This window comes from Triturus cristatus, chromosome 5_1 (genome assembly GCF_964204655.1).
Source record: "Triturus cristatus chromosome 5_1, aTriCri1.1, whole genome shotgun sequence".
Lineage (NCBI taxonomy): Eukaryota > Metazoa > Chordata > Amphibia > Caudata > Salamandridae > Triturus > Triturus cristatus.
In genome coordinates this window covers 300,631,425-300,703,513 of record NC_140587.1, presented here as the reverse complement: position 1 = coordinate 300,703,513, position 72,089 = coordinate 300,631,425, and the positions used below count along the sequence as shown (strand labels likewise).

The following is a 72,089-nucleotide window of genomic DNA, read 5'->3' as shown; positions in this document are numbered from 1 at the left end:
GTACTATTTATCAGATGCTTATGAGTGACATTTCCCAGTTTCTGGCCTCGGTGCTTAATGTGTGACAACGTGAGTGACAATTTATTGAAAATACAAAAGAGAATATCAGAATGTAGTTTTTATGCTCTAAAGTTATGACGTTGAAACAGTCTTAAAAAAAAAAAGCCTAAAATGCATAGCACTTTTTGTTGAAAAGAGAAGAGTGGCCCGAAGAGTGTTGTGATCATCACTGTACAGCCTCTTAAAGAGTCCTGGGCAGCACTGTATGCAATTTCATTTACTATGCTTTAAAAGTTAATTCAATCTAATATGTAATGAAAAATGTGTTGAAAAATGCTTTGTTTTGGCCTTTCTGTCTCCCAAATTTTCTTGGGGGGGGGAGAAGTTCAACCCCCCAAACTCCCCCTAGTAGTGGTTTCTCACTTTGCTTGCTCACTACACACCATGTGAGGGCTTGTCTCACTTTTACTTTGTTCTCTCTGATTCACTATTTGTGTCTATTTTTGGTGCTCTCTGAAAGAATGTCTATGGGTACATATGCCTGGGTGGGTAACCTGGTGCTCTTTAAGGTCATCATCTACTATTTACTGTGCTTTGAAAGTTAATACAATTTGAATAATGAAAAATGTGCCGTAAAATTCACCATTTTGGTCTGTCATTTTTCAAAATTTTCGTGGGGGTGAAACCCCCCCCCCCCCCCCCCCCCCAAACCCTCTAGTAGCGGTCGGGCTCGCTCGCTGCGCTCGCTCGCTACGCACCGGACGGGGGCTGGTCTGGCAAAATGTGCCAGGGCTGCTTTTAGTTCCCAGTCCGGCCCTGCCTGCAACCTGCACCACCCATGCCCTATCAATGGCAATGCCAACATAACACCCAAGGAGGGTTTTCGGCGTGTGGCAATTGTAACTTTTACTTTAGGTATGCGAATTATCCTTATTGAAGTGACAGAGGAGGAACTAACACCTCACCTTCAGAAAATAGTCGCCGCTTTGTTTTTCCACACCTTGTGCCCTGGTACTATTTTGCTGCAGGTGTTGCTCGTGCCATAAGGCCGTTCGTTGGAAAGTAGCATGGTGTCCTGGTCGAGCCCACCACTGCTTTAACAAAGGCCCCTGCCGCCCCCGCGGTGCAGGGGTCCCGAGCTCCAGGGGGCCTCCTCAGCACAGTACCCTGAGCGCTCCTGAGTGAGTCCAGAGGTCGGCCCCTCCATGTACTTTGTAGGGGGGGGGGGGGGCTTCCAGTTTCCACACATCTTGACTGGATCAGCCCTGAAGGACTGAAGGTGATGATTTCCCAGATATGGCAAGTGGGAAAAGTTCTGGGGGTGTCCTTCACACTAGGGTTGAAGCTTCACAGCCATGATGACCCACACTGCCTCCTACACAAATAGGGTGCTCTATCCATGAACTCTCTTCAGTGTCGAACTGGCTTATAGAGCATTCATGCAGTGGGCCGGTTTTTGGAGGGTTGTGGGCTTGTTTATGGTCTGATTGGCCGGTTTTACTGTTGATTTCCCTAGTATTGCTTCAAAAGTTGCATGCAGCAAGCAAACATGCATGCAGTCTATCATACCTTGCAAAACAACTATACAATGTGTCTTTACATGTTATTTGTCCTTTTCTCTTCTTATTCACTATTGGGGGCCACTTTTACTTTTGTTCCTGGGTCTATTTTCTGTCCCAGCCTGACTCTCATTACTTGAATTTCAACACCTTACTCGGTTCCGATTCTCGGGTAGCTCTACCTTCTCTCTGCTCTTTGTTAAAGTATAGTTAATGTGGCCCCATCTTGTCATCATTGTATTTCTTCTGAAGTGTAAGTGCTCTGTTGCTCATGTGGTTAGGCGGTGCTCTGTAAATATGTTTAGTAATTAAAATAAGAAATAAAAAAGCCAATATGGTAGAATGCAATGCCTAGTCAGGAGCCATGATATATTTTATTGCTGTCACTAGAAGACATAACAAACCAGATATCAGACAGTAGTGCATCAGATAGTAGTTCCCATTAATAAAAAAAAAGTCTAATAACAATTGAAACATTGGCATTGGCAGTTCGGTCTGGACTGTTCCCATGGGGCACAGGGTCAAGATTGATTTGCATATGGCTGGGTCCAAACTGGGGTGGCATAGTGGGCAAAAGAACGATGGATTTAACCCAAATCTTTTGACTGGGGGAGAATGTTTGCATTGTCAGCATTCCGTCCATCATTTGTTTGCTGTAACACATTTCGCCCTAAGTGGGAGGGGTATGCCCAGACGTGGGTCTATTGCTCACTGTGCCACTGGATTCAAGCTAGCCTGGCTGAAGAAGGGTGACATACCCTGAAACTGGTCCCAGGATGCTTGTTTCCGATCCAGGGAGGACCTGGCCTGGCAGTTCTGTCTGAACTGTTCCCATGGGGCACAGGGTCAAGACTGATTTGCATATGGCTGGGTCCAAACTGGGGTGGCGCAGTGGGCAAAAGAACGATGGATTTAACCCAGATCTTTTGACTGGGGAGAATGTTTGCATTGTCAGCATTCCGTCCATCATTTGTTTGCTGTAACACTATTCCGTACTAGGTCCAGTTAGATCTGGAGTCATGCTTTGTCTTGTCACTTAAGTGGTGGCACAGTAGATGCTGCATCCACTAGTAACATGTAACTTACAGGCCCTAGGTACACAGAGTACCATGTACTAGAGACTTATTGGGAAGGTAAATATGCCAGTCAATCAAGGATCAGCCAGTTGTACGTTTAAGGTGTCAGAATACATACACTGGGTGCTGGCAGTGTTCAGAGTCCACACACCAGCAATAAAAATCCATGAAAAAGGGAGGGGGTGACTATGCAAAAAGGGCATTTTCTTATGTCATCCAAGTAGTTGAACGATGTAGATTTCCTTTTTAGGTCTCGCCTGGGGTAAGACTGTGCAGACATGCGCAGTCTCGCTGGCGAGATTTAATGATTTGAGGAGATTTCTCTAGTGGGCTTTAAGACCCGCCCCTCTTTTCCATTGGCTGGCGTCACCGTTTAAGCTAAACGGTGGCCATCCATTAGAAAAGAGTGTCTCCTGACGTACAATTTTCTCTTTTAGAGCCATCCCAGTTGGACTGGCTGCCCCGACTTACTGCTGGCGTAAAAGTTTTTTTATCTTTATGGGGCCAAATTCATGGCCCCATAAAGATAAGAAAAGGAAGTCAGGCGAGCCAGTCCAACTGGGACGGCTCTAAAAGAGAAAAGTGAAAGAGAAAAACGTCATTACGAGCGCTTGTTTGTTTGTTCTATTTCGCCTCCCAGACCTCGCCTCCTCCTGGATCAGTATGGAGCGGAGAGGGAAGCCATGAGTTTCCAAACCCTCCCCCAACACACGCTCTCCTCCCGCACACCACTACCTTCTCGTCCCCCATCTTACCTCAGCTAGCGCCTGCCCGAGGGCCACCAGCGGGGGAGCAGGCTCGGAATTAGAGCCGTGGGGGAACGGCGCCATGCCCGAGACTAGACCCCGGTGCTGCGGGGGAGAAGGCCCACGGCCCGCGCGGAGAGAGGTAGAGGACCGAGCGACCCCTGTGGATTCACTCGAAGGTTTTCGACCCCTTTCAGCTTCCGCCACCGGAGAGACGAAGGAGAGTCTTTATTTGTGCCGGGCGAGGGGGAAGGGCGTCCCCCACCGCCGGGAAGCAGCATGGACGAGCAGGGCCGGCTGATGCTGGGCCGGGGGGGCCTGCCAGGGCACCTCCCGTACCAGGGGCCCCCAGGCCTGCAAGGCATGCACCCCCACCAGAATAAAGGGGAGCCTGCCCGGAAGCAAGACATCGGGGACATTCTGCAGCAGATCATGACTATCACGGACCAGAGCCTGGACGAGGCGCAAGCCAAGTGAGTGATTCCCCCGGGTGACTCCCTGGTGCCCTCTTCAACCCCGATACTCCCCTCCCACCCAAAGCCCCGTATTGCACCTTCCTACCCTCAGCAGGAACTCCTTACTGTGTACTCTCTAGTCCTTATTTGGTTCCCTCAACTCTACCATCCAACCCTACCCCCAACTGCACCCTCTAATCCTCGCCCCAAATATCACCCTGGTTTTCCACTCCATAGTGCGCTCTGGGGGCACCCTCCAATCCGGGCCCCTTACTCAGTTATCCAACCTCGCCCTTCTTCCTCCGATGCCCCACTTGCACCTTACCCCCAGACTCCCCCCCGCATCCCCCCTGGCGAACACCCCCTAGATCTTGGGTGACACGCATTTCAAGTAAGTGCTTATTCCTCTGGACAAGCCCCCTACCGGACTACTGTCCTCAACAGTCCAAAGCGGAGAGGAATCGCAGGCCTGCAGACTCCCCCACCCATACTGCCTCCCAACATCAACCAGAACATGGGTAAGTAGCAGGTCTATTGATATGCTTATTGCCCCCATGACCTGCCCCAACCACACCATGGAGCCCTACTGCACCTCCCCTGCTAAGTTCAGAGCCTGGACGAGGCTTAGACCAAGACAAGACCACAACACACATCGATCACAGAGTGAAAGAGGCTCAGGCATTGGGAATGCTACAGCCCTCCCCGCGGACCCCCACAACAATAACTAGAGAATGGCTCATGCGTACGCCAAGTCGTACTGAACCTACATTGGCCACAGTTGGAAGGAACCACCCCCTTTTCTAATGCCCCTGCTACCGCGTTCTAAGACCCCAACATTGAACATAAACTGGTTAAGGCGAGCCCCCCTTCAGAAGTCCCCGCACCTTAATCCAGACCACAAGAGGCGAGTGCCTGCCTCTTCACCAACTACCCCAACTTTTACGAAAACACCCTGCTTCCCATGGTTTGTGTACCTAACACCGAAACCCACCGAACCATGAATCGGACTATCCCCGTACCACTGCACCGCGCTGAAACCACCGCAGTGCCAGAGAAAACAGGTCATTTCATTAGGCATCTTGCCCCGTCTGAGTTATAGTTCTTACTCTCCATCACACTTGTTTGATTTAAAGTTCGCTGCTCCAGGTTCCATTTTAAAGTTTTCAACTTGTTTATTACTGAGGCAGAGTGAATTTCGATTTCTGTAAACTATGTTTAAAGGACAAACTATAAATCATGATTCTCCTTCACAATCCACTGTACTCACTGCAGTCATCTTTCATTCCAAGATGGCTCCATCTTCTCTGCGCTCGGAAATCACTTACATAAAGCATTGGCAAAGCCAATGTCTCACCTATTAGACATATTGGATTTGGTCATCTTTTTCAGCCATGCTGTACACTATACCAGCAGCTGTGCAGAATGTCTATTAGAGAAAAAAGTGCAAAGTGCAAACACTGAATCATTTGTAGACCTGGACATTCATTCAACACACACGTGCATGCCTACAAAATAGTACGGAAGCGTTGTTTAAAAACGTAGTGCGAAAATGCTTACATTTTTTACAGAAAAACTTTTTAAGTATGACTCGGTTGTGGGTGCGGGTTGGGGGACGGAGCAAGGGTTAAGCCACATGATGGATGGGGAAAATGCAACAAGAGCGAAAGTGAGTGAAATGGAGGGGGAGGGAAGCACGCGGGGAAGATTGCTGGCAAACACATGCGCTCTCCTGGAGTGCTTAAACAAAAAGATACAAGCATTAAAAATGCAATAGGTCTCGTCTTTTATTAAGTTAAAACCTTTTGCTTTGTATACAATACCATTAGCAAAGCAAATGGCTTTAACTTAACCAAAGGCGAGACCTGTTGCATTTTCAATGCTTGTATAATATTGCGAGGTACTACTTGTGAGGTTCCCAGCATGCTCCACGAAAGCCTGCTTAATACCATTTGTGCCTTCTTTAAATGTTCCCATTTTAAATATGCATGTTTTTGGAATTATTAGTTTGCATGTGAAAAGTGTACTCGGGCTACTAGTTGGTCTCTTATCTGAATTGATTGTCACTCGAATTTAAGTTCCATCGCTGCGTTTTCTTTTACATGGATTGATAGTGATCCATTGGATAACAAAATTGACATTTATGTAACACACAGTGAAATCTCTCTTGGCATGTGTTCTAAAGTTAATAAATGGCAAACTCGGTATTAAATTGGATAGGGAATGTATTTACAGTAAAATCTGTAACCTATAAGCAAGAAAGGTAAGTGATGGACTTGGTCGGGTGAGTCTAAACTGGTGTGGGAGGTTGTTCTGCTTGGGTTTTCGGATCAGATAGAACCCGCTCATCAGAGCCTCTCTAACCCAGCCAGAACGTTTCCCTCTCCCTAGGGCCTATTCACAACAAGTAACCACCGATATATACCACCTAAGGACAGGGAATTCCTACTATATATATCTAGACCTCTTATAATACAAGTGGCGGCCTCGCGATCCCAGACGGACCCAGGACTTCCTACCCAGACGGCAGCCTCAGCCTCGCGGTCCCAGACGGACCCAGAACTTCCTACCCAGACGGCAGCCTCAGCCTCGCGGTCCCAAACGGACCCAGGACTTCCTACCCAGACGGCAGTCTCAGCCTCGCGGTCCCAGACGGACCCAGGACTTCCTACCCAGACGGCAGCCTCAGCCTCGAGGTCCCAGACGGACCCAGGGCTTCCTACCCAGACGGCAGCCTCAGCCTCGCGGTCCCAGACGGACCCAGGACTTCCTACCCAGACGGCAGCCTCAGCCTCGCGGTCCCAGACGGACCCAGGACTTCCTACCCAGACGGCAGCCTCAGCCTCGCGGTCCCAGACGGACCCAGGACTTCCTACCCAGACGGCAGCCTTAGCCTCGCGGTCCCAGACGGACCCAGGACTTCCTACCCAGACGGCAGCCTCACGAGTTCATCCTATGATTACCATAACATACAACAAGGGAATCAGTCTTACTATTTATCAGATCACACAAGAACTGCCAGTTTGAGCACAACCTGTTCTCTGGTTCGAGGGGCTCCTCTCTCTCCTCTATTCAGTTACCACCTACCTGATCAGGGTTAACATCCGTTCATGTCAAGTCACAGCTGACTAGAAGAATAGGCTACCCTCTTATACAAGAACACGCAGCACATGTTGATTCACTACAAACTGAATACTTTATTATTCATTATATACGCAATCACATAACATTACTGTGTAACACATAACCTGCAAAGAAAAGTGAAAGATTAGGTTGTACACTCTAATAAGAAAGGGGTTGACATCACCTTTGTCGTGTGTAGCCTGCACTCAATGGTCATCTAGGTTCCCTTCTCGTCTGTGCCTCGGCTCGCCTGGAAGTCACACCTCCGCAGTCACGGATCTGTTCCCTTCTCCCTTCTCCGAGCCACTGGGACCTCTTCCTCATCGGCTACTCTCTCCTCTCTGGCAACTCTGCTAGAAGAGTATCTGTCTCTCGGTTTTTCTCCGCCTTCAAGTTTGTCATCTGTCTTCCCTGGAATAAGTAGTAGCTTTACTGCTAACGGCTAGATGCCGCCTACGGACTGAAGTAAGTGCCAAGTAACTGCCTCAGACTTTTCACTAATATAGAGGTGCATTTCCTCATGGAAAATTCCGGCCCGTAACCTGCTGCCCACCAAATTCTTGTACCTCCCCGTACCAAGGACACTTTCCCAGCCGGCCGGCCTGATGTAGTGTCTTCGGCATGAAGAAAAATACAATCCTTCGATAAGGGCCGGTCTGAACCGGTTCTCTCCAAGCGAATAACACCTCATAACTAAAACATCCCCTTTAACCTAGAAGCATCTCAAGCTGCCGGGGCAGAAAGAAAGATGGAGTCTCTCCCGTTTGAGGCCTACCAGGCCTGAATTCAGCACGGCTCCATGAAATACCCTCACTACAGGGCAGGTTATCCCTAATACTAACGAATCTATCCCCTAGGATATGTGTGCAAGCCCTAATCTATGGGGAAGAACACAGGATCATGTCGAAGTGCCTAGTAAATAGGCTTCATTCACTACTCTAACCCTTAGGCTTGAATGGTAAGAGACTGAAGTCACCCTAATCACCCGTCAACACAATAGGGCCGGGAAAATCGAGCAGTACAGAGGTTCTGGGTTATAGAACAACCTGCTACCCTACAGGGTTTGCTAGCATCAGTACTGATAGTCACATGAACAGCAATAAATAAAATGAGCCTTAAAACTGGAATTATTTACAACGGGTGCAGACTAAACAGCAACTGGAACCAGGAGCAATACAATACAAATATGCAATAGGGGTTCCAAGTAAAACAATTAAAGTGCTGATATTTAAGATTGCAATCCATGGTAGTGAGCTGAAGGGCTTAGATAGAAAAGATCAAGTAGCAAATAAAGCATTGGGCCTTCTTAGCAGTAACACAGAGGCATATTTTATTCACATTGTTAATCAACATGCAACAGATATGCAAGTGCTCAAGTGATCACACACTGAATACAAATTTTGCAGTACATGCGTATAATGCGTGTAGATGCAGAGAAAACAACAATAATATGATTACTTTGCAGTTGTTTTAAGCGTCATTGGTAGGGGTGGGCGGAATTTGCGAAAGCGACTTTCACAAATTATCGCGAAAATGTTAAAAATCTCCGCAAACAAGCGGAAATATCGCGAGGAGGCGGAAGTTTTTTTCCCGCCCGTTCGCAATATTTTCTGCATGGTTGCGGGTCGCTAACTTACCCCTGCGGTTGCTCGCGGGCGCGTCCATCTTGTTTTCAGTTGTCTCACGGTGCATGATCGCGAGAAGAAAGACGTGATCGCGTGACGCATGACGTCACTGCGGACGCGAACTGTCGCGAGACAGCGCAAATGGCTAAAACAATACAACATCTCATCGAGAACGCGACCGGATCGGGAAAACTTGTCGGCGAACGCGGGGATTCAGGTAAGGCGATCGCGCGCGCGCGAGAATGTATTATTTTACAGCGCGAGCAAGAACCAAATTATCGCAAAGCTGCGGAATGCGGAAATTGTGACATTTCTGCGCTCTCTGCGGAACGCAAAAATGCCAAATTATCGCAAATTCCGCGAACGGAACGGAAATTTTGCCCAGGCCTAGTCATTGGGCGCTTTGACCTAGTAGAATGAGCGGGTTTTTATCCGGACCAGGATAATTTTATTTGAGGGAGAGCATGGCTAAGTACTTGTAAATCGCAGTATGATTTAAAAAAAAAAATGAAGCAAATGACTAAACTAATTGGACCTCGACATACAGGGCTAAGAAATAGCTTCCAGATTGCTGCCGAGGTCAGTGATTCAAGAGCATCCACATCAGTCTGAGTGCCCCTGAAGACTAGGGAAGTCTGGATTAAAGGCTGGAATGTCCATCTCAATGGTTTTTTTCTTTTTATTTTTTTTAGCAAAGAATTGATAGGGCGTTGAACTGAATGAGTGTGAAAGAGCTTTTGATTATTTGGGGCAAGGTAAATGTTGGCCATTCTTTGGGGTATTTCAATTTTTTCTTGCAGCCACAGAGCAGAAGAGGTGTGAGAATGAGTATTTCTTTAATTAAGACCGTGTACTCTGTCTAGAACCATAACATTCCTCATCTTTGCAACCATAGTCTTTCACTAATACAGCATTTGCCACACTGAGCTAGTAAATGATCCTGAAATGGCACCACACTTCATTAAGTTGACCTACTCTGGTCGGGAGCATTTTGGACAACATAAAGATGCCAGATAGTTCAGAAGGGTACTGAGGGAGTTACCATTGTTCAAATGACAGAACCTTGGTGGGCTAAATTTGCTTTTTGGGGTGTATTGAAAGCCATGGAAAACGCAGTACAGCCATGATTTTGTGAGGTTCTTTGGTAACTAGGGTGCCCTACTTAAAGCTCGAGTTCCATACTGAAGATGCAGATTTTTATGGATGTAGGTCGATGTGCTGTATGTTAGAATGGTTGGTGGACAAGAATTGGTTTAATTTTTCTAAAGGTTTCAGTGGAGAGGGGAGCTCAGTGCTTGGAATAGGTGCACCAACTTTGTCACTATAAATTACCCACATGTAGTTGGATGTCTGTCGGGTTGTCACTATCGGTGCTTTGCATTTCTGGATCGTTGTACAGCACTGCCAGAGTTTTTTTTTTGGTTGTACTTGAAATGCTGCTTGTGTCTCTCACGTTAAGTACAACTTGATGCGCTCTGTCTATATGATAAAAACTCATCTTGGATTCCTCCAATCGATAATCCTTATCAAAATCTTGAAACCGAGAATGTTTACTCTACTTGTAGTAAAAGTCAGGATATATTTGCAACTTCTTGCATAATGCACAGAGCTCGTTTTGCCTCCCGCCTTGAAAGCACATTATCAAAAACACTCCTCCTGGTTGTTTGCTCTGCATTGACTTAAACTTAATAATTGTGCTGTGTTTTTGCCAACCGACTCTGAGGCTAGTCTCTATTAGTACTATTTCTTTATTTCTAGAGTTGGAGCATGTTTGCCTGGCCTTCTGCTCAATCATCCTGTTACAGAACTCTAGTATTTTGCCTTCCTGTTCTGATTGCTGATCCTAACAAGTTGAATTTGGTAAGACAGAAGTAGCTAAGGTAACCCTCACTACTCCTTGTTTGAAAAATACTGTTGAATGTCACACCTGGTGCACACTTCGATTTAGGAAGGAGCATGGTATTCTGTCTTTTATGGAAATACGAATTGTTTTCAATTTCTGTAGGAGACTTTGCAAGCAAAGGGTATTGCAGATATATCCAGGTTGAGCAAGCCTGGTTATCTTTATAATCTCTGTGGGCAAAATTGTTTTTCTTTTGCTATCTCTACGAAATATGCCTTTTCTGCATGGTCATCTGAATTTGTCATTTTTGCTGCACTCTGTTTTTGTTGCTCTGTGTACAACCCCTGCTAAGCAGTAGTGAAGTGATCTGCCATTAAGCATGGCCAAATTGGCATGTTCATAATTTATATAATTTATAAGCCGATCATATTACATGGTACAACATGTACTCTGGGCCTGGAGGTTAAATGCCACTAGTGGACTGGGGCACCAATTGGGCCATCTACTACAGTGTCCACAAACATGTCTTCAGGCCTATCTTTGAAGCCTGACTTAACCAGTAAAATATTTGCAATTCAACCTGTCAAAAGGGTCCCTTTTGGCAGGTCACAACCTCCCTTTTAAATATGAAGTCACTCCCTTGTAGCCCACATTGCAGCGTGCATGGTATATAATAGTAGGACGTCTAGAAATGTAATGTTAACATTATTCACTGTAAAGTGTCTCCCCTTAAAGTGAATTGAGCCCAAAAGCTATTTTCACTGTAGGAATGCTAGCTAGCCAAGGCGGAACCCTGGGAAGCAACATTAAATACTAATACTGAATCTCAAAATGGCATCTGCCAGAAAAACTAATTAAGAACTATTTCTGTCATTAAAGTTGAATTAAAATGTGAGTCTTATCTTTTTCTCAATAAATATTAAGGAAGATCAACTCTTTCAAAGGTATCCTTTTCACTACCTGAAGTTAATGGAGGCTAATTTGCATTGGCTGTCCAACTTCTCCTATCCAGCACTTGGCCAGCACATAAGTGTAGGAGCAAATAATAGGCTGACTTGAATGGGCGGCGATGACTCTTCTGATTTTGGTGGGCAGCCTTTTTGACACTACAGTTTCCTGTCCAACTTGACAGGCCTGCGGAGTTCACTTATTACACCTGGGGCACACTTGAAAGGGGCGAGAACAGGATGCAAAGAAAACACTTGTGGATCCACTGTCTCGTTGCTGAAGGACTTTGCTTTTATCCTACCAGACTTCTGTCCCTGTGCTTAAACCTCAAGCTGGATTTAAGTGCTAGATGTGGGAGGACTCTAGGCTAACCATAGTACACACCCGAGCCCACGGAGCCCAAGTTTAGTATGACCGTAATCTTTTGCCATCTTGAAAATGTCTAAATTAAGTTGGTTTGGCCCGCAACATTTTACCTCATTAGTTAAAGCGTGCCCAGGGGTCATTCCCACCACTAACTAGTACCAGGCATAAATGTGGAACATCTAGCTGCCCACTTCTGAACACTGCTCTACTTGCGGAAGATTAGAAGAGGACTGACCTTGGTCTCTCTGACCTGAGAGGAGCCCTGATGACTGGACAAGCTCTTTTCAAGTATCGGGACAAACATGGACTCCAAGGGTCATAACTCTGTCCTCCGATTCAATCTACAGGCGCACAACAAGCTACAAGAGGCCTTTTCCTGGAAGTGCCTATTTATTTGATCAATGGCAACAGGACCTGGACTGGACCCTACTGTTGGCCTTTCCTGATTCCCTGTGAACCTGTGTCTTCACGGACGTCCGGGGGTCATTAGAAGCGTGCTCCTGTGGTGGATTGCCACTTAAATCTTTGACCAGGATAGATCTAATTAGTGTATCTAAACCACCCTCCATCGCAGTCTGTCTCAAATTGCACCTACCATGACCATTGACTGTCATTGGCACTTTGGGTTTTTTTTGGTGCTATTTCTACTTAAAATTGAAAAAAAAAATCTCTAGTTCCCCTTACTGATTTTGTTTGTTGTTTTGTTGTTTTTGGTGTCCTTTTTAGGTCTCACCTACTCAGCGCGCATGCGCTGCATAGGAGGGGACCTCTTGGAATCGATTAGCTTTTTTGCCCAAAAACGTGCACGCTTTGCATTGCTTTCAATTGCAACGCGTGCACGTTTGGCGTTTCCCTTGCGGGAGTGAGCAGCAGTGCCATGTGTTAGCAATTATCGTGCTCGCTCCTGCAAGGTAAACGCTGTGTGTCCCTGCTCTCGGCCGCACTCCCACCCCACCCCTCCCACTTGTTTTAATTAGCAGCGGCGCTGGCTAGGGGAGTGAAGTTTTCAACGCGCTGCCCCTCTTTCACAAGCTCTTCCTGGTAGTGAAACTCACAATCACATGACCTGTCGGGGAGGAAGTGAGAGCCCAGCAGCCGCCCTGTGACGCCGAGCAGAGGGAGGAGGGGACGCTGGACTGAAGTTTGTGCGGAGCCGCTGGCCAGGTGAGCTGCCCCGGGCAACTATCGGCATTCCACAGGGTCCACTGACTTCAGCTCACAAAAGGCACATGGTAGGTCCTGGTTTTCCGATGGGATACCCTTGTTAGCTCCCAGGTCGTCCTTCGGCCCATGCGGGCCTTTACCTCAGTCACTCGCCCTGGTCGTAGCTGAGGAATCAAGCTTCAGTCTGCAGTCACCTCGGGCCCACTCCAGTCGAAGGATCCGAGCTGCAGCCGGGCCGTGGAAGGGGTTGGGGTGGGGGGTAGGCTGGGACGAGGGTGCTGCAGCTCACGTGTTTATTCTCTGCAGTCCATAGATGCTACCAGTAGCTTCAGTCCACGGGATGTCCTGGCTCGACTCTGCAGGGTGTTCTGACATCACTCCGCAGGTGTCGCGACTGCACTCCGTAGGATGTCCCGACTTGCACTCTGCAATGGTGATTGACTGTATAGCACTGAGTGGCTGACTGGAGAATCCTAACTGCACACCAAGGGGGGTGACTGAACTCTGGAAGAGATTGCCATGGGGCTATAAGCAAGGAAGACTCTTGGGAGGATAAAGATAAGGTGGGCAGAGGGAAGATGGGGAGCTGTTCACCTGTCAGAAGCGAGCGCCAGGCTCACACCGCTCAGCGCTGCAGCGGTCTCCTGCTGCTCCCAGACATACACAGCCACCATGGCACCTTCAGCCACCATGACACCTTCAGCCCCGGTTTTCCCGTAGGCCACCCCAGGAGGTGCAGGGTGCTCAGAGTCCCCTTACAGGACCAGGGAGAAGAGCACCACAGGCTGTCTCTCTGCGACTCCGCACCGCTGCAGATGCGAGTGGCCTCCCATGTTGGGTGGGGAAGTTTCAGAGCTGTCCAGGCAGCTCAGCTGACACAAGTCAGCCATCTTAGGTGAGGACGATCGTCAGCTTTCCGGTGGTCCAACTATTCAAGTACACCCATCTATCTGTAACTCCTGGCAGCGTTTGTATTAGAGTAATAATAATTTGTCCTCTGCAGCCAACTACGCATCATTTGGCGACAACATGCAGGAAACTTGGTGTCTGAAACCTGTTCGGACTCAACAAATTGACCTTCTTGGGCGGGGAAATCGCTGAATGTGTCACATCCTTCAGGCATAGCAGGTTGGCCATGTTGAGTTGGGAAGCTCGGCATCCAGTGTTACACATCTGCGCCCATTTAAAAGCTAGGCAATGGTAATTTCTGTCAGCTGTTCAATACACGAGCGACAGAAGGGGAGAAGAGCGAAAGCAGTATCGGCCTGCGTAATCAAGTAACAAGCATTGGCCTAGCCAATAGGTCTCGCCTTTGGGACCTTATAAGCGTTTAGCCATGCTACAGTTGATGTTGTTGCACCAAGGATATTGTGCTGCATAACTAAATACTTGTAAGGCCCCAAAGGCGAGGCCTATTGGCTATACCAATGCTTGTTAGAATTTCAGTCACGGACTTCAATAAGGGTAGCCAGGGGTAGCAGTTGCCACGCCTTGCTTGATCTTTTGAAAGCCTTGGCACTTATCTTGGTTGACATCAGGGTTTCATCCAGGTTGTGATGACACGTTTGCAACCACTGGGCTTTTGGTGAATCCACAACATTGATGTAGGTCGAATCAATTAAACACATTGAATCAGTAAAACGTGTACACAGAAAAATGAAATAATTTACAATCAAATGAAAAATGTGCCTTTGCTTCATAATTGTATTTGTTCGCATTTATTGTCCTCAAATGTACACTTTTACCGCAAATCTCATTTTCAAACAGGAACTACTTTCCTTACGCCTTCTCTTATCCAGCTTCCTCCTCTCCCTCACCACACACTCAACTCGTGTCAATTTCAAGGCAGGCTGCTGCTCGTTTCATGGTAGGATACTCTACATTGGCCCTGTTGTGTCACAATGACTGATCCTTGGTTCTGAAGCTAAGCATCCCTGCATTACGGTATTGCCATGAACTCATTTTACTTCACTATTTTCCCTGCGAGGGACTCATATTAGGAATTATTGTAACCGTTTATCTGTTAGGTCCATTTAAATCTGCAGAGAAACAGCTTAAGATGTCCACATGGCTCATGTAATGAAAAAAATCATTCAAATAATACGTATGTACAATCACACATAGATGCATGGAGGGGCTTTTCTCAAACCGCTTCAGTCATTAGGTCGAGCCTTGACAATGCATGCGCTGTCTGCAAGACCTGCTGTAATTTACAGACCAGCTTTTTTCCTGCCTGCTACTTACCATACGCTGACGCCAGTGTCCATCTTCTTTGCTGCCTCCTGACTGGTTCGTGCTGCAAATAGGTCACTTCTGTTGAAGGCCAAGGCGCACCGGCCATGTATAGTTTCCTTTCCCTTTCAGGGCATATCTGTTGTTTGAAGAACTCTTTTTTTTCTACCGCTGCCCTTCCCTGCTCTACAAGCCCAGCTTATGTCTTTGGTGCTTCTGCCCGTCACTTGTTGCAATGTTATACAGTGCGAACTCGACCTGTAAGTATCGGAGTGTTTTACATGAGCAACACTTACATTACACAAGCATATTTATTTTTCGGTGGGTGGGGAGATTAAGTGATTTGCCCAGAATCGCAGAATGTAGAGCTGACGCCAAGACTGGAAGCTGATTCCCTAGCTCAAAATTCGGCAGCTCCTGGTATTTATGTCACACCTTCTCCCTCTTTGTCGATGTACTTAAAGTAACGGAACACCATTCACCCTTTTGGATAATAGTGTCGCTGATTCTAAGGGTGACATGAGCATTCCATGGGATTGTTGTATCCATCTCTTTTTGATGTCTGATGTCAGTGCTTTGATGCAATCAGGATGTAAAATAGCACTATGCCATTGCTTACGAAAAGCAAGGCTGGCAGGAAAAGAGGAGCACTTACTGCCAGCCTTGCTTCTCGTAAGCAACTACTGTAAGTACCAAGTGCGTGGTTATCGCACTGCTTGCAGGTTTTCAAAACACATAAATAAATGGTATTGTCATTTACAATGCCAATAGCTCAAACTCTCGCAAATTCGAGACCTATTTCATAGCAAATGCTTGTTTTTCTGTTAGAATGCCATTCACACTTTTTCTGCACACAATAGCAAATAGCTTGGGCCATGAGCCGCTCCATTTTAGTCACCGGCTCGCTTGGCCTGTGAGAGATTGCATTTTGCCTGATCACCTATGCACATCTACCTGAAATTGAGAGTGTAGTGCAGGGCTGGTGGACCATCCTTTACTCTTAGCTCCCCTTTCATTTCTTTCTTTCTTTCTTTCTACCTTTAAGACAGCATTTTTTGAAAATGTCATTGTTGGAATTCCTGGCACTACACAGCTACTTTGTTGCTTTTTACAATAGCCGACAGCTCGCAGTGCTGCCTGAATTTCATTCCTCTGAAAATGCGCCACATTCTACTCGCGATACTGCTTCGGCCACATTGGAATGGTATTGTCTATTGTGTCTCATTGCTTTTCCATTTAAAGACGGCTGCCATCTTAGGAGGGTACAACAACCGCTGCAGTGAAAAATAAGTGAGTTGTTTTCAACTAATGCAGAATGGACCCTTACTCAGAAGTAGTATTGCCTTCTTACAAATAGCAATCATAGGTTCATGTCTCAGTACAGCAGGCATTTAGTGGCTGTGGCTTATTTACAAGCCCCTTACGCCACCGGTGCGTCACTTTAAATATGGGAAAAAATGACTACTGGCATCACAAGGGGCTTGTAAATAAGAACCTTAGACATTAATCTGGGCATTTCGTCTGTGCTGTGCTATTAGCTATTACCGGTTATTCAGATGTTTCATGAAATTGAATTGTGCCTTGACTTCGACCCTAATTTAACTCCCCCTTGAAAAAAAAAGTGGCAGTATGTGGTGGGATGTTTAATTTGTCTAACTTATTTTTTTATTGTAAGCATATAGCTGCTTTGTTTAAGCAGCTGCATTTTTTCTTCTACTTTTTTCTTATTTTATTTTTTGTTGAGAATGCGAGCCAAAAGAAATAAATAAAACCCTTATCCCTTAAATTATCCCTCATGTGAATGTTAATCATACACAATTGGAAGTGGTAGTGCTGTCACTTCAGGGCATTACCTAACTTACCAGTGCTGACATTTCTGGTGTACACAACCTCATGCTGCTTGAACCGGAAGCTCATGGGCAGTTACAGTTAGAGAGCCCCATGCAAGGAAGGAGATGGACGCTGCCCCGAGCGCGCCAGTCTGTGTGATTATAACATCGAACAGGTCCTGTGTCATCGGAAAAAGAATCTTTTGCCAACTCCATCTTGAATGGGATGGCTCTGACAAAAATATTGACTTCAAATCAACGATCACTCTGTTCCTCTACAGATCTTTGCACCAGGAAGATCACGGCATAGGTGTGCTGGTCAAGTTCATCGTTTGGTAGCTGAAGGGTAGATAAGGACCACCCTTTTATCTTGAAACTCTAGCAATGGTGAGTTGAGTGTCTCTTCATTCCCTCAGTAGCGAGGAAGATTATACTGAATATTCGTTTTGAATGAGGATTATAAGGAATATTCAGTTTGAATGATACCCAGCGATAGCAGAGTTTTCTAAGACCTCCAGGAAGAACTGCAGGTGCGTACAGCACCCACAATGTCTGGATAGGCGTATATATGCAGGAGTGTACTCCTTTAGGAAGGGAGGGGGAAAATTAGCTTCTTTCGTGGTTTCAGCTTCTTAGTAGAAATGGATCACTGCTGCCTCCTTGAAGATGGTCTAAAAGAGGTATATTTAGACCAGGGGTCTCCAAGAGTAGCTCGCCAGTACCCTCAAAGTAGCACTCAGAGGTGAAGTCAATTCCAGTATCTCATTCAGAGAGTCTATGCAGAGACTCTAAGCATATTTAAAGAGTCAGCACTGCTCACCTGAAGATCTTTAGCCAACCAGCTTATGGCAGGGACTCATATTAACAATCAAACACACACTGTGTCGGCCTATTGAGTCGGCCACATGGCCACATTTATCCAGCCTTGGACTAAGTCACAAGGTGATTGGCCATGTGGTAGTGCTCTGCTTTATCAATTTCACCATGTGTGTGAACACTGGGCCATAAATGAAGAGGGGCAGTTGTAGCCTGAGCAGTAATAAGAGCTGACTCACTAAAGTGTGGGACTGGAGGATTCAGAATGAAAATGTTTCAGTTGGGTGCCAAGGGCTGAGGAAAGCTATAATCCTGAGCAGAGAAAATTAAGAGTCTCATCTGCATTCATTTATGTGTGCATCCATTATAAACTCCATTGCTTCCTGTAAACTACACCTGGTGTAAAGGACTAACAAATGGGTATGCTAGCCTCCATCATATCGGTTTTGTCTGTGGCACAATTGTGTCAGTTCATGGTCTAATAGTGCCAATGACATAATTATGGCCAGCCTTAACTATTTTGGGTATTCTTGGTCTAGTTATGGTGTACTGGCAGACATCAGTGACATATTAGTAGCATGACTGCACTATATTAAGGGGTCCCTGATATAATTGTGGCTGTCCCTTGCATAATAATGGCCATGACTAATAATAGGGTGTATACTGGTGGGTATTATTGGCACTATTCAGTCGTCCTCGGTGCTATGGTGCCATGGATTATGACTGTAATAGCTGAGTATTCCAAGCAGTCTGTCCATGTGAGGCATTTCTACAGGTGAGTGCTCAATTAAAACGACAAGCTGATGTTTGGGGGCTGTGTATTTCCTAAAAATTAAAACGTGTATTTCAAAGGCAGTTTTTTCAAACAAAGGTTTTCTTCCGGAACATTTAGTTTGTTTGCCCAAAATGGAAAGTGGTGATAGAAAAATCTGTGTATTTTCAGAAATTGATATGCTGATAAAGACAAAGGTTGCAATTCCACAACACATTTAAAGTTGATACTTGAAAGATGAGTCAAGCTGAATTGAGGAGACTTTTTGCTGTGGTTACGTCCTTTGTGCCACAAGGCATGTGAAGATTTGAATGTTACTTTAGCAGTCACGTGGGGGCATTTAATATTGATACATTTTTCCCTAGCATTTCTTCTGGTAACATCACCTGGAATCCTTGAGTGGCAGGCACTATGATAATCCTGCTTAGAGTGGGCATAGTGTAATGTTTACATGTGCTGTGAATATTTTACAGTGATAAAATTTGCTAGTAGCTCGACAAGACGTTCCTTGAGCTGAAGTAGCTCTCAATGCAGAAAAGGTTGGAGACTGAGTCTGGCGATGATGATTCCTGAAGGAAGTGCAGTGTTTCCATTTCATAAAATCTCCTCCACATTTTCAACAAATAGCTGAGCATGCAAGAATTGGATTATTTCCGAGTCATCTGTAAACAAGTCTTTGGCATCATCTAGGCAATGAATGGCCATGGAAGGGTCTGCCGTCAGAGCAAAGGCTGTGACCACATAAAAAACAGATTTTAAAGGAATTCTAGTTGTTGTTCCTTTCCTTCCAACAACACTGAGCCACATGCAGTCTAACCAACTGCAAAACAGAGGTGCAAACTAAAGAGGAGCGACTGCGTCATAGAAACTGTGTAGGGATTTGCTCGCAGTGCCTGGTGGGAGTTTGCTATAGTCTTAGGCGTGAAATCTGCCGTCTGGTCAATCCTGTTCCATAATGCTGCACCCTCTAGTGTTGGTGAAAGAGATTAATAGCAGACAAAGTTGGAGATAGCAGAAAAGGGGCAAACCTTGCCCAGCAACCATGGCAGAAATATGCAATCGGAGTCCCTCCATTCTCACAGTAGGACATCAAGCACGTACAGGTACAGAAGGAGTCCCCTTTGTTCCTTATGCTGAAACTGGCATACAAGAGAAAGGAAGGAAGGTCTGGGAACACTGAGTGGTGAGAAGTCAATAATTTCACTAACCTCTGTTCTTTGGCAGCGGAGTCCTCCCTTTCTTTTTCCACATTTGACCACTCTTGGCAGCGGGTGGTGACAGTCCCTGCAGGACCCCTTCAGGTTCGCTCTTTTTTGCTAAAGCCTCTACACAAACTGTCCTTGAAAAAATAATCAGTCTCCCTTCTGACTAATTGGATATGTTCTTTTTGTGCCCTCGTTGAAGACGTAGAGGGCTTTCTTGAAGACTTCTCAGCAGCTTTCTTTTTCACAACACATTTCCTTAGTGAACTGCTTATGCTGCTTATGATGATGCCACAACTCCCGACACTCATAGACTGTGGAACATCATAAACCCCCCTGTGTGAACCACATTCAGTCCCCTTTCACTTCTTGCCTAAAGGAGATATCAATGTGACTCAATGAGGGGAATCACTTGACAATACTCATCCACGCTCACTCCCATTAACTCTGCTAAGGCCAGAACTATCATCTACAGCTGCACAAGGTCTCATCAAGTGCATGCGTTACTCTCTCTTGCTCAAAGGACTTCACAATGACGTTAAGATTGGGCGATCCAATATAAATACAAACAGACCTTCCTTTTAGCCTGATCTAGTGTTGTGAGCCTTATCAAAGAAAGGAAAAGAGCCAGGAGACTCGTAGGAGTCCTTAACCCTCTGTCTAGAATCGTAGAAGATCCGTTTACAGTTCCCGTTGAGGAGGTGGGGCCACTTCACTAGTAAGGATTTGAGGTCCTGGAGGTAAATGATGGATAGTGCAGTTAACCTGTAGATGTGAGAATTCACTCAGTGGTGCCAAGCACGCTTCATAGGTTAAGCTCCACAGAGGAGAGCCTTATAGTTCTTTTACTTTTCTATTTTTACCTATGTAGTGTGATGTAGGTGTGGGGTCTTTCATACAATGACTATAAAAGCAAATTAAGCAGTTGTTTGTATTGGTTTTCCAAACTACTTTTCAGACTATGTGAATCATAGAACACACTGAAGACCTCTTCTGCTTGGATCCACATACTGTGTAGTGTTCAGAAGGGGCACACTATGGGGTGTTTGTCTTCCTATACTACAGAGGATTGCCATATGTGTTGGAACAAATGAAAGACCTCCATGCCAGATTTGGTCCCACAAATCCTCTTCCTGTATCTCCCAATAAGACAACACACCTGTTGGCTTTGTGTTAGATGATTTTTTTTTCACACTACCCACTGTTACAGCAGGCTGGGATCATCCTCACACGGGGAACCAAATAATCCATCTATGCTCTTCCTGCCTCTAACATGTCCTCATTGCTCACTCGCATGCCTTTTTCGGCAAAGGGACCTCAGCTCTCCCTGAGCAACGGTGATTTAACTTGTCCCAGAAATGTCCTTTACCTGATTGCCTGCAAATGGTGAAAGTACTCGTATCCGTCAGGCTGAAACAGCCTGATACAATTGATCTGAAAATGTCTATATGCAGGTGCGAGGTGCAACACAACCTAGGGTCAGAATTTTAGGTTTGTGGGCAACACTAGCCAAGGCTCAGAATGTATGTATTGCATAGTGGCTACAGGCTACCGGGGATTGAGTGAAATAAATACCACACACTATTCTACATCCTATTACTTCTTGTGGTTATATAACTGGGACGTTTTACTGACAATGCCAGCCAATGGGAGCCTAGTCCTGCAACCTCCACATTTCCACCTTCCTTATGCATGACACCAAAGAGAACATCAGGCCAGTTCTGAGGTGAGGCGTTGAAACTGAGAGTTTGGTCATATCATCCAGTCGGCTGATTGTACGGAGAAGCCTCGCCGATCTTAGGAGTCACATCATGTGTGGGAGCAGGAGAAGTGGTTCTTCTGTACAGTATTGTGCAAGCAAGGTCACCACTTTCTTCACATAAGAGGTGTGGGTTCGTTTTGAGCAGGCCTGCCTCGACCATCTTTACTTTTTTCTCTAATTACTTCAACTTATGTCACCTTTCTTTTTCTACAGGGTAGATTATTGGTTTCACTTCCTGTTGGCAATGCATCAGAAACTAGTATCAGTAACCACTGTTTTAAAGTTTTCAAATGTATGGGGTAAGCAAGCTTCATAGTGTAACCACTGACATAAACACGGTTTCATTTACCAAACTGCACATTTAAAAATATCTTTAAGCAATGGGTGCTAAGTGGAATTATTTGTTCTACACTATTCTACCTTGTCTAATACGTAATAAACTTAATACATTGCAGTTTTTTATGTTTCTACATTATATTCCATTACTACTGAATATTTTTGGTTCGGAAATGTTTCATCAAGCTGCTACAACATGCAAGGACATGTTAACCTTACCCACCCTTTCTAGCTGGACCAGGAAAACCTCCAATTAAGTGGTATATAGAATGAAGTGCATTTAATCATTATTTTGAGCCATTGATAGACTAAGATTTAAACGCGTAAGGAACAAAATTGTTTGTTCACCATTTAGTATTCGAAGAACAATGCATTTTTTAATACATCTACTAGAAGAAGGTTCAGGTGATGATAACCATGTGAGTTTGAAAACTTCAGAGACCAGCTCATCCAAGACCAATTCACAACAAAGCATTTTGATAATAGAGTGCAGGAGAAACTTTTAGGGTCAAACAATCCATCATTCTCTTAAGCCACTGATATGGCCAAAAGTGTCAAATGTTCTCAATCGTCGACACAATAATTGAGATCCCCAGTAGAACCTGCTGCATCTCCCTTGAGCAATGTTAATGTTGTTGAACATCACAGATGAGGCCAACTGTTATAGTGTGTTTTAACAAGCGAAGGAGTCATACTTTAGAGGCAGTAGCATTTCATAATTAGCATACAAATGCCCTGCGTTTGATCCCAGGATGCTTTTTTCTGGTACAGGGAAGACCAGGCTTGGCAGTTTGGGCTGGACTGTTCCCTTGAGGAACAGGGTCAAGACTGATTTGCATATGGCTGGGTCTGAACTGGGGTGACGAAGTGAGCAAAAGAACGATAATGGATACAACCCAGATCTAATAGTGACTGGGGTTGAGCGTCTGAAAAGTTTCAGCGCTCTGTCCATCATCCTATTGTGTTTCTCTGCTTTCGTAGGCAGGATGCAAAATATGTTGGCAGAGGGATCTCCTTGCTTGTGTATATATTAACACCAAAATGAACATGGTGAATTTGATCAAAGACAAAGAAGACGACTTGTAACCTGAATATATAGATACTTTGGGGATGTCCACTTGAGATTTGCACATTTCTAAAACTAACGGCGACGACCCATCTTACAGCGGTCCTCGCAGATATGAACGATGAAGAAATTCTGTACATAACTACCTATCTCAATGTCACTGTGGATGGGGAAGACTTCAACTTGTTAATGCATTCTGAAATTAAAATAACTATATTGTCAAATACTACTTTTAACTGTAGGTGGCTTAGAGGAATCAATTTTTTTTTTTTTTTTTTTTTGAAACCGTTTATTACAGGACTCAAAAAAATTGTACAAGTATGGGCCTACAACCTTCCGGCCGGCCGCTAGCAATATAAGGAGCATACGGTATACATTTGTAAAACACATGGTGCCGCTGCCGAGCATTTACAGGAGATAACATCGTTGCGTGTCACATTATGCAGACCCCATCATACGGTTCCATTTTAAATTTAAAGCACAGCAAACACAAACAAACCCACAAGGCAATCCTCAATCGAAATAGCAACACGTGCTCCCCTAAAGGGGAATCTAGTCATCTATAGGAGTCTCAAGAGGGGGGGAGAGATCAGAACTAGGATTGGGGACACCCGATGCCCAGGTACCGGGGGGATGAGTTGGCTAAGGGGACGGGGCCGGCGATGGATCAGGCAGTAGGGGTGGAGCACAGATTCCCCCGCGGTAGGCGTACCAGGGGAATCAATTTTTTTTAAGCAATGTACATCTCATTCTAAATGGGGTTCATGCGTTCAACATCTTTGTTATAGAAATGTAGTTCCAAAACAGAATGAATACAAAGAAAAGTGTATATTGCTGAAAAAAATATTGACATTTTGGAACGTTACATCAGTGAAACTTTAAATTGATCTTAAAGCGCAGTACAGCTCAACAGCTTTTAGCCATACTTGGCCTTACAGTTAATGTGTGAGAAGGGCATAATCAAACCTATTAACTCTTTGTTATGGTTTTTTCCATTGCTAGGAGAAAGGTGCTCTACGTTAGTGCATTGAATTTAGAGCATTTCATCAAGCAATATGGGTCAATAATTTAAAATAACCTTGCTTAAAATACTTGCTTAACAGCCTATAGCTATTTTGTTTTCTAAACTTGACATGGGTTTCATGCAGGGCTGGACTTGGAACCCAAAGCAGCCCTGGCAATCTTCTAGGACCAGCCCCAGGGGCAGCACTGCCTGGCTCCGGGAGGCTGGAAATGCTTGCTGCTTTTGTTACTGAGGGCCGATATTGAATCACTGCTGCAAAACTGGCCCCCACCCTTCCAGCCTCCCAGGGAAACGCCCGATGCCTGGTACAGCCATCCCGGCCCTGGTTTCATGTACCACCAGACCAAATTAGTTGAAGATTGCTAGCATTTTACAGTATTACCAGCATTTGTTATGCCTGATGGGTTACACTACAATTTACAAATGCTATTTGGATCAGCTTTGACAGCTTCTGTTTTTGAAAGGATGGTGTCCAACTTATTCAAATATCTAAAAGGTTTGCCACATTTGAAGGTAACCTGTTTTTTTTGGGCTAGGATAAAGCTTCCCATGATGCTGTGTTGTATTGTGCATTCTAGATGAGGCAGAGACATCCCGAATCAGGGATAAAATGTGATGTGAACTTTGGTGAGCTGTTCTCTTCCCAACCTATCTCTTTGATTACTCAAGGTAATCCACCTGCGAATAAAAAGAAGTTAGCATCCATCTATAAACAAAGAGAAGTTAAAATCCTTTTTAGGGCTGTTTGATTTTTCAACTAAATGCATGCAGAGGTTTGGCAGTAATATAATGTCTTTGAGACAGATTCTAGAGAATAATAGGCTCATATGGTCCCTGGTACAACAAGAGATTTTTGAGTGGGTGAAAAACAGTGATGCCTGAACAATTTTCAATGTGGTGGTGCTGCTATCAATGTTACAACAGTGAAGTCATAGGGAGTGGGAAAAATGTAAACGTTACACAAAGAACAAGTGTACCAAATGAGCCACTCCCACTTAGCAAGAGAGTGAGATATATGTAGGTGGTGGTGCATTTTGGAGCACACACTTGCAAATATATTACAAAAGCGTGATGTGGTAGTGCACTGTTATTCACAAACAGGCCCGTTTCTATTGAAATAGGCAGTAAATCTGCACAGCTATACAATTTTATTGGTGAAACTATATAGTAAATAAACAATACTGTGTGGAAACCAGATTTCAGTGAATATTTATCATTTTCGCATCACCAAGTCAAAAGTCTTGATTTGTTTAGATCCAAATAAAATCTTTTTTTCAGTTACAATTCAGAATTAAAAACGTGCTTCATTTGCACTTTCTGAACTACTGTTATATTTTGAAATATTTGTACAGGTCTTTTACAAGTATTTAAATGTAGTTATGGGTTAGAAAAAAATGACATCTTACAGCCTTTCCTTTTATCCGTGTACCCCAGTAAGATTATAGTTGACTTAACAAAATCCTCTCACTTTGCAGTCAAAGAAAAGTAAACACCCATCTCCATGCTTAATGAATAAGCAGCAATTTGTAAGAAGACATAGCCTGACATTTGACCTCTGTCTTTGAACACACAACTAATGTGACAAGATAAAACCAAAGGCCCAGATTTATGAAGCCTTTGCATTGTCCTTGGGTCCCCTTGCACAAAGTCTTCAGTGAGCTACACAAGGGGTGATTTTTGACACCTGGGGTGGCTTTGTAAAGAAATGTAAACAATATTTCAACAAGGGAAACCCAAAAATCACTGGGGATCTGGGGTAATAACTATAACAAAAAACATACAGGTCCCTAGTAACAATACTTGGATGCGAAGAAGCAAATGGCAAACAAAATGTATTCAAAGGAGTTTATGAAAAACAATTTCAAGACACATAGCGGCGCATTAAAAATTAGTGCATAATACATGTGCTCAGTGCTCTCCTTAGAGGTGATACACTCAAGTGATAAATTGTGATCAACAAGTGTATCAACAAACATAGGAAAAGTAAGTCCCTTTACAGCAATTCTCAACAATCATAAAGAATCTGTGTTTTTAAAGTTGATGTTTCAATCCCAATAAAAATGGTGGCATCATCAGGACACAGGATGATATAAGGGGAATGGCCAGAGCTGGAAACTTGATGGACACTCATAGGGGGATCCAATCAGAATGCTGTGGGGAGCATGCACAGGTTTTGGGTTCGTATCAGCCCAAAAATGGAGATTCGCTGTTAGCGCTGCCTGGCAGGGAGTACTTTTGGGACAATAAGTTCTCAAGGGCATTTCCCGCCACCTGTACCCGAGGCTTGTCACCAGCAACTCCCGTCTTTAGCAACTGCACTACCTTTCATAATCTCTCTCTGGCTCGTTGTATCCTCCTGAGTCCAGATGATCATCTCGCCATTTTTATTAGGATCGAAATGCCATTGATTTTAAAAACACTTGTTGATCACAATTTATCACTTGAGTGTATCACTAAAGAGAGCACCGAACATATTTAGTTTGCACCAATATTCACTGCGCCAATTCACTTGGATACCTTTGGGTGGAAAGAGCTTTAGAAATATTAAAACAAATAATGATATCATCCTCCATTCCTGGAGTAGGTGCATTGCATGGCTCCTTCCAGGCCCCAAAGTACGCCCGAGTGGTGCTTAGCTTATGGCACCTGCTGTAGTACTCAAACACTAATAGAAGCTTCCCTACATACCTTGAGGGAAATAGTCTTACAGAATGGATATAAAAAGCTTGCATGTCTGTAATGAACTTATTTAATAATTTGTGTTAACCAGAATACAAAAAAAATAAGTGATTAAATCAAAGGGTTGATAAGGGAGGCACCAAAGGGAAGGCATTGGGAGCAAAAGAGGGGACATAGGTTCATTTGGAGACACAGGTTACGTGAGATGCAGATGATGAAAGGCACGCATTAGTGGCTGAAAGTTAGACAGACAACATGTGGTATACAGTGGAGGTTAATAGAAGACAGGGCTAGAATATTTATTCGTGAAAGATGTTTATTTCATATGATAAAACACAATTCATAAAATACATCCAATTCATATAACAATTATATTCAATTTGGAAAATACGGGATATTCCAGCTGTTTTACATGAAGGGCAACTTGTCGATTAAAAAGGTAGCCCCATTTCCAATTTATTCACATGGAGAATAAAAATGTACCTAGTCTAGACACAATTTCTGTACTTGTGCGTAAAGCTAGTTCATAGAGTCTAAACCCCAGATTATGATATATGGGACGTATACATATCCTTCTAGTTGTTAAATAAAAAGGACAAAGGAACAAGAAAGGTTCAAACCTTCTTAGCATTATCAATCAATCATTGCATTTGTAAAGCACACTACTTACCCGTGAGGGTCTCAAGGCGCTGGGGGGAGGGGAATGCTGCTACTGCTCGAAAAGCCAGTTCTTGAGGAGTATTCTGAAGGTCAGCAGGTCTTGGGTCTGCTGTAGGTGGATGGGAAGGGTGTTCCAGGTCTTGGCGGCGAGGTGGGAGAACGATCTGCCGCCAGAGGTCGCTCTTCGGATGCGGGGAACTGTGGCGAGGTCGGCGGAGCGGAGCTGGCGGGTGGGGGCGTAGAAGCTGAGTCGTCTGTTGAGGTATGCTGGTCCGGTGTTGTGGAGTGCCTAGTGTGCGTGGGTGAGGAGCTTGAAGGTTATCCTCTTGTTGACGGGGAGCCAGTGCAGGTCTCTCAGGTGGGGTGTGATGTGGCTGCGGCGAGGGATGTCGAGGATCAGGCGTGCCGAGGCGTTCTGGATGCGTTGAAGTCATTTCAGGAGTTTGGCCGAGGCTCCTGCGTAGAGGGCGTTTCCGTAGTCCAACCTGCTGCTGACGAGGGCCTGGGTGACCGTTCTTCTCGTTTCAGTGGGGATCCACTTGTAGATCTTGCGGAGCATGCGGAGGGTGTTGAAGCAGGAGGAAGAGACGGCGTTGACCTGATTAGTCATGGAGAGGGTGGAGTCGAGGATGACCCCTAGCATTATCACATTCATTGCTGGCCATTCCATTCTCCCACCTGCAAGTAAAACAATTGAGGAAGGTGTTCCAAGTCTGAACTTCATGTATAATGTTTTAGCCTTGTGGAGAACTATTTTGTTACATAGGTTTCAAAAGATGGGGTCAATTTAAGTCTAAAACTGTATCCAAGAGGTTACCACTTTTTGTGTTTGCTATTCTTGCTCAACATAGATCCAGTAGGTCTTTATGATATCCTGTGCAGCCTAGTTAATAAAAGTGGATGCAGGTCACATTCTTTCCAGCCCCAAAACACAAAATCAGGGCTTTATATGGTGTAGCCAATGCAGTTTATAATTCCCATCTGTACTTACAATTTCCTTCAATTCCTTCTTATAAGATTCTAAGTCTGTTGTTGTCCACTAGCCTAGTCGAAGAACAGGCGTGCTCTGTGGTAAATTAAGTAGGGATCTAACAAAATGATTTTCCCTGTTGGTGAGCAAATTGACATGGCTCTTCCCCCAGATTTCTGCCCCACAGAGAACTGCCGATTGAGCTGTTGCTCTATAGACCTCTAGAGCTGGGGATACTGATCTAGATTTTGTAGATCTATACAATTTCACAAAAGTAATGTCTCTATGAGGCATTGTTACTCTGCTTTTCTCAATACGGGGAGACAAAGTTAATGCATGGTCAACCCTCATGCCCAAATAATAAAGGTGGTTGACTACAAGAACGATAGCCCCCCCACACCCATTCTCAAGTTAATATGAAAAGTGTTATGGGGTCCAATTGCCATAAACTTTGTTTTTTTAGTGTTGATCACTAAGTCCCTTACATTGCAGAAAACTTTGAACCTAATCAGCAGATTTGGCATCCCTACTAGAGTTCTTGAAATACGTATCATCTGCGAAAAGCAGGCCTGGGATGGGTGTGCCATTGAGTGTGGGAGTTGTGAACAGAGACAGATAAATGACTAAATACATCATTCATGCTGGGTCTGGTGGCTTAGTAGACTAATACATCCACTGCAGGGGCCTGTGTTTGACCTCATGGTCACAGGTTCAAATCCCGGCTGGTCCACTAAGCCTTTTATCCATTTGAGGTCGATAAAATGAGTACCATTGAGTGGGGTAACAATAAACATCTGTTATTCAGCGCCTTGAGACCCCTGGGTGATAAGTGTGCTTTACAAATACAAGTGTTATGTTTATGTTATGTATAATGAGAAGAGCGTAGGCTTGGGAGTGAATCCTTACAAGTGTTATGTTTTTTATTTTTTGCAGAGTTTTATATAGCGCAAACTTGACCCGAATACAATCAGGTATCAGAGCGCTTTACATAGCACCAGTTACGTTACATGAGGACACACATTCATGTTTTGTTAGGCACGGGGAGATTACGTGATTTGCCCAGAATCACAGGATGTTCAGCGTCATTACCGAGACTCGAACCTAGTTCCCCAGGTCTGATGTCGAGCGCCCTAGCCGTTAGGCAAACTCCTCTCCCCAATATGTTATGTATAATGAGAAGAGCGTAGGCGTGAATCTTTCACATGTGCATCTCATGGTATTCTATTGGTTAACTCACTCAGTTTGCCACATTGCACCTGGCCTCATTATACTCATGGTGCCCTAGGATCACATGTAGCAACCTACTTGAATGCCCAGAGACTTGAGCAGGGTTCAAAAGCAGCCTTCAAGTCTACAAAAGCCACATAACGATGTTCTTTATTCAACTTAGTATTTACTATTTCCACAAGATAAGGACTAATCTAAGACTTGATCTGTTGTACTAGATCTTAGTCCCACTCATCGATTGATTGAGCTTTCCCAAACCCTGCTCCAGGTTGTCCACAGAACTGATATCTCCATAATTACTGGGATTGCTTCTGCCACTTTTTTTTCCCAATTTGTTTTACAAATGGGAACAACTTATTTTTTCCAGCTTCTTTAGGAGAATAATTTTGGGGTTCATATTATGCTCCCATTGCATCTGAGAAAACAATTTGGGACGATATTTGAGAATATTGTTTGTGGATATTGGAGGTAAACGGATTTTGGAGTATTTGCATCTGCTTTGGTGAGATTCTAAAGTTATGTTATTGGCGTTACACTTCAAGTTCACGTTTCCTCTTCTCTTCCGTGTTGTCACTTGACACGAGGTTGAAAGGTGGAGTAGCATCACTTCCTGTATTGTCATTACAAGCTCCCTTCGTTTTACTTGATGTGATCTGCGATGGCATTGACATAGTCCAGATGTTGGGAAACTGCAGTTGTGTGTAGCAACTGCACAACTTTGACAATCATTCCATGGGAACATAAACACAGCAGAGAAGCTAATTTGAAAAAGTGCTATTTATTGCAAATTGGTGTCAAAAACATTTTATAAAATATTCTGAAATATATCACAGTCATGTACAAAATCTTCCATTAAGTTTGGAGTAACACATGCAGAAGGCCTGTGCTTAGTTATATGAATTGACAACTTTTAAATGTATCTGACCATCACAACATCTGCACCTAACCAACTTTTAAAAGTGAGTTTTTTTCAGTGACACTACCTAATTGGATATTTAATGGTCTTGATAAAATGTGAGGATTAGGATATATTATTCTAAATCTAAGGTTGAGGGAGTCCGATAAACTTAAATTTTTTAGTTAAGTAACTGTTTCTTCCTCCAGCCTGCACCCCCCCCCCCCCCCCAGCAATGCCCGCCTTCTATATTTCAAATTCGCAACACAATCTAAGCTTTGCTCTTTAGACTTTAAGGTATCATCCATACTGCAAGGTGGCAAATATCCTATTCTGCAAAAGTGCGCTCTTACATCATTTTATGGGCAAATTACAGATCCTTGGAAGGGGCATGTACGGAATACCTACTTTGCACATGCCCAGAATTCGGTAAGGCCTTTCAGAATAAATGATAAACAGAAGTTAGCATATTATATTATTCCATTATCCCAACTTTCATTTCCTCCCAAAAAAACAGACAATAACGATTGACATAGAAATCAATTGTCCTAAGCCAACCCATCTTAGGAGACATTAGGCCACAGATGGTCAGAGCCTTCAAAGGTTATATGTAATCAATGCTACCATGCCCCGATAAAACGGCAGCATATAGTTGGTATAATCCTATGCAAATGAGTTACAAACACATGAGGGTTTCAGACCTTATACTGTAAATTATTCAACAGTCCAGTGCTTAAAAAAAAGAAGAAAAAAAAACACACAACAAACAAATGTTTTAGCTTTACGTAAGGTGCTCAAAAGTGCAGAACATACAAAGCTATATGGAACATAACTTGTGAACTAGTGATGAAAGCAAAATTAGAAGTTTCTGGTTCTTATCAGGTGGGGTACCAAGTATTCTTACTAGAGTGTGGTAGACTCACAGAAAAAAAAAAAAACATTAAGCAACTTGTGCATACTTAATAAGAGTGTGAAAGCGCTTGTGCAAGGAAAAAGCAGACACACCTGAAGTTATTTAATCAGTATTGCACAAAATTAGAACCATTCTTAAAGCTTTAACTATACAACACGTATACATATAGTTATACAGATTATGTGCAAATTATGATCATAAAGAACCGTGTTCAGTCATTTCTGGACTGTTTTGTAAAGTCAAAGCAATGTAAAAAAAAAACAAATACCATTAAAAAAAAAAACAGTACACAACATATCACATATTTAATACCATATAAATCTATACAAATATTATCTTAAAAGTGCATATTGTATGCACTACAAATCTTAACCGAATTATAGGTTTGCATTCAGTATTATCCAGTGAAACGGGTCATCACTCCTGGGAAGGTAATTTTCTATATCTTGACCCAATGTGTGCTTCAAGATTTGATGAGGCTTCGCATTACAATTGTAACACATATGCCTAATCTAGTACAAAGTTATCTTTGAAAGGAGGGACCATGGATCCCTGGGCAACATTCACATCCACATCCCTTTAATGTATTGTTCACTTTTACTATCTTCTGGCTATAGAGCCTCCAGCACTTCTAATTGGCTAGCAAATCGGTGGATAGCCACACTAGTTTGGTTCAGCAGTACCCTTTCTTTTTCAGAAGGAGGCAAGACAGTTTCCAATTTCCAAGCACTGTTAATGCCACCCATCCTTACATGTCCATTTATCCATCATGCACGTAACGTCTGAAGCATTCGGTCCATTGTACAGCACCTTACACATGCCCAAGATCTTTCTTCGCAGTCCACATTTTCCTTGTGTCCAACACATTTAATTCCCAAAATGTTAATGGAAATTGAACATAGTTCAACATAGGCCTGGTTGAGCCTGATGCTTTTTTTCCCCATTCAACTGCGGACTGCAGAAAAACCAGTTAGCATTAGTTGTACGATTTCTCTTGCAATACTGTTTTAAGAGCATGCGAAAAACAGGTCGGTTGGGAGACAGTTCCCAAACACAGCAATATTTTCTAGATATCATTGCTAGTTAAATTCACCAGCCTGTGCTAAGGTTGATTTCCTAAGCTTCACCCTAATTGATGGGAAAGTTAAGTTTTAAACCTGCATTTATCAGCCCCTTCTTCCCTGGTCCCCACAAAACTGTTTGACCTTCTAGCCATTTCAGACAGGAATCCACTTTATGGATCCTTCCATCTGACAGGACATATTTGCGCAAGAATAAAAGAAGAAAGTTTCTCTTTGTCAGCCCTCTATTTTGAAAGTGTTTAGGATGAGGAGCCACTTGGTGGTGCCTGTACCTTTTGTAATTTGTGGGACCAGAGTAGAGAGCTTGGAGTTGTGGCCCTATACATTGTAGGACATTCAAAGGCCCAAATTGATCCAATTTAAGTGGACATAGATTGAAGAACGGGGATGTAAATAGTGAAGAATAACTTTCAGGAATGAGTCAACATATGTATCTACTTGATTGGAAAGTTAAGATATTAGAGCAGAGGCTAAATCATAAAGAAAGGTAGGAGTTGCTTAGTGGTTCAGTTGTTGCTGTTGATAACTACATGGTTCAGTTGTTGCTGTTGATAACTACATAAGGCCTGCTTGATAAAAGTGCACTGTTATCCACCATCTATGCCTCAGATCCTTTCTTAAGAAATATCCTCAGCCTCACTTTATTCATGAACCAGACAGGACTGCCAAATGTAAAGATGAAATATTGCCCTTCGTAAGGTATCAATACCATCCACAATTAAATTATGAAAGAATTCAAAAGGACGAGCAAATCAACCACAACTGACATAGATGGAATAAGTCCTTTTGCCACCACATTTTAGTGGGGGTTTGGCGATTTCTCTTTTCCAAGAATTACTTTTTTTTAAAGCGCCTCTTTAAGAGGAATGGACCATATAATTCATACTCATTTCCACCCCCCCAAAACACACTGGCACAGTCATGTTTAGCCCAGCTCTGAAATATGCATATTTTTAAGCCTGGATGCATAGGCATACATAGTGCTTCCTTTTGTGTATCGGCTTCTTTATGCTTTCAAACACACACAGACCACTTACTCTCCAGCTGCGCAGTGTAATTAAATTTCTTTACATAGTATTAAGTGAGTACTCCCACGTGAACTTTGTTATGAACTGATTTGCAAGTGAGGCGAGGTACTTCAAATAGGGAAAGTGTTGCTATAGGGTTGCATTTATGCTTGCTTCTTCTAAAGCATCTTGAGTGACCGACCTCAGACTCGTTCTTGCTTTTGAATGAAAGGAAAATATGTCACGGCATACCATGCCAAAATGCTGCCCTTTTCCTGCCCCCACCCAGCCCCTTGTTCTGCTGGCATGGAAAACAGCACTTTGGCACGACCTCTACTTGACACAGTACTGAAACATCCTTAGGTTATTTCATTTTGTGGATGTGCCAGCAACCAAATGCAACTATTAGCGTAGGTAGAGTGCTCCTTAGTACCAGTGTGCTCTTTGCAAAGGAAACAATTTACCAAACTAAATCGTCCCTGGAAAGAACATGCTGTTGCTTACTAGAAATTTGAAACCACACTTGATCACAGACCAACGTCACATGGAACTAGCTCAGTGAAGACAGTGGGCCATGGTGAGGAAAGGGCAAAATGGAGACAGCGACAGCCCAGATCTTATATGGCCTAGTTTGAGAATGTTCTATAGGCATTAGCAGTGCATCTATTATACCATATAAGAATGTTCTATTCTCAACAAGCTGTTCATAGCTGTTATACGGAAATTGCTCTACTCCTGCATACTCAAATTATCTAGGCTTTGACCTTATGAGAACACCATCTTCAATCTGGCACGTTAGGTTCTGGACTAACTTTGTTCAGTATAGAAAGAGCTGCTAGGTCAAGTTTCCTTAAAACTTTTTTTACCATCCGAGTAGATCTTTGATGTAGGGGGGGGTATAGCCACACATAGGTCCCAAGTATGCTGCGCCTCTCTGATACAGTCCCAATAAGGGTAAACTGGGTCTCGAGGGGCTAGTATTTCTGTTAAGAGGGAACATAGCTTAGCAGTTCAGGCCAGCTCGCTGAAATGTCCAGTTCAGGCCAGCTCGCTGAAATGTCCAGTTTGGGCCAGCTCGCTGAAATGTCCAGTTCGGGCCAGCTCGCTGAAATGTCCAGTTCGGGCCAGCTCGCCTGAAACGTCACTTTAGGGAGTCAGCCTATAATAGCATAGAGGAGCTAAAATGCATCAAGTTTAATTACCAGTGTTTCAGATTAATCCAATCAATTCTGATCACTTTTTACACGTATAAGATGATATTGTGAAACACGATGTAACTTTTTTGGGGGGGCAAAAGTCGGATGCTACCGATGCGCCCAAGTTAGCAACCTACAGTAGAGCACTATGCCCTTAATCGGTGCTTATACATTACGGCAGTCCGCACTAACAATAATTAATATGATTGGAGTTGTCAAATGCAATAACTAGCCCAGATACAGTGGCAGCACCTTAGGCTGGTTATTCCAACAGCTACCAAAGAGGCCAACATAAAAATGATTTCTGCTCATCTAAACCACTTTCAGTAGAATTATTCACCCTCTCATCCTTCCCCATAGCTCCCAAGTGGCACCTGTATTCGGTTTACATTTTCATGGTGAAAAGAAATTTTAAAAAAATGTGGACCCCAAAATAAGGAACAGTTTCAGTTTCTCAGGATGAGCCCTCCTATAATTCTTGAGATAGAATCTGCACAGTTAAAATTTCTTGCTTTAAGGAAACCATTTAAAAAGACCTCCTGAATCTTAGATTCAGAGCCATATAGAGCTACAGAAACGCCACCGGTCTTTTATATTAATGGAACAGGCAGAAATTACAACCTGGAATGAGAAGAAAAAAGACCTTCAAAAAAACCGAAAGACTTGGGGACTTGGGCATAGGAGACCTCCTACCTTCCTTTAGTGGATCATAAAATATATATACATACATACACACAGACTTTGTCCCCTGCAGTAATGGATAGTTTTAACAAACTCTTTATGTGCTGATCCAATTAGACATTCACATATTTGTCTTGCTTACACTCACAAACTCTCTTGTTTCTACTCCTCAGCTATAAACTGTTCACAATTGAGTAATGCAAAACACACGCATGTAAAACAAGAATCAAAGGGTCAGTACAAGAAATTGGCAGCTCCGCAAAAAAATAAAACTGATAAAAGTTGGTTATTGGATACAAATCCACAATTCCCTTCTTGTCATCATTTGAAAAGAAATATACGAAGGATTCACAACCCATATTTAAGAAGAGTTGGTGAAAAAAATACATTGTAGAGGTAGAAAATAGGTGTGGCTTTTCCTTTAAACTGTGAAGTGAACCACATTCTGAATTTTCCAGAGATCTTAAAAGGGTTCAATTTGATGAAGTTGGTGATTCTGATTTTTCACAGCGATGCCTTTGAAGTTCAATGTTTTCTAAATGTGTTTATCCGTAAACAAAATCCAGATCAGATTTATTCACCATCATCTTAGCCTGGTTCTAATTTATCCATTGGATACATTCCATTTTACCACAGGAGAGATTGCCTTATTTCTTCATGCGTAAGATTGTCTTACACTTGCACTCCGACCCGGAATCAATGTCAATTTCCATTGCACATCCTTTTTGTCCCGTCATATCAACTTTCAAGTCCACAGGATTCTCTTTGCTTGTATGTGACTAGGTTAGCGTTCACTTCTGCCCCGTCTTCCACTCAACTCAAGAGTCTAACAGCATTCATCAAATATATTTACACTATTTACATCTGAAAGCAAAAGCTCAGTCGTGGAATTTGTCCATGGAACATTAGTCAACAGTAACTGGGTAACTCCACATATTTCAGAATTTGAACAAGTTTATGAAGTCCTGTGGCATCAGGGAAACAGAACAGCTCTCTGGGTTGTTGGCTGTGCATGGGTGCTCTGTGCCCTAAAAAACAACAAATTATATCAACGAGTTAAAATGTTCTTCATAGTTATAATGACTAACTTTCCTACCAGCTAGCAAAAGACTCTCAGAAGTAAACACATACCAAGCAATATAAAGTTAGTCAAAATACTTTGACTATAAATATATAATCATAAAAGCCGCAATACATCAAAGACACACATTAATATAAAAACATGTTAATATTGTGTTGTCACACAGCAGATTTTAAAAGAGCATAATGGCAATACAGATACTGTAAGCAGACAACATTTGTAGAAAGCAAAGTGCAGATCTGTAGTAACGATAATTGTATCTTTTCAGTACTGGGATTAAAAATCTTAGTATAAACACTGACAACATTTAAAGAGAAATATAAAATGAAATAAAGTCTGGTCAAAAAAAATCATCACGAACAGGAAGAGACAGAGTAATTGCTAAATTGGCCCAATTAGAAGCACAGTAAATGAGGTATGGTCCCAAATATAAATCACTCCATAAGGCCTCCCTCCCAAACGTGAATGCCCTTAACAAGGTATGGTTCGGTAGACATAGTAGTTTGGATTGAGACATAGCTCGGAGTAGTGGACTTTTGTTGGTTCCATTTCCTCAGGCAAAACAGGTTTTCTGTCCATAAAATGTTTTTGATATTGAATTTATCTACCTTTTGAAAGGTGGAGGGGGTTCAATAATACCTAGGGTCTGTCAAACTCACTCAGTGCAAATTTAATGTAAGAGATCCAGGGTTTTTTCAAACCCAAAGTGGCATGGTCGGTATTCATTTAGCAAATACAATTAACTAATTGACATCGACCTTGAGATGTTGTCTTATAAATTTAGAAGTTTACAGGCTGTGAAAGGCTTCCCTACATTAAGGGGAAACATTCTGAAGAATTAAGGCTCTAGGAAAGCCATTGCTACCATGCCTGCAGGTGGTAATGGGATCCATCCATGATTCATATTCTGTATACCTCATGCATTAAAACCAACTTGCTCGATTGTCTTTCAATTTCACAATGCTGTCCGGCACTCAAGTTGGGCCCTAGAGGCCTTGTGCAAGATTAACAAGCTTGTCCTCAGAAGTTAAGCTCACAGTAAAATACACCATACCAATTCATAGTAGATGTTCGCATAGAGGATATAGTAGGCAACACAAAGTTATGGCCAATAGGATGGGCCTTGCATATACAACAATATGCAGGCCCTTAAAGGGAGGATAACCCATACCATAGTTCCCCATTTGGAGAGTTACCCAACAGGATCATGGATAATTTGGAGGTCTGACCATACAACCACTGGTGTGGCAGAGGCATCAGGATTATGGCAGCCTAGTGCATCACATCTGCAACATCAGTCCCAGCTGGATCACCAAATTTTAAGTTCCTCACCAGGGCATGGAATTTTCTCCTGAAGTTACTCCCATCAAGGCAGAAGCCATGATTTGGGGGCGAAGGGAGCTTTGTGGGGGCTTCTGCTCTTCTCTCTGACAGGGCTCCTGCGAGTGACTCCGCCCATCACCAGTGACCCCCCCCCCTTTCCATTTGTTCTATACAGCTCCCTTCGGCTCCACTCCATCCTGACACCATACAAGACTGATGGGAATCCTGCACTGTTATCTCCAGCTGTGGGTCTATTTCAACAATTCATATACAGAAACTCTGATGCGCTGGGAAATTTATCAGCCCTTGGGAACCCACCCTTCACTGCCCTCAGGCTTCTTTAGGAGTATATTCTGTTAACACCCTCCATTAAACCAGGGATTACATTTTCATAATTGGGTAGGTTACAAAAACAAACTATTTGCATGCAGATAGAATATTTGTCATGCTCAGTGCACTGACCTTCCAGGACAATATGTGGCAGTGTCTGCAGAGCTGGAGTGTGTCGCAGTATTGTTCCTTCTTTGGGTAGCATCGTACCAGCTTGAAGTACATTTTCTTCCAATCCAACTGCCCTTTGTCAGACAGAATAAGTCGTTTTCGAATCTACAAAAGTGAACAATGGTTTCTTTAGACTCTGGTTTAAGCACAATATCTTTATTTCAAAAAGTGTTTACTAACTACTTGGTGTCCCTGTGCTGACAGGCTCATCAGTGAAAATGCTTTAGAGGTCAGACGCAAACATGGGTTCCAACCTGCTAACTGGGAATGAATTGGAAGACATGACAAAACGCCAAAAATGAATTTAACAATCCATAAACACAAAAACTGCAACATACAGAAAAATTGATAAAATACAGATTCAACACCTCTGTCCAATTAAAATCTCCAATTTTTCAAGACAGGGGTCACTTCATTTTTATCACTGGGTGTTGAAAAAACACAAATCTTTGGAGTACATTAAGGCTCCAACTAACAATCAAGAGTCGAGGATAGTTAAAGTGCAAAGTTTGTACTCGAATTATAGTTTACCCTGTGTTTTTAAACTGGCTCCTTCACTATCAGGATGCTACACTTTGGGGAACTGCCGTCCTACGTGGAAAGGACAATAAATACCAAATAAAAATCAATAACTACCATACCTGTCTGTCTGTGAAGTGGTACTGGCAGAGCTTCTTCCACAGTGGTCGGTCCTCGCTCAGCACTTGGAGATCAGAAGACACCTGTCCTAGGCAGACGATGTCCCTGCCGTCTGTCAGCCGCTGCATGATGTTCAGTTGCAAATACAAGGGCAAGTCTGTGAAGATCATCCCCTTGAGGGCAGGCTGGAAAGAAGACATCTTTCAAAGTTAGACCAGTTGAAAAACAGAATATGGACAAGAATCTTTTCTGGCCCAATTTGACAATAATTGCAAATATTACAAAAATTCAGCACATCAAATGCATACTAGGTGGTTTATATCGGCAGCAGCTGAAAAAGACCGATAAAACACATTTTCAAAAATGTAGACTTCAAAACAGAAGACTACCAAATATGGACTGCACAAATATCACCCTACAAAAATGTAGAGCTTCCCAAATGCCCACCAACAAGTTGCTGCCCTTAAATGCATTAGGACTGGAGCTTTAATAGTTATTTAATTAACTCAATCCTAAAATATGTAGGAAGTGAGTTTGCCTGAGGTTTAAGAATGATGGATATACGCCTACATTTCTGCAGAGATTTACATAAGTTCCAATTTGTTTGCACTCTAGATTGCAGTGCCTCCGTTTTTGCAAATTAAGCTTTTACAGTCTGTTTTCACATGGAATGCTCCATACTTGTTGAACCCTGCAAATATTTTGTGGCTGTTGGAAGACAAACTCACTTTCTCTTTACATATCTCATAACAATCCTGAAGATCAAATCAGACAATCACTCTGGCTATATATTCACAATATTAAATGAGAGCATGAGAGGCAGGTGTCACTCCATTCAACTTCAGGATGTCCATCATGGTTCTTATACAGGGTTTTATAGGCATGAATGCAAAAGAATATTTTAGATCCTTTTCCGAAGGTGAATCAAGTAAGTATAACCCCATTTTCATAAACATATGTGACAAAAGTTCTACAAAAACAGTGAAGGCTTTATTTGCAACCTTACTCCGTGCACTTTAAAGTAAAACTGCCACTGCGCTAAGAATTTGACATTTTATCCCAAAATGTCAGACTAATTCATAGACTGTAAAAGTTGAGTGGAACGGGGGAATAGGAGGTCTTTCCTCCACAAAGGTAAGGAATGGTTTTGGGGTAAATCAAAATTATGTATAAAAATAGAAGAGAGTAAATTGTGGTAAAAAGTATTAAACAAAATGAATGCAAGACTGAACATCATGAATAGAGTAGCAATGTTTTATTAAGAATTTTAAGATGAAGTGGGGCTTATGTTTTACTTCTGATCATTCTCTTCTGCAACACCTACACCATCAAGTAATTTTATAGATGGCCAGGCAGGCCAGCGCTTCCTGATAGCAACATTTCGTGTTCAAATTCTACTCCACAATCTAAATAGCCTCAGGCAGTCTGATGAGGAGAATCTCTAAAATTACACAAAAATGAACTGTGGCTCCTGTACATCTGGCTTTGAAGTTTATAGGCACGCTGCACGTGCCTTTTAATGTAATAATATGCTTGCCAATCAACTTCCATTAATGAGCCAGTGTTCTTCGAAAATGAGACAACTATACAAACTCACTTGGAAGGCAATCATTTCTTCTCAACCCCTTTCCCTACCTTTAAATGCTTTTCCAGAATCCTTGGTCCTGACCTACATAACAAATTTACTTGGTACATGCCCAAAAAGTACATGCATTTAACCACCTGAACCTAACAACACCCACAAGCAAGAGAGAGTGATACTGAGGAGCAACCTGCATCCACACAAATTCACTCCTTACTTTCATTCTTCTCAGGAAATGGGCAAAACCACCACCGATACATCCAGAAACTTAAGGAATAAGCAGTGGGACTGATGGGAACGTTTGATACTATCTTGATTAAATTGTAGGTGCCTTGACAATTCCGTTTCTATTTGCAATGTATAGATCATTCACTTACATTAAAATGCACTCACCATTCAGACTCCATTCTCATTCAGGACCATTCAATTTAATTCACAAAGTACCATTTGTTTTCCATTCATGATGCATGATGGAACATTAAGAAGATCTCAGAGGAAGAACCAGCCAACGAGAAAGAAGGAGTCCTCTTACCCGAGTGATCTGGACATTGTTCAGCTGTTGCTGCCAGTGAAGGATGGTCTCCATTCTGTACACCCAGAAATTGATATTTCCGACCAGAACAGACTTGCCCACCCTTTGGACGAGGCAGCACAGGGATGTGTAAAGGGTCTGCAGCAATTCCTTTATGAGTCGAATGTTCTGTTGGTCTTCAAGGACTTGGGGAAGGAAAGAAATGTTGAATGTTGCAAGTCAGATCACTATCTTATCATACAAATAACAGTCATTTTGATCAACACTGAAAAGGAAAGCCTTCTCTAGTAATTATTCAAACTCAACACCAAAGACAGACGTAGCATAAAGTTACATTGGAGATTGGACGTAATAGAGTTTCCTCCGAGTGAGCATAGGAACAAATTAACTTTATGTCTCATTATGCTGTTAAAATGGATACACTGACATACTTCCACAGGCTACCACCATTTAAGAAAATTTAATTAGCACCGTCTATAGAGGATGTCAATATTCTGGGCCAATTCAAACTCTCCTGGTTGCTTTCAAAAGGCACTGCCCTTCTCAGTCTGCAAACACCAACCCAATTTGGGACAAGATTCCACTCACATCACGATCTTCTTCCTAACCCTCAGGAATCTAAGTTGGCTATTACTTACGCCTCCCAGAAAAAGTCAGGTGTTTAACCCCTTCGGTGCTCATGACGGAATGGTTCCGTCATGACCCACGGTTGAGCTGTGCTCATGACGGAACCATTCCGTCATGACCCCGCCCGCGCAAGATTCCGCCAGCACAGCGGCGGAATCTGCGCAGCATCGAAGGGGTTAATCTCAGGCCTTCTAGTACAAAACATGAATCTAATCGAAATGCACAGAGGTTGCATTTTAAAGAAAGCTTTTTACTTCAGTACGTAAGATCATCCAATGGTCACATGGTATGGCTCCTTCCTGCAGTTGAGCATTTCTTAGGATCTTTAACTACTTGTGTGTGAAGGATAATGGTGAACTGAACCATTACCAGTTGCTTTCACATATCGCTTGGTATCACTGACAGCGAGTCTCTATACAGGTCTTGTAAGCTTTTTGGGAGGAAGCTCGCTTACCTTTCTGCACAACCTTTTCCAAAATGTTCATGTAGTTCTTCTGAGCTATGCCGCTTAGGGAAGTTAGCTGGGACTTTGCTATCAGCTCCAGCAGCTGGAAGAAAAAGAAAAAAAGTGTCATCTTTGGGGGCAGCAAAAACGAAGTCCAAACTGCATTTCAAGTTCTTTTTGACCAGGATATATTCCACACAAAAATAGCAATACTGCTGAATTATTCTCGACCTGTACTTTTATTTTGAAATCCCACATACATGTGCGAATTTTAACTTTTTGCCCAAAAACACTCTTGGAAAATGAAACACGTTTCACAGAAACGCTTCTCACGTCAAAACTGGCGTACTGCATTACTGCGACAGAAGGTTACAATTTTACACGTATCAAAAAGACCAGCATTTTCATTCCATTACCTTTAGCTCCCTGCTAAAGAGATGCCAGTTCTAAGTGATTACCTAAAGCCCTACATATGAAGACCCCCAAATAGTGATCACATTTGAGTTTCCCTATGAAGAAATCCCTCCATTCCACGAAAAAACACTGGACATTTAAAACATGATTCAGAACAGCTTCTTCCTGCGGTTTATGATGATTCTCACAGGTTATTCGAACGTGCCTTTCACAAATGTGGCTTTGCCCCCTCCATCACCCTCCCGCCCTTTTTTTGAGCAAACATGCAACAAAGACAGGCTAAGAATAAAATAAAAATATCCCCAGTTTCCACAGGCATATTATGGTAAGATAAGAGAAATAAGTGGAGAGTATGCATACTTTTATGATGCATATACAGCCCTCAGAGGTCCTTCATCTATGCAGCTTTATGCTACACCGCACTAGAAAAACCTCTTAGCCTTACTGCATAGTTGAATAGACCTAATCATGTCTGAAATCACTGTGTGCAACACGTAGGCTTGCATGCTCAGGAGTAGGTACTTTGCTGATCGTACATTTCACAGTTGCCCTTAACGGTATCAGATGAACCGAAGGCAGCACAGTCCAGTTATGTATCTGGACTTCTCTTTGAAGACAGTGTATGAAAAGCAACAGCTGCTAATCAGGAGTCAACAGTGTTTTGCTCTGTAACGTGTGGCTTGAATTTCTCGTTAACCCGCCTGTGAGCCCATGCTCTCCAAGGAGCAGCTCTTCAGTGACTGGCTCACGTTCCCTTTGGCCCAGGTGACATGCAACCATCAGCCCAGGGCTGCAGTGTGGGCGAGGAGTGACTCAGACCAACCGGTCCGCCTCCACCCACTCCCCTGCAGTCTAACCTGAACATCAGTTAGCTTTCTAACTGAGCAGTCTATTAAAATCTCACATGAACTCTTCAACCTTGACATCTGCTGACAGGAAAAACAAGCTTGCGGTGCCAGCATGCCTGAGAAGGGCGCCTTGCTTGCATGACTCATCAACAGGGCAACAGAACAAACAATACAATACTCACTCATCAGCTGGTTCCAGTTAAATTAATACAAATAGAGGGTTTTCCTTTAAAACTGGTAATCCACCTGATGTTAGGCATAGCACAAAGGAGGATTCGATTTTCCTGGGATTCATCTAAAAGGTTACCTCCTGTAGTCAAGGTTGTTCAGAGGTGAGTGTAGATCGCGGCGATGAAGGTACGAGGGTCGCTTTTCACCATTACTGTTTGTTGTAGGTTGGGAAGACTTGATATGACAATGTATTGTAGAAGTGCGCCAAAGAAGCTACAATGGGCACTCAAGTAAGGAAAACAATCCCTGGTCACTAGGAATATTCAAAGGTTTTTGCCTTGAAGAGATTTCAGTGCCCCTCTTTTGGCAGTTCTGCACCCTCTTCGGCTTACAACTCAAATGCGTCTGTGGAAGGATTCACTCAACAGCAGGGATACACTTGGTGCTATGCAAGAGTGAGAGGCCACTGATGGTATCATCGTTGTCCTTCTCCTGGACCACCTTCGTTATTCTTGGCCCTGGGTAAACCTGAAGGTGATACGAGAGGGCCCGCAAAGGTCATACGAGCCTCCTGCCGCTTCCAAAATGAGCCTACAACAAGGCACATGCTCATTTCCAACCTCCAGCCGAACCCACAAATTAAACTGAGCTCCTCACTGAGGAAAAGAGGGTCTAAAACCACCACCTGCATACTGAGAGTTACCATTAATGGAGCCATTCGGACCCACGTACCCAAAATGGCATCATCTGAGTGCCCAGGTAAATGGAAGGTGCAACAATGGGCTAGGTAGAGTGATATTCTGATACAAAAGTTATTTTTCTTTTATTTAAAATTGTTCAAGTCAGTTTTATTTTCAGTTGTGGTTTCTTTAGATTTTGTTATTTTTTATTTAAAGTCATCTATTTGTCGACTTTTTTGGGTCTGTGCACTGCTACCTTCTACCTCTTATTGTTGATGTCAGCTGGGGTCTGAAATCTAGCGGGACCTAATTAACAGGATGGGTCCTTTAAGGATGATCAGGCAATAAGCATCAGTATGTCATTTGTAAAGTGCTACAATTCACCTGATAAACACAAAGGCAAAGAAAACGTGTTCTACGTAAGGAAGGAGGTTTAATAAATCTAACACTGTCTGTAAGGATTTTAAAAACCAAAAAAATAATAATAAAGAAAGGATCCTGTGCTTTACCAAATGAGAACATGCAAGGACTTTCTAATGTAAAACCAGAAAGCCACATTCAAATACATCAGGGGCGATGGCAGACGCCGGTGGCCCATCTCGGGGCAATGGCAGACTCCAGTGGCCCATCTCACGGCGATGGCAGACTCCAGTGGCCCATCTCGGGGCAATGGCAGACTCCCGTGGCCCATCGTGGGGCAATGGCAGACTCCCGTGGCCCATCGTGGGGCGATGGCAGACTCCCGTGGCCCATCGTGGGGCGATGGCAGACTCCCGTGGCCCATCGTGGGGCGATGGCAGACTCCCGTGGCCCATCGTGGGGCGATGGCAGACTCCCGTGGCCCATCGTGGGGCGATGGCAGACTCCCGTGGCCCATCGTGGGGCCATGCACAGGCTGTAGCCACCTTTCTAGGAGACTGGGCACTGCACAGGCAAATCTATGAATTACAGCACACTCTGTCCAGTCTTGAAGGAACTGTGAAGCAGTGTTATGTTGTTTTTGTTTTGTGACTTGGACTTTAGAAGCTCTCGCACTCTCCCCCTTGCAGTTCTGTGTTGATGATTGCCAAGTCCTCACAAGCTCCTCGTTTTCCAAACTGACATAACAAATTAACTGTCTGGCAAAGTCGTTACAGACAAGACCCCACGTGCTCGAGAACCACTAAAACGGCATAAATAAGACTCATACGCCAAGGCGCAGGTAAATATTATTACAAACCAAAAGGCCCAGAGCAGAAAGGGGAGGAGTGAAGCGCTTGAATCTGGGGATTGTAATATTTTAGTAGACAATGCCAAGTCCTCCCCCTCCCCGAAGGCGGGCGCCTGCCAAGTCATCTCACAAAGCCCTGCAGTCAGGAGAAGGCTTACTTTACTTCTTCCCCTCAAAGCTTATGTACAGCGGCGCACGTGACGTCTCTAAAGCTCAATAAACCAGAACAATGGCGCCCGACACGTCATAAGGAGCTGCTCCCAAGACTGATCTGGGGAAGGATGTTTTTGTTCTGCGTACAGAGCCTACCGTCGCACTTGAGGAATGACGAACTTTGCAGCAATGTTAACCTCTGCTAGGGAGCACTGAGCGCAAAGAAGCTCAGCAGGTCAGTCTTAGTGCACAAGTCTGCAGGGCGGCTCTGCAGGAAGGCCATTCTTCAGCCTCCCTTCACCCTCCAGCCTCCAGTCTGCGCGCTACCTAAAGGAAGTATGGAAATCCACCTGCAGCACAGCTACAGAGAGGCCAGCCTCCAGCCAAAGTCTGTACGGTCCTGCATGTATAGCAACTACGAACAAGCCAGCCTCCAGCCAAAGTCTGTAGGATTCTGCATGTATAGCAACTACGAACAAGCCAGCCTCCAGCCAAAGTCTGTACGGTCCTGCATGTATAGCAACTACGAACAAGCCAGCCTCCAGCCAAAGTCTGTACGGTCCTGCATGTATAGCAACTACGAACAAGCCAGCCTCCAGCCAAAGTCTGTACGGTCCTGCATGTATAGCAACTACGAACAAGCCAGCCTCCAGTCAAAGTCTGTACTGTCCTGCATGTATAGCAACTACGAACAAGCCAGCCTCCAGCCAAAGTCTGTACGATCCTGCAGATATAGCTACAGCGTAGACGCCAGCCTCCAGCCAAAGTCTTTATGGTTCTGCATATACTGCAACTACAGAGAGGCCAGCATCCAGCCACAGTCTATAGGGTTCTGCATATATAGCAACTACGTAAAAGACAGCCTCCAGCCAAAGTCCGTAGGGTCCTGCATGTATAGCAACTACGAACAAGCCAGCCTCCAGCCAAAGTCCGTAGGGTTCTGCATGTATAGCAACTACGAACAAGCCAGCCTCCAGCCAAAGTCTGTACGGTTCTGCATGTATAGCAACTAGGAACAAGCCAGACTCCAGCCAAAGTCTGTAGGATTCTGCATGTATAGCAACTACGAACAAGCCAGCCTCCAGCCAAAGTCTGTAGGGTTCTGCATGTATAGCAACTACGAACAAGCCAGCCTCCGGCCAAAGTCCGTAGGGTCCTGCATGTATAGCAACTACAAACAAGCCAGCCTCCGGCCAAAGTCCATAGGGTCCTGCATGTATAGCAACTACAAACAAGCCAGCCTCCGGCCAAAGTCCGTAGGGTCCTGCATGTATAGCAACTACGAACAAGCCAGCCTCCGGCCAAAGTCTATACGGTCCTGCATGTATAGCAAATACGAACAAGCCAGCCTCCGGCCAAAGTCTGTACGGTTCTGCATGTATAGCAACTATGAACAAGCCAGCCTCCAGCCAAAGCCTGTAGGGTTCTGCATGTATAGGAACTACGAACAAGTCAGCCTCCAGCCAAATTTTGTACGGTTCTGCAGATATAGCTGCAGCGTAGACGCCAGCCTCCAGCCAAAGTCTGTATGGTTCTGCATATACTGCAACTACAGAGAGGCCAGCCTCCAGCCAAAGTCTATAGGGTTCTGCATATATAGCAACTACGTAAAAGACAGCCTCCAGCCAAAGTCCGTAGGGTCCTGCATGTATAGCAACTACGAACAAGCCAGCCTCCAGCCAAAGTCCGTAGGGTTCTGCATGTATAGCAACTACGAACAAGCCAGCCTCCAGCCAAAGTCTGTACGGTTCTGCATGTATAGCAACTACGAACAAGCCAGACTCCAGCCAAAGTCTGTAGGATTCTGCATGTATAGCAACTACGAACAAGCCAGCCTCCAGCCAAAGTCTGTAGGGTTCTGCATGTATAGCAACTACGAACAAGTCAGCCTCCAGCCAAAGTCCGTAGGGTTCTGCATGTATAGCAACTACGAACAAGCCAGCCTCCGGCCAAAGTCCGTAGGGTCCTGCATGTATAGCAACTACGAACAAGTCAGCCTCCGGCCAAAGTCCGTAGGGTCCTGCATGTATAGCAACTACGAACAAGCCAGCCTCCGGCCAAAGTCTTTACGGTCCTGCATGTATAGCGAATACGAACAAGCCAGCCTCCGGCCAAAGTCTGTACGGTTCTGCATGTATGGCAACTACGAACAAGCCAGCCTCCGGCCAAAGCCTGTAGGGTTCTGCATGTATAGGAACTACGAACAAGTCAGCCTCCAGCCAAAGTTTATACGGTTCTGCAGATATAGCTGCAGCGTAGACGCCAGCCTCCAGCCAAAGTCTGTATGGTTCTGCATATACTGCAACTACAGAGAGGCCAGCCTCCAGCCAAAGTCTATAGGGTTCTGCATATATAGCAACTACGTAAAAGACAGCCTCCAGCCAAAGTCTGTATGATTCTGCATATATAGCAACTACTTACAGGCCAGCCTCCAGCCAAAGTCTGTAGGGTTCAGCATGTATAGCAACTACGAACAGGCCAGCCTCCAACCAAAGTCTGTAGGGTTCTGCATATATAGCAACTACGTACAGGTCAGCCTCCAGCCAAAGTCTGTACGGTTCTGCATGTATAGCAACTATGTACAGGTCAGCCTCCAGCCAAAGGCTGTACGGTTCTGTATGTACAGCAACTACAGAGAGACCAGCCTCCAGTTAACGTCTGTAGGGTTCTGCATGTATAGCAACTATGTAAAGGCAGCCTTCAGGCAAAGTCTGTAGGGTTCTGCATGTATAGCAACTACGAACAAGCCAGCCTCCAGTCAAAGTCTGTAGGGTTCTGCATATATAGCAACTACGTAAAGGCAGCCTTCAGCCAAAGTCTGTAGGGTTCTCCAAATATAGCTGCAGCGTAGGCTGTACGTTTTTGCATATATAGCAATTACGAAAAGGCGAGCCTCCAGCCTAAATCTGTACGGTTCTGCATGTATAGCAACTACGAACAAGCCAGCCTCCAGCCAAAGTCTGTAGGGTTCTGCATGTATAGCAACTACGAACAAGCCAGCCTCCAGCCAAAGTCTGTAGGGTTCTGCATGTATAGCAACTACGGAAAGGTCAGCCTCCAGCCAAAGTCTGTACAGTTCTGCATATACAGCAACTACGGAGAGGCCTGCCTCCAACCAAAGTCTGTACGGTTTTTTGTGTGTGTATATATGAGGCTAGAGGCTGGCCTCAACTTTGTAACTATGTATGCAGAACCGCAGAGGCTTCGGCTGAAGGCTCTCCTCTCGTAGTTGCTTTCTATATATTTGCAGAACCTTACAGACTTTGGCTGAAGGCTCCCCTCTCCAACTACGAGAGGGGAGCCTTCAGCCAAAGTCTGTAAGGTTCTGCATACATAGCTACAACGTTGAGGCCAGCCTCTAGCCTCACATCTGTAGAATGCCATATACAGGGCAGCTTAATACTAAGGCCACCCAAATTTTGCAAGAAAAAAAAAAATACACACTGAGCAACTCTAGGCAAGGTAACCTAGTCGTCTGAGGCTAAGGTCTGGGACAGCGTACAGAGGTTGAACAGGAAGGGGAGCTTACTTATGCAAGTGAGCATTTCACAGTAGGTAACTTGTGCGGGCCACACTATTTCTACAAGAATACTACAATCCCTTTGCATGTCTATACAACATTTAGAGCATACAGTCACAGCTGACCAGACCAGCATGGAAAACCATCATAGGCAATACAACTGCCCCTACATACAAGAAAGTTCTTGAAACAAAAAAGACCTCTTCTTAAAGAGGCAGTCCCTCGTACGTACCCCTCTGTCCACAACATACTATCAACACTGACAGACCGTCTTGGTATGCCTCCTGCACACGCTGTTCCACTTACCATAGCAATCTTAACACTCCCTCCTTGGAGACATGCACTCTTTCTGCACACCAGAAGGTCAGAAAAGGAGTTAAACCTCTAATAGTCATTACTAGTTCTAAATACAGTACGTGCCAAACGTGGCAGCATCTATTGGCGCTGGCAATTCAATGCCAACTCCCATCAGGCCGCATTTTCACAAAGGTCGTTAAAGATGAGCCACACAGTCACTTCTGGGCAGCAGTTCCAAATGTACTGAACATGATTTTACTTGCATCCGCCGGCACGTGACAGACTCAATGACCCTGTTCCGGCCGTGGTCTTCAAGCAACAGCACCTGCCAGGACAAGCTTGACTTCAGAGGTGGACTCCAAAAGCAGCTGCTCGGTCTCATAAGCTGCTGGTTCAACGTAAACAGAGAACAGTTTCCCATAAGGCCTATAGCTGCCACGCAGAACTGTGCTCTTCACAAGCAGCGCACTGTCCAAATGTTTGGCTCCAAGACAGGAAAAGAATGTACTTTAGGATGAAGAGGCAGCGGTGGGAGATCGCATGATGAACATTGGGAAACTGTCCTGGATCCACTTGTCACGTGCTAAAAACAGGTGCGCTTGTTGCTATTATTACTGCGCTCCCACAACACCCAGCCACCCACCGTCCTACAAATAACCCAGTTGCTTGGCAGGATGAACACTCCAAAACATAGTGAATGGCCATTGATAATCCTTCTTCTCTACGACTAAGTTAGTTTTACCGCTTCACCCTGCAGAGCCAGTCGTTGCCCTACACTCTCTCATCTATCGGGCAGGGACCCTACGTGTAGGGAGGGACATGATATCAAAGTTGTGTTGGAGGGTTTGGGAGGAAGGTCAGCTGCTGGGACCAAATCAATAAAGAAATCAGATCCTTTGTTGGAGTAAGGTTGCTTGTAGCTAAACTAGACCTAGCTGCGCACTGGCCCGCTGAGGAGGCTCCTGCGATAGGGGAATGGACTAGCGGCATGAGCAATTGTGCCAGAACAGCAGAAACAGTGTATAGAGTGAGAGGTGGTCTTAAAAAAACATACAGAGATCTGGTGCAAATGGTGGGTTTATTCTCAAATTGGTGATGTCAGCAACAACTAATATACCAGTAATTGTTCCGCTGGTGGTTTTTCTAATGGTGACGGTCATGCCGGGCTTTACACTAAAGTGATGATTATTTGATGTACTTGTGCTAGGTACACATTTCAAAAATAAATTCAAAGATCTATGTAGGTGGTGCAAAGCATGCTTCTTCACCAAAAGCAACCCTTCAAAAAAGTGCAATCCCCATTCTAATAGGTCCTTGGGTGCAACCATGAAGGCCATGAAGTTTGAACGTGGTGTCCACCATACACACCTCATACCTTTCTCAAAGACACGGGCTGCTCCTTTCTTTCCCTTTAGCAATAAACGCCAAAAGATAGTACAAGTTAATAAGGCATGCAACCCTAGCATCTGGGATGCTACATTGATGCACAGACAAACTGGCAGGATACTAGGAAGACAGAGGGTTATCAGAATGCTCAACCAATGGAAGAGCAAAGCTGAAGAGGCCTGGATCAATCAAAATTGTATACTAGAAGATCTAAAGGAATCCCTTCTATGAAACCAACAGCAAAATGGCACAACAAAGTTCAACAAGCTTTACTTGATGCGACATGATGCAGAATGCTATGATCCCAGTAACACCACAGATGCACATTTACTTCCCATTCAATCGATCATTATTTTTAGGTACCACCATCTTAGTGTGGAGGGGTGTAGCAGCTTGTCCATTGGTAAATAGGACTTCCATGGCCACAAAAGGACAGCATCCATCGCATCATCGAGGGAACCCCCCGCTCAGTGCTCTTGGCCCATCAAAAGTACCAACTCGCTCCGGGTAGGATGTACTCACCCGCACCACGTAGTTGAACCTTCTGGAATCCAAAATAGCACTTGAAAAGTCCAGCCGGTTGAACGCTTCTCCCAGAGTGCAGTAGCCATGCCTCTAAGAGCAAAAGGAAAAATTAAACAGAACTGTAAGAAAGGAAAAAAAAGTCCATACTAAAATCCTGTGGTGTAATTGAAGCAGTTTGCTTGAAAACAGGCTGTGGGCAGTACAACCAAAAACACAAATATATATAGCAAAGCTAAGTCCGGCCATGTTGAGATCAGGCATACCAGCAGGGGAGGGGGCATGGCTCTAAACCCCCTGCAGCGGAGAAGGGGTAGGATACAGTCTCTTATAAACACCAGATACGGGTTTTTATTTTCAGTGAATAACTGATATTAATAAAACACCGATATACTGTTAAAATGCGTTGCACGTATAGTGCTTGAAAAACACAACATATGGAGACATTTTTGAATCAATTATTTTTGTGTAAACATAGACCATGGACATATTTATTAAGGAGCACTGTAACATTATGTTATCTACTCAAGGACAGACTGCCTGCGCGTCGAAAGGCCCCTTCCTGTCCTGCCGCCTCCCCAGGACTGCTTGCAGCTGAGAGGAAGGACGGGGGGTGAACAGTGGGAAACATATAGGCAAAAAGAGGGGAGATGGGACAATACATCCATCAGGAGTGGAGACACTGAATAGATAGGGCGTTGGTGCCGTCCTAATGATCTGGGGGACCTGCGATCACCCCATAAGAGGGTAAGCGATTGCCTGCCTGTGTTGCTGTTGCTTGAATGGATGGGGACAGCGGCATACTGGTAGAGGGTAACCCAACTCTTATTCTCAACTAATGCACTAACAGAATGCTTCTGTGGTGCAAAAACACTACTGCGCAGAAGCCTTCAGGTTTTGTGTTTTAATAATAAATGTTCTTCTAACATTCCCTCCGGCATAAACAGCATGGAAGGGGGGCTGCTTTTAATCTAATAGTCCAAATATGGATTCTAGGAGGGTCAGAAAGTGTTGTGGATATTGTTGCATCAAAATTGCTGTTTTTCGCGTATTGAATCGCCGATGCTGTGTGCCAGGCTATAGAGATATGTCTGATTGGGAGGGGGGAGATGATGTTCTACTGGAGAGCCGCTGAGGTGATGCGCCCTTTGTCTCCGCCTGAAGCGCAGCTGCACAGGGATAATGGACCAATTCACCCTGTTCGTTTGCGAAAGAACTGGATGGACACTTACTTCTTTTGTGCTCCCCTTGTGAACATAGATCCATTTCTCTTGGTGGAAATCTGTGGAGAACAATGGGAGTCATTATTACAGCAATATTATTTCAGGAGCTGTAAATGGATACATTGTCTACTCGGCACATTATAGACAGAATCAAATTTAAGATTTCACATTGTAAGTGAACGTTAATTGCCCCCTTTGGTGAAGTGAATGTTTTAGGTAATGCAGTTACTGCGCTTAGGACAGACTGAGACGAAGAATATACTAGTACTTACAGGTGGTGCCAGCAACACAGAAACACACTAAAACTCCGCACCAACCACTCCTGGTCAGATTCAGGGTGCGCGGCGAGCGATGGCTATTCCAACATCAGCAGCCACTGAAGAGCCCTAGCCTCTGTGACCCAGGTCTAGCTTCAGCACCCGCAAGGCAAAGCCTTAGGACTGAAGTATGGTCAAGTCAGCCTTAAACCCTGCCCAAGAAATCTTTTATTTTTAATTAACTTTGATTAAAATCATGATCCAGCAGTATGGTAGCAGATCACTCCAGCATAGGATCACAGAGATACAACAATTCGAGGCAAAGACAGGCACGCAGGCCCGAAACAACTCATCGGTCAGCTGAACAGACTTGCATTGGCATGTCTCAATAAAGATCATCAACAGAACTGTCACAACTGTGTATAACAAAAAAGGAAAAAAAAAACCCACACAGCATCATTAACATCACCCATCATTGATCGTCTCTATAGCTGCGACACAAAGAAAGCTCTACACCGAGGCATTTCAAACACATCTTAACACGTTTTCGATCATGCCCAGTTTCCACCAAGTGCTTCTACCAGCACTAAATGACAATATTCTTGTCTTCAAGACCTTCAACGCCACCCCCATCAATTTACACGCAGGCCATGTGAGCTACTCTAGCAAGTGAGACTTATTTTAGGCAAACATAAGTCAACGAAGAATCTCAAAAGCATTCACACTGTTGAATGCAATTCACAGTCAAGCTCATCGACCCTAGCGGATGATCAAGTTTTAGCTCTAGAGCCTTCATTCAGAGAACGGTTACCAACTAAATAAATAGCAGTCGGCCACTCAACACTTTGCATGACCATTCAAGAAGGTCTTTTCAGCCATCCACAAACCATCAGGACTACCCTTCTGCACTCCAACAAGGGAAGAAGTCCCCCATGGTTGCAGTTTGACTCGCTGAAGGACGGATCTGATATTCACCCAGCTTTGGATGCGGTTTGCACAGGAAGGAGAAGAGTCATGATCACGTTTGATCACCTGCATGGTCCTCAGTGCTATAAAGTGATGCTATAAAGTGATAGACCAGAACAAGTCAGCACTTTACTGAAGAATGACATGAATATAGTAGCACGTCATCCACTCGAGCTAGAGGTCATTTGTGTGGATAAAAGAGCATGCCTCTGGCGTTCCTATCAAAAGAAGCTTGTGTGGCCTGACCAATAGAGATCCAATGTATATATTCTGTGTGCTGCTGTCTTGTCATAAAGTCAAATCTGGCTTCTGGTAATGGTGTCAATTAGGCCCCTAATCAAACTTGTATGTCTCCTGCTAATCAAAGATCTTATGTCAAATCTTGCTTTTGTAAATCGTGTATGTAAACAATAAGCATGTTACTATGACCCCCAGTTAAACGCGCTCTTATGTTCTGCTCAGAGATCTTTCCCCGAATCTTGCTTTAGTACTCTCCTAATATAAAAAGCTCTACGGTCCTACCAGACAGAAGTCTTCCATGGATGTTGTCTTAGTTAATAGTGCACATATGCAATAAACTTGCCACAAGTACCCCCTAAAAAATCCAGATAAAACACCTTGCTGAAACAAGCCTTACGTTGAATCTTCGCTTTGTTATTTAATAAGTCCTTCTTCCTCTTCTTTGCCACCACGTCATAGTTGTTGCTGTTGAAAAGGTTCTCCTTATTGAATTCATCCTTCTTGCAGTAACTGCGAATGACAAAGACAAGAATGCAGTGCAGTGTTAAGGTAGCTACACAAATTATATTACTCGTACAACCTATTCCTGGATATAAACTGGTCAATTTTCCTAAATGTAAAACACACAAAGACTTCTCCAAAGTGCTCAATTAACTTTGTAACTACTCCAAAACTAGAACTGGCTTATACTTATAATTTTGCGTGAGGACATGCACCTTCTATTCTTCTTTGTTGCATTTCTATTCAAGTTGAACAAAAGCTGTGCCCACATGTAGGCTTCAATTAGAGACTTTATATATTTTGTAAAGCAAAAATCCCTCTTTCATCTAAGCAAAGTAGAATTGCAAACGTTAACATACCTTGCAATGGAACACAACATTTATATTTTCAGAAATTACTAACAGCTCCAATAATTCTAGCTGTTTCATTCTGCTACAAAAGTGCCTTGGGCAAGTAGATTCCTCATTTGGCCTCTACTGCTGTAGCCATCACCCATCTTCAGGGCAGGACAGCCATCCATAGGCATTACCGCTCTGGCCATCACCAGCCTGGAGGAGCATCCATCCACTCAGCCATTACCTCTGTAGCCATCACCGGCCTACAGGATAAGCCATCCACCCACAGCCATTACCCTGTAGGCATCCCTGGCCTCAAGGAGCGGCCATCCACTTACAGCCATTACCTCTGTGGCAACCACCGGCCTAAAGGATAAGGTATCCACCCACAGCCATTACCCTGTAGGCATCACCGGCCTGGAGGAGCGGCCATCCATTTGTTGCACATGTCATCGCTTTGCATGTGCCTGCTTGAGAAGACCCAAACCTGCTGAAGAGGCAGGTGCAACAGTATCTATCCATCACGATGAGGCACGTGGTTCCGGGAGAGGCCGCCTTGCAAAGCAGTAGTATTAAGGGGGAAGCGGCTGGAAGCAAAATACTTGCCACCAACTGGAGACAACCACTGAAGCATTAAATACTGCTTAGCTGCAACCAGCAACAGTAAACAACTCTCAGTACCTTCAACTAGTTTGCATGCAGCAGAAGATGAGCAGAAAGGTTTAGAGTTAACATGAGAAGACTAGATATCTTTAACACCATAATTCGGAAGGCAAGAACGGGGGCGCAGGGGAGGGAGGGTGGGAGTGTGTGTGTGCTGGGGTGGTCCTGGAAAGGGAGTTTTAACAGTACCTAGCACTTGGCTACTGCAAGTGGCTTTTACTGCCACAGTTTGTTTCCATGCTTGTATTTATCTTTGCTTCAAGGAAGAACATCGCCTCTGTCCTCTGGACAATACGCCATCGCTAGCACAGAGTACAGGACGATATGTCCTACACTTTAACCCAAGTAGTGTCTTTCACAGCATCTGCTGGTCTTTAAGGAGTACATTATCGGGCACCATTTTGTCAACTCTTCAAAAACAAGCATTAGCAAAGCCAACAGGTTTTGCCTATGTGAAATCTATCGACTTTGTCAATGTGTTTTTTATATGTTGCACAGCAAAAAGCACAACAGAGAGCAGGAGGGGTGAAGAAGAGGGACTGTAGACACATGCAAATCGATTTTTTAAAATAATTACCTGCTGGAGCCTGCAGCAAGTGAAAGGACACTGGCTGCAGACACAAAGCTGTGCTTGGTCCATGCTTCACGGAAGGAACAAATGGGGGAAGCCCCAGGAGAAAGCTGAGGTGAGAAGGCTTTGACCAATGAAAAGCAAGGAAACTAGGGTGACATGGGAGCCAACCAATGAGTGAGCTCCTAGCCAGTTTTAAGATTTTTTTTTTTTATTCATAAGAGATTTTGCAGGTATAGCGCAAGCGCTGTGTAGGCAAAATCTAACCAGTAGTTGAACTCTCTGCAACATTCCCATGCTCCTGTGGGGGCGGTATTGCAGTTTAGGGAGCAAGCAGATAACCCATGGTAGGCCTGCCCTCGGTTCTAGCCAGACTCCTATCCCGAACGTCCTTAACTTCGGTCTAGAGCCTAGGGCCAAATCTCGCTGAAAAACATTTTGCGGGTTTGCACAGTCAGCGGTCAGTGGGCATCTGTAGTGTTCTATCACTCCTCTTGGTACTTGCCTACAATGTCACACCATCTTGGGATGTAACAAAGTGATGGTGACAGAAACAATATAGCGGTCACAATAAAGCTTCCTAAATATCTCCAGCACAAGGCAATAGCTGCGTCATCACTTGAACCTTGTAGCACTGTTGGCTGTCTCGCAGTGTCCAAGTAGGCCATTCCAGGCTTTCCACCGCCGCTGAGATGTTCTAGGTATGCGTTCGGATCAGGTTCTGGCAAGGTGGCACTGGCAGAAGCACTCCCACCCATTCCCCGATTCTCGCTACATTATCTATAGTGGTCTGTATAAAAGGATACTAAGGCCACAACAGGCACACATGCTGCAAATTATTTCTGCATTTGTGCGCATTCAGTGGTTTTCACACATTTTCAGCAGCACGTAGACTGCGTAGACAGAAGTTATGTGCAGTGTTTATAAATGGCAGAAGTGTTGTATGCAGCGCTATGGATCGCATCCTTCTTCACAGGACGTACCCAGAAAATCCGGCTACTGCCCTTCACCTCTGAGCCTAAAGGCATCATCTGCTGCGTCCCTCAAGGTTCGTCCCTCAGACCGACGCAGTTCAACGCCTACAAGTCACCCCTGGCTGACATCGTCAGCACCCATGGTCTCAACATATGCAGATGACACCCAGCTCATCCTCTCACTCACGGAAGAACCCTCCATCACTAGAACCGTCTTCCATAATGCCATGACGAATGCCACCAACTGGATGAAGACCAACTGCCTGAAGCTAAACACGGACAAGACGGAAGTGCTGATTTTTGGAAACAGCTTCCCAAGGGACGACACTTGGTAGCTCATGGAACTCGGCCCAGCACCCTCACAGACAGACCACGCCTGCAATCTCAGCTTCATCCAACAACAAACTCACCATGAACCGCCACATCAACACCGTCTCACTCATCTGCTTCCACAACCTCCACGTGCTCCGTAAGATCTTCAAATGAATCCCTGTCAGCACCAGGAAAACCTTCCCTCAAGCCCTTGTCGCCAGCCACCTGGACTACGGAAATGCATGCTACCCGCAATCACCACCCAATTTCTGAAGAGACTCCAGCCGATACAGAACGCAGTGGCAAGACACTTCCTCGACCTCCCCAAGTGGACATACATCACCCCCCACCTCAGGAACCTCAATGGCTCCCCGTCCAGAAAAGATGTCAATTCAAGATACTGACACACCTACAAAGCCATCCACGACAAAGGACCAGCATACATCAACCACCGCCTGAACTTGTACCGACCAGCAAGAAACCTGTTGCGCCTGCCGCGCCCCTGCACACACTCTCCGCATCCCATGAAGCCACAGTTGAGGCCGTTCCTTCTCCTACCTCGACACCAAAGCTTGGAACGACCTTCCCCTTCACCTCCGAACATCAATATCTCTCACCAGGTTCAGAAAGGGACTCAAAACCTGGCTGTTCAACTGAATTCAGCAAGACCTCAGCGTCTGAATACCCTTACGGGTAGGTAGCTGTGCTCTATAAACACTGATTGATTGATATATAAAAGTTATTACATAAAAAGTCATTTTTGAGACCTTACTAGAATTCTGATAAAGGGTTGTGACATAGAAATATTTTATTTTCTGCTGAACAGGAATCTTAATTCTAAACACGAAGGGCCATTTAACAAGAGTTTGTGGAGTATTGGAAGTAGTAATTCCGGAGTACTTCTTTAAGTACTCTTTCATGTCACTGTAAATTAGCCCTAAAATGTCCATACTACCGATTAGTGAAAGTGGTATGTATTTGTACATGAATATTTCCTGAATATTCCAGTTTTAGCCTTTCTGGAGCCAATTCACAAAGGCATGTAAGAGTACGACAGGAGGATTATTTTAGGTGCTTTAAAATGCTTTTGAGAACAGGCCCCAAGGAGGAACAGAGTTTCTACCACCAATGGTCCCATCTATTGCTTCAACGACACAGCACAAGCGCCTCTGTGTGGCATTCAGCACTGGTCTTAACGGCATCATCATGCCTCAAAGTCTGACCTGGACATTACAGACACATGACTTGCCAGGTTCTTCTGCAAATGCTCTCACTGATCAGAAACTTGGGGTTTCCCTTCGTCAGCAGACATGCTCTCCTAGGATCCTCGGCACTCTTGTAGTCCAAGTATACACAAACTCCCAGTTTCACAAAACTCTGCCACTAAAACACAGGCATCTACTCCCTTAGGTTATCTCCTACATATGGTATAGATTTCCCTCTTGCATTGGATTCCCAATGAATGGCAGGCTAAATACTGCAATCTACTACAGTCCTAAATTAGAAGCAATTTTCCAATGCAATTAAAAATTACTCATGCAGATTTTCCATACAATGGAAAGAATGCATGCGTAAATCATGCACATTTTACATTAGCACAATTCACTGTTTTCCTGGGGGGGGGGGGGGGGGGGGGGGAAGCAGCGTTCAGATGTAGGAAAAAAAATACCCTAACATCCTATGTTTGCCTTTTGATGAAGAATTGCTCTACTAGACCACAGATATAAAGAAATATGACACATTTGGCTTCCGGTCAAGAAGTAAGATGCTATACGAGACATAGTTGCATCAGTAGCTTTTGGTAGGTGGCTTTTTAAGCTGTGCATTAAAAAAGCACACTAGAAGTGCACGTGTGCACTGCGACATGCGATAATGCAATAGTGAAATGAGTGGAGCTGTTTAAAGACATCCATGGTGCAACCTGCATTGACATTCACAAAAGTGCTCACATTCTGGGACACACTAGTGAGTGTGCGTAATCAAGGATTCTGGTGGCAGTTCAGGCGGATGGGCTGTGTCACACGACAGCTCCAGAGAAGGTACTAGCAGTCACCAACTCCATTTCACAAGGGAGGAGCTTCAGTGCATGTCTGCATGGGCCTGTAGATCTAGCCCATGCCACACGCGTCTGTGTCTGCATGGGCCTGTAGATCTAGCCCGTGCCACACGCGTCTGTGGCGTCTTAACCTCTCCCAGCAAAAACAGGCACTAATAAGTGTGGCCTTGTGATGTCAGTGCTTTTAATTTTTTTATTACAAGTATATGAAACACAAATAAAAACCAAAGAAAAGATACCGCTAACTAATCTTTTTGGGTATTATTATTTGCGGCTGAGACAGGAATAACAAACTAACCAAGCACTCAAATCACAGAGAGCTACAATATATTTAAACCTTTTTTTGCAGCAACTTAAAAAGCAGATAGACTATACATCCCCAACCAACTAGGCAGTTGAAGTGCAAGCAAAATACATATTTGGTATTTAAAGTTAAAATAAAAAAACACTTTAAACCACCGTTGTCACTTAAATCAAATGAACTGTTTTTAGGCAGATGAGAACAACGTGCACAGGCTTTGTGCAGTGTCTCAAAGTGAAGGGTGCCAATAGTTGAAGTGGGCTGAACCACTGCCGATGCTGCGGTGGGTGAAAGCAGAACAGGCCAATGCATGAAGTCTGTTGACCAAAAGCCCCGTCTATGTATATTATGTATTTTTAAGTGAAAAACAATAGTCTGGCAAGGCAGCTAATACTAAGTATAAGGTAAAAACTAACAAGCATTGGCATAGCCAATAGGTCTCGCCTTTGGGACCTTATAAGTGTTTAGCCATGCAACAGTTGCATAACTAAATACTTATAAGGTCCCAAAAGCGAGACCTATTGCTTATGCCAAGCAGCCGTGGGGCCGCGAAAGTGATCGCGATCAAACATCAAAGCGGCTGTGCGGCCGCGAAAGTGAAAGTAATCGTGGTAAAGCGGCGCGCGCGCCCGCGCACATGCACTGTAGCTCTAGGCTGGCCTGGTAGCACTTTTTGGAGCCCTCTCAATAAGTCTCGCCAGACCAGCGCATGCGCTGGGTCAGGCGAGACCTATAAACATATTCACCCCTTTGACTTATTACTGCTTGCGGTACACACAAGTTCTACAACTTAATAATTAATATATCTGAATAATTAGGATATGTTAGGTCCTACAGAACTCTAAAAGAGCCTTGAGAAAGCCCCCGCCACAAAGGCATTGTAAAGGGTGAAACACGTGCTCTGCAAACACCAAGGACAAAGCAAAAGGATTTGGAACAGAAGCCGCTGCATGGAAGTGTCGTTTCTCTAACCCTTGACCTCAGCACCGGGACTAAGCAGATATCTATCAGGAGAACAAGACGCAGTCATAATACAAGGTCACCCATGAGGAGGAGTTGGCCCACCCCCTGGAGAGTTTCAAAGAGTTTTCCAGCAGATTAGAAACAATCTTAAAGGCATTGTGGGTAAGGAGGGAGCAAGCTTGCATAACTCACAAAAACAAGTTTAAATAGGTTCTTGTTTACAAGATAAGTCCGTTTCGCCGAGGACTCAGTGCCCCGGTCCTTGGTGTCGGTTCACCATCATAATGTATTCTGGGGGTGCTGAACTAACACATCTGAAAACAAGGATTGCTAGAAAAGTCCACCACTGGTGCTCCGTGTCCTTGGTAATGTGACGTCTTCTGCTAACAGTATGTCTGGGTGAACGGCTTGGTGGCCTTTCTTGTTTGCACAATGTTAGGTACATGTTTGGTTTATATTGCTCCTTCTACGAGGCCTCGTGATCCACTGGCCACCAAGAGCACCGATATGAAGTAATTTGCCCAGGATCACACGGTTAAATTGTTAAAATGTGGAAGCCAGAATCATAACTAGGTGCCCTCGCATCACAGCTGACAATGTAGCCACCAGCCCACATCCTCTGCAGGGAAGTGGGAAGCCGCATATCACATGCCTGTGACAGAGCGTCTGCGCGCACCAGCCGGGGCCTGGACCCCCCTCCTCCGCGCACGGCCGCGGCCCAGCTCCCGCCGGCGGGCTGAGTCACTGTTTATAACCGCCCGCACAAAGCAGCTTTCTGGGGATAAACAGAACGTGAGAGCTAAGGAGCGGATTAACCTCTCCAGCCCAGCTGGGCGCTCTGCAACAGCGTATATATGGACACTCTCTCTGACATATTTAGAACAAAAAAGGTAGTTTTCAGGTTGGCTTGCCATAAAAATCTGGGAATGCATCATTGTAGCTTTGATATCTCGGTGTTCGATCAGCCATTGCAAGGGGCACGAGGGAAGACAGAAATAACAAATGCGTCAGAGCAGACACTGAGGCTCGCCAACGCGGCATCATAGCAGGCTCCTGGGTGGGGGGAGGGGGTTCTGTACAGAGAGCGCCCGTGAAAAGGGAACTAAGAAAGCAACGCACAGAGGCGTTCCGTGCGTGTACAGTTCTGGTGCTGGTGCACATCTGAAAACATGGACATCTATTGGGCGGTATGGGTGAATGTCCTGAAAGTAGCTTCGGGCTGGGACAGAAAATAGACATTAAAAGTGTCTATCATTAGCAAATCAGAAAGCTAAATAAAAAGTTGCCCACATTCTTCAACTCAGGGCAGTTCTGAACCCGTAAAGACACACTGTGTGGGCTGTTTCGCAAGGTATATGCGACAGCATGCATTTGTGGTTGCTTCTGTCAATGTCTGTGGTGATTAGCAGGGAAATGAACAGTAAAAAACAAACCATCAGACCAAAAAAACAGTCCCACAAACAGACAAAAAAACTAGCTCACACACTGACCCATCAGAGCAGCTCTTCTGCGCTGCCAGGTTGTCCTGTGGGCCAGTCACCCCTGACAACAGGTGCACAGCAGCGGAAACAACAGGTATAACTGAGTGCAGGGAAAGGGAGGCCTCGGAAAGGTGACATCGCCATTTCCTAGTCAGAACGCAGGAGCAGACCGACTGTATGTCTGTGGGTTCCGCTCAGAGTAAAACCCGGAACAGCCCGTCTCCTGCAGGCCCCGTTATCTCTCTGGACAGTGGCGATGGCACCGAGTGGCAATCCACCTATGATAGGCTAAACCCACATTGACGGCGCCCATGCATTAACCAGCTGTAACCCGAGTTCTCTGTTGCACCCCAGTCACTTTCTCTCGTTCTTCTGTGTCAAGTGTAAGTAACTCACCCAGTCAGTCCTGTACAATACCAGAGGTGAAACCACAAGTACCAGAATGCACAGACAAATCAACAAAGGCTCGTATAACCCACGCTCATTTAACATGAGACCAAGTGAGGCCTCAAACCTACATGTTAATAAAAGCGCCTAGAAGCAGAACCGGCTGCGAAGTATCCGCCTCGGTGCAGAATCCTTCAGAGGAATGACGTCAGTGCTTCTATCCGCCACTCACTCACCTGCTGAGGTCATTGATATAGTTGACCTTCTCTTCCAAAAACCGTTTCCATCCGTCATCGGTTTTCACCCAGTTCTGCCCCGGGGACCTCCAGTCCTGCCCTAAAAACGGCATCTTCGGGGATGCTGATGGAGAGGTGACTGTGAGGGGGAAACTGCGCGCTCCTCGGCCCGGCCTGGCTCTCGCCCTCTCGGGGATATCTGTCCGCTCTGCTGAGATCTGATTTTCTGCCCGACTGCTCCCCCAAGCTGCATTTATATCAGCTGCCTTTGTTGCCGGAAATGTGAGCTGCTCCGCCCCCGACTCAAGCACGTGGCTTTGTTGATGCACTAATCTTTGTTGTTGCAAAATCCGCCAGTGGAAACTTTGTACCACGTGCTCTCTGCTGCTGTTGCTACCCGGCTCTGCACCTCAGAAACAGCTGCTCGTCTGCAGCAAGAGCCAGTCATGAAACGACCAGACACAAAGCACAGGTAGAAGAAACAGGATCTCCGCAGCCAATCAACCCTCGGTGTAGGAGGGGGAACAGGGTGAATTATTCGTAATTCTTTCTGGCGTCTGCTGTTTGCACTGGTACTGCGCTGCTTGGCATGTCTACAGTCCGCATCTTCCTGCCCGTTGGAGAAATTATCTTTGGTTTACAATTTCCCAGTTTTTTGTGTGTGACTAAGCAGCCCTGGAAATGGATCTACCATCAAGCAATTCCAGTGAAACGCCAAGCAAATATGTAATATATATTTGTCCGACCCTAATCACTTCAACTCTTCTTAAAATGTAATCTTGAGTTAATTTGCAACTTGTATATATGTGACTCTAACCACTAGAATCTGTAGTAGACCTATGTACTTACTACCATTCTTATGTGAGTTTAGAGTTTGTTTAATTTATTTTCTGTTATTCAATTGCTCTGAAGTCCTTATGTAATGTAAGTGGTCCTATTGTAAAGCGCTCTGACACCTTCGGGTAAAGTTCGCTCTATATAAAAACGCATAAATAAAGAAGGACATTGATTCACCAAAATTTAGCGGAAGTGACATCACATGCTCTTTGACCCCGATGATATCACTAGAAGGGACAACGTGACCTTAGATTCTGAAGACATTAACAACAGTGAATTAAAAAAAAAAATAGAATAAATAATAATGTAAAACAAATATTTAATGTGCATTTTTCCATTCAGTCAAAATTGTAAAATTATTGATGGCCAAAACTGTGAAATACTGAGCGTTGCAGCAGCCAAAGTAGCTGTTCTGCCTTTGGTCAAATACACAGCAGGATACCATAGTTACTGGGATATATTGCTGTTTTCCTGTCTCCATGCGCTGCCACACTTTAGGCTGCCATGCACCAACGCACACACCCTTGTACAACAGGACAAGCGTGTGTACTTATTGTCAACCACATGGGTTGTACTGGAAGGGGGCCCCTCTAGTGTAAAAACTGTGCTTTAATGCTTTCCCAACTTTGTATGTGTTCTGAACAGGGCAGCACATGTGAAGTTGAAAACAGGTGGAGAGTGGTTGCCTGGAAACGCCCATGTACCATCCATGGTACGCTCCCTTGACACAAAGATGCGCAAAGCAGTGCAGAGAGCTGTCTGCCTTTACTTCAGGCAAGTTTCCAATGTAAACATGTTTTGTTTTGGAAAGAAAATCCCACCACAACGCTTCACGTCAAGTTTGTGAACACACACCCAGCGCAAAGTGTTAGTAAGTCTGGTCCCAAGTTTCAATTGAAATGAAGGTGTTCTCAGCAGATCCTGCAACATTATCAGCCTCACTGGAATTAAATTGCAAACTCTTAGAGAGGGCTTTAGTGTCATTTTTAGGTGGGCATGCAGCACCACAGCTCGTACAATAATTATGAGACTTTTTTTTTTAACACAAATTCACCCATTTCGTTGTTATCTTTAACTGCAATACAGTCCAGTTTTCACTTCAATTGAAACTTCATGTTTGCTCAGTAATTCACAGCTTCACGGGTGTCATTAATTTTGCAATTTTGAATGAATAGAAAAATGTACACTCAAAAATCTGATATTTTTCTAATAAATGCTTATCTTCAGTCATTAACAGATGAAAAATGAAACATTTGTAATCTTACATTTGCATTTTGATCCTCAAGCCTTCCATGTCAATCCCTGCTACTTACACAGCGCTGAAGCTTGTGCCTCCGAACAGTGGCTTGTGACAGGACCTCTTTCAATTCAAGTCATCGCAGACAGATGGCATGGCAGGCTCAGCAAGCGTCCCGTCCCCAGATAGTGATGTTCCAGTGTGAGCTTGGTGAAGTGAACAGTTCAAGTTTTCCCTAAGACTTTCCATAACTGTGTTAGCAAATCCCAGGACAGATGTGTGGAAAGTATTGTTTTCCAGGAAAAACTGAGCAGAGGTAAAAAATACAAATAAAACACAAGCGGAATGTTAGAAATATATTCAGCTCTGCAGAGCAGCAAACCAATAAAATCACGTTTTGTCCTGTAGATGGGGGTCACAAGGAACTGGCGAGGGCTGGCAAGCTGTAGTCTAGAGGTCACAGTTGCGAACCCCTAAATGACTTTATGGGAGACACATTTAAATAGTCTGATATCCCTATAAACACACATGTTCCCTGACATGCATGTAACATAATGATACTGCGAAAAAAGTTCAGATATGAGAGAATATGTAAAATCAGCTTTTTTCCCTTATAATTCATAATTTTGTAAAGCATGAACATGTCACCCCTTAAGGGTATCAAGGCGCTGGATGCGTTGGGGAGATTAAAAGAGCTTTTGCCCAGAGTCACATGGTGCTGAGCTGAGCTGCCGCTGGCACCGGGATCGAACTGTGAGCCCCGCACTCCGGAGTCAGCCGCCCTGGCCGCTGGGCCACACCTCTCCCTTTCCTTGATGACCCCAAATCATTTTCCCAATCGTGCTTATGAGAATTGAGAAATAATGTAGGGTGACTATTACTACCAGTGGTGCTTGCCTCAAGGTCAGTAGAGGACCTCTTGTGCGGATGATAATCAGCACCTAGGGATCAGCCAAGAAGAAGCAAAGAAAGCACGTTTTGAATCAATGGATGATCTTTCTGCCATCAGCAACTTGATAGCTGTAGAAAGCAGGGATTACTGTTGGTTAGTGCCCTCTTTCAACACCAGCACAGATCAGGCAGCCCAAGGGATTTTCTAATTAGTGCATGATTTTTTTCTCTCAAAGTAGCTGTGCAGTAATTAATGTGGAAAACAGAAAAAACGACTTTTTTAAACCAGGTCAGCATCACCAAAATTTAAAAGAGGGGAACAGTGCACAACATTCAACGAACGAATAGGAGCAGATGAGCTGAAAAAAGACCCCACGCTATCAGACATTAAAAACATGCTGGGTAAATAATGCAAAAACATTCATGTTTTAAACCATTTGAAATGTATAGGCTTAGGGTTAACAGTAAATTGAGGGCGTACATTGTTCTTGCAAAAAATCCGACTACTTATGTTTCATAGAATCTTTCTGAAACAACTGTTTAGTGGTGGAAAAATAAACAAATCTATACACTCCCTTGAAGAAGAGAGATATGCACGTTTATTCCCTTAAAGAGACTAATATTTTCCACTCCAGGGGTAGAATGCAGTTTTAATTTTAAAGGGCATGTCTGTTTTTCTGTAATCTCTCAATAACCTAAGGAGCCACCCCTTTTTATCGAGGAGCTGAGGGGCATAACTTGAACTCAAAATATAACTCTGTTCAAATATATTCTCTAATGCTTAGTTATTTTTCTTGTCATCTTAGAGTTCATAAGTTTATAGTATTTGCTTCTAATTTTCTTGCTATAATTATTAGTTTGTATTATTAATGAGAGATTCAAAATGTAAATATGCTGTGATATTTGCAATCTTTTACTATATAGGTATTGGTAAAATTCTAATTAATTGTTAAGTTTGAAAAAAACTTTTATGCGTTTCGAATTCCCTGGCATTTATTGCCACAGTGTTACAGTTCCCTGGAAAGCAAAATGTACAAAAATAAAACTAGTAGCAAATGAATAGTTAATGTACAAAACCAGGATAAACTTGAATTGACTTTAGTATTATATACACCAGTGAGAATAAATTAGAGGAAAATAAGAGCGCTAAAAGAAACAGATGCAACAGAAACATCAAGACCCACATTCTGATAACTCCCTCAATCATTGACTAGAAGACAGCCATAATTGAGATACAGTGTGCCCCTCACACGCCTATGCCCCACTGCCCCTATGCCTGCTGCACTGTCAGCTACACCGTCACCTCCATCTGCAATGGCCATTCCTCCATAGTACCCCAGTAGACGTCAAAATGTACTAATAGAATCATTAGTAGTGGTAGGGCTGAAGCATCCGCAAGCAAGGTCATTTAGACCCTTTGGCTGCAATAGGGAGTGGCAAGGGGTGCCAGATTCCAGCAGTGAAAGTAAGAAACACCCTAAAATCTTCATACTGTTTCCGGGTGGAAATTCATGCTGAGCAATTAGACATGGGTTGGAGTAGATCAATTGGCAGCAAATGCATTTTTGGCATGTTCTGAACTGCTACAGAAAACAATTTCACTTGATTCCAGTTTTATCTTGGAAACAGAACTGCTGTCAAGCAGTGCCTATGATTTTCAGGTTGTGTTTCTTTAAAGGGACCATCAGGTGAATGATGTCACAATGTATCTCAAAACCCCAGCTGACATCATCAGGCACACATTCTAGAATGCCTATTGTTGGAGATCGGTAGAGATGGAGGACTGGGTAAAAAGTACTTTTTTTCTCCACTCCGACTCCTTAACATGTAGAATGACCCTTGCTGCTGTACACTGTGGATGCGTTCCTATGCGCAACGAGTCAATCGGAATTTCCACCCGGGAATAATACAGAGATGATGCTGTGATCTGTCTTTCATTTCATAAGTTCTTGGAATACACAGTGTTTTTAAGAATGCTGGTTGTCTGAGGTTCTGGACAGTTGCCGCTGACCTCAAAACCAGCTACTTATTGGTGGCGCTTCTCTGTATGATCCCTCTCGCTGTCCTGCTGAGTGGTACATTGGGTTGGGGGAAACAGAGAGCATGACACTGGTGAAGAGTGGCCTGAGCAGAGAAGGGCCTTTATCAATGCTCCCAACCTCTGAGTGACTACTTTTACCTATAGGAAGATCACCAGGTGGTACTGGACTGTGAAATGTGATTCATTTTAGGTACTCAAGGTAGTGAAATCCAGTAAGAGGAGGGAATTCCTCTTGACGGAATTAGGACCCTCACACACCCAGCCCGCTAGGTGTCATGCTTCATCATTGGGTCTGCTCCTCTTTGGGTCGGCGCTGCAATACCCGACGGGCACCCATGAAGGGGCTCTTTGGCGGAGATCTTTTGTTCCTTGCTGTAAGGTGCAGTGCGTGTGAGGGGCCTGGTGAAGATGTAAATGAAAGTGAGGTTAAAATAGGAGGTAGGAGTCCAGTCAGAACATTTTTAATGAGTGTGGTTCCTCTACTAATTAAAAATAAGTGTGGCGCCCCCTGAAATTATGTTACAGGGTACCGCGTATGTTGGTCAACATGTTTCTTGCCTCATTGTCTAGTGGACGGCAATTCATCAGGACCACTATAAATTAATCCTACACTATCAGTAGTGGCCAATATAACAGTGCGAGACCACAACCAGTACCCTAAACAGTGTGGTACCTGTCATTTTAAATAAGCAACCTGTAAGAAATTGGAAGAGAGAGTAACAACATTAATTTAATGGCACTCATCAGACGGTTAAAAAACATGCCCGTGCAGCACTCAACCGTGAAGTAAGCATGCTTCATGTTGGTGTGCTGTGACAGACATGTGAGGCGATAGTTTATAGTAAAATAAGTGGCAGAAAGATCTTAAACTCACTCCATTGTGGTCATTACTACTCATCTACGTGTTCCAGCAGGTGATGACACTGTACAGACTAGTGTTTTGTAAGTACGAAAAAGAAGGGTAAATCGTTGGGGACCTGTGTCTAGACGGTCGTGTGAACATTGTCTTACCACCTGTCACAATGGTCCACGGTTCAGGGGGGCACCGATAGTGTGAGGTGTCAAGGCACGGAGGTAATGTGTCCCGCTGTCTGGGAATCGATAGGGGTTTTACAAAGGAAACACTCACGCATGCTGGAGCGGCACATGAGCAAGTACACCGACAAGGACTAACACGGAGCCTCTTCAATGCATCTGCTGTTGACAAGGCGATTGGGTCGCAAGCAACCGTACGCTTCCGCAATGACAAGGGGTTCCGGCATATCACTGCCTGCGGCCCAGAACCACAAAACACCTAAAGGATTCACCGATGAGCCTCGTAAGCCAAGGTAACACAATTCAATCAGTTATGTGCCTCATAAGGAAATTAAGTACATCAATAGACTGAATCAGAGTCACTGCGGTTCCATATAATCATTATTATCAGTGATACACAAATTTCATTAATGTTGGTACTTCACATCCAAATAGTTTTGACGAAACGGCCCAGTGCATAGTGATATATACATATATATACACACACACACACTTAGTGGTGGTCATCACTAGATAAGTATAGTTAGGATTTCTATAGGAAAGGCATTCTTTTGTGTTGCTAAGAACTTTGGTTTCGTTTGAGGAAGGTATCTACAAAAAACTTTCCAAAAAAGTGCTCTTTTTTGCCTAGTTTGTGCATGAAAATTTTCGGGGTGATCCTTCAAGTGAGGGCTGAGAAAAAAGTGGGGTCCCAAAATACAAAATACCGATGCATTTTCCCTAGACGTCTTTAGGCAGTGCTATTGCAAAGACTGCTGAACAGAATTACACCAATTTTAACAGGAAGCTAGATTTTGGTTCACAGATTGTGCGTTTTGTGATATGGTATAAATATGTTTAATAGTTTTTGAGAAATTAAGGTTTAAAATAATTTGTATATCTGATTGTTGGGTTTGAGGGACTCTCGTGAAATTCATGGAAACAGGAGGGGTGAAGGCAACATTTTTGCAATGTAGTGCAGCAGATCAAAGTGCTGTAGGAAAGATGGTCAAAATGGAGGCAGGGCTATGTCTATGTCTGTGTCTGTCTTTTTTGGGGAGAATGTTTCCTAATACACGCTAGCTGAAATGAGGGTGTGGACAGAGTGCATGAGTAGAACGACTACTCAAGTGCATAATGAGGAAGGCAAACCTTTGATACAAGTAGTGAATGTTGACAGCATTAAGCTAGGCAGGAGAAAGAAAACCAAGTTCAGGTTTGGCAAACCGGGCAACATGCCCAACAGAATCAACTGCCTTGTGGGAAAGGCGACATGAAGGAAGTGTGGAAAGAGTGGGCATTGTGCACATGTATGCAACAATATAGAGTGCAGATAGTATTCAAGGAAAGAGAAACATAAACAGAAAGAGAAAGAGAAACAGTTGGCAAAGGTGTATGTTACCAAAGGAGACAATACTTTTTTGGGCTGGGTATCACAATGAACCCCAACTTGCCAGAAAAGGAAATGTTGGTTGCAGTCTTATTGATGATGGTAACATTTTCAGGGAGTTTAATGATATATTTGAAGAAAGATTGGGTCTTTTCAAGGATTTTGTGTTGAAGATTGCCTTGAAATAGGATGGTAAATCTGCTGTCCAAAAGGTCAGGAGGGTGGCTAACTTAATAGTTTCATGGCTGAGGGACACATTTGATAGATTATTGTAGTTGAGGGTCATAGAGATTGTAGCTTTGTAGTGGTTGACACTAATGGTCCTGTCAGCCGAAAATGGTAGAAAGATTAGGATGTATGTTGACCTCTGAGATCTTTAAAAAACATTTGGGTAGACGGGCAGCCATCTACCTAACATATTTGAGACACAGGCTTTGCTCGGTGGAGCTGATCTGTTTATTGCAATTGACTTATTCTCTGTGCACCACATTATTGCATAAGGATTCGATACCATTGACCCTGTTGATTACACCATTGGGTGTGTATAAGTTTGACAGAAAGCAATTTCAACTAGCTTCTGCTGCTGCTTATTTTCAGATGACAGTGTTGGAAGGAGTCACACAAGTCAAAGTTACTAATATTCCTCTTCCTAAAAAGCCCAACATAGATCCTGATGATCTGAAGAACTTTCGTCTGATCTCTTTGCTTTCCACGCCCTTGAAAAACCTCAAGAAACATCTGAATCAAGAGTTAGTCAAGTTCATCACCGTCCATGACCTTCTGGACCCATCTCTGATCGGCTTCAGGAGCGGCTATAGCACAGAGTTTGCGCTTATTGCTGTAACTGACTCCATTAGAATGCAGGTTGGACAAGGCGGGACTGCTGTCCTGATCTTATTGAACTTGTCTGCAGCTTTCAGCACTGTCTCGCCCATATGCATGGTCCAATGGCAACAACAAGTTTTACTCCATTCTTTTCTTGTCGAGAATCTTCAAATAGTAAGCAGTGGTCAGTGTAGGGCCAAGGCCTTCAGCTTACTATGTGGAGTGCTGCATGGCTCCTGACTTAGCTCCACACTTCCAGATTGTATGTCTCTCCCTTAGTGGGATCGTTTAAATTCCAGGTACTATCTCATGCCAATGACTCACAAAATATTGTGCCCATCACTGCTAATCTACCTGAGATGGCTAACAAATTCAAACATTGTATGGTTGGCATCAGTAGCTGGATGATGGATGACTTCCTCAAGCTAAATGTTGATATGGCCTAAGTCATGGTATTTGGAGCCCAGCTAGCCTTCTGGTCAGAGCTGTAGTGGCTGGAATCCTGTGGGCCCTTCCCTGCCCCCATGGAGTCAGTAAAGAACTAGGGCATTTTAGTTGATAACGCCCTCAACTTTAATTTGCAGGTAAAGCGTATTACGAGCACCTACATTTTCATAATTAGATCGCTTAAGAAGATCTTCCTTTTTATCCCTGAGGAACTGCGCAAATCAGTGGCTATTGTGTTGCGATTAGACTACTGTAATGCTCTGAATCTCAATATCAACAGCACTTCCCTGAACAAACTTCAGATGGTTCAAAACGCGGCTGCACATCTCATACTGAACATTCTGAAATTTCTTTTAGTGAGAGAAGGCCTCCGAAATTTTCACTGACTTCGAGTCAGGAAATGGCCGATTTTTAAGGCACTTAGTAGAGTCTACCTAGCCCTGCACCTCACTTGCTATTAGGTCATCCTTTCATTGGTACAGACTAACCAGGTTCCTGAGATCACCTTCAAGTAGGAAAGTTACTGTTCCTGAATTCCAAAAGGGTAGATGGGGTGCACGCACCTTCTCCGTCGCCGCTGCCAGGCTATAGAACGCACAATCCAGTCGGTCCTTATATCAGATATCAATTATTTGTCCTCATTCAGAAAATACTTACAAACTTGGCTTTTTTCTTCTTAGATCAGTTTCTTCCAGATCCTCATGACACAGATGTTCTTCTTTTCATATTCTTCATGACTTTTTTTTTTTGATCGGGTTC

At 44.1% G+C, this 72,089-nt stretch overlaps 1 protein-coding gene across 1 annotated transcript; it reads right to left on the bottom strand.

Annotated features, from left to right (window-relative positions):
- Window positions 1–34,453: 34,453 nt before the first annotated feature.
- Window positions 34,454–62,926, bottom strand: FBXO32 (F-box protein 32). The gene is made up of 9 exons (XM_085604994.1): window positions 62,649–62,926; window positions 54,266–54,378; window positions 52,415–52,464; window positions 51,183–51,275; window positions 41,991–42,084; window positions 40,910–41,094; window positions 38,798–38,980; window positions 38,118–38,261; window positions 34,454–36,279 (listed from the first exon to the last, which is right to left on the bottom strand). The coding sequence occupies exons 1-9, from the start codon at window positions 62,759–62,761 to the stop codon at window positions 36,190–36,192; spliced, it is 1,065 nt and encodes a 354-aa protein (XP_085461120.1). The 5' UTR covers window positions 62,762–62,926; the 3' UTR covers window positions 34,454–36,189.
- Window positions 62,927–72,089: the final 9,163 nt, after the last annotated feature.

Excerpts from the sequence above, each read along its gene's own strand:
- FBXO32 (XM_085604994.1), bottom strand. The coding sequence starts at position 62,761 with ATGCCGTTTTTAGGGCAGGACTGGAGGTCCCCGGGGCAGAACTGGGTG. Across the intron at positions 41,095-41,990 it reads GGAAAAGGTTGTGCAGAAAG|TCCTTGAAGACCAACAGAAC; the intron begins GTAAGCGAGCTT and ends TCCTTCCCCAAG. Across the intron at positions 38,981-40,909 it reads ACAATGTCCAGATCACTCGG|CCTGCCCTCAAGGGGATGAT; the intron begins GTAAGAGGACTC and ends TCTTCTTTCCAG.